Source organism: Symphalangus syndactylus, chromosome 13, assembly GCF_028878055.3.
Source record: "Symphalangus syndactylus isolate Jambi chromosome 13, NHGRI_mSymSyn1-v2.1_pri, whole genome shotgun sequence".
NCBI classification, from domain to species: Eukaryota; Metazoa; Chordata; class Mammalia; order Primates; family Hylobatidae; genus Symphalangus; species Symphalangus syndactylus.
Window position 1 is genome coordinate 93,073,350 of NC_072435.2, and position 72,089 is coordinate 93,145,438.

General features: G+C 39.5%; 1 pseudogene; it reads right to left on the reverse strand.

Annotated features, from left to right (window-relative positions):
* Positions 1 to 19,455: 19,455 nt before the first annotated feature.
* On the reverse strand, positions 19,456 to 20,138 carry LOC129460363 (platelet-activating factor acetylhydrolase IB subunit alpha2-like; annotated as a pseudogene).
* Positions 20,139 to 72,089: the final 51,951 nt, after the last annotated feature.

Below are 72,089 nucleotides of genomic sequence, written 5' to 3' on the forward strand. Positions count from 1 at the left end.
CATGCTTGACTGAAGTAAGGAGGTGGATTAGGAAGAGTTAACAGTACATGCAAATCCTCTTGGGCAGTGATATATGTTGCATGTTCTTATTCTAGGAAAAGCAAGGAGGCCAGTGTGGGTGAAACCAATAAGAGAGGAGGGGAATGTGAGGCAATGAGATAAGAGAGAAATTAGGAGGACAGATCACATAGGGTCATTGGCCATGGTAAGGACCTCGCATTTATTCTGGGTAAGGTAGGATGCCACCAGAAGGTCTGATTGAGCAGAGGAGCAATATGATCTACCAAACACCTTTCATGGCTCCCTTTTTCACTTAGAGCAAAAACCAAGCACTCATTAGTGAGGTTGTGCTGGAGAAGCCTGCTGGAAAATGGCAAGTAATGTATAATTCCAATAATGTTACTTCACAGGGTTAGGCAGACAAATTGTACTTGAAGCAGGTACTGTGAGCAAATGACATCTGATTCCTGGAAGTGCAATAACAATGCCATTGCCACAAAACAGTTGCAGATTATCTTACATTTTTCAACATGCCATCGTGTGTATGTTCTCCCTTTCTTTCTGTGCATTAGTCAAGAAAGGTAAAGACCTATGTTAAATTTAGGGAAACTGAGGCACCGTAATTTTTAAATGTTATCCAATTGCAACATTTAATGAATAGTACAATTATATGTGGCAAACATTTTTCTAGAACTATACATACATGGTTTAAACCCATTCAGTCTTTCCCCAGATTCTATGAGTTGTGCCATTTTACAGATGAAGAAACTGAAGAATAGAGAGATAACATATCCTGCTCAAAGTCATACAGCTAAGAAATGACAGAGAAAAAATTCATCCAGTCTGTTTGGCACCAAAGCCCTAATTCTTAGAAGATATTTAATTCGTTCAAGGTCACATAGCTTGTATATAAGTGACTTGATTCTGAGTTGTTGTTTTCCCAGAAGAGTGACTATAATTTGGTTCACACACATTACCTTGGAAGACCCCCTTCACATTTCTGTTTATGCTGTTTGGTCTGACTGGCTCTACCCCTAATTGTAGGGGTATGTATGTGACCCAGTTCTGGCTAGTGATTCTGGTTAGAGTGATTGATTCAAGGATGGGCATATGATCTAAGTTGCTTAATGAAGTCTTAATTTTGGAACCTTTTCTGTTGGAAAAAGAGGATCTTTACTTCCCCTGGGAAGCTATTAAAATGGAAATGCTGGCAGTCATAGTACCACCAATTGGAGGGAGGGGAAGAATTTGACTGAGATATAGCCAACAGTCAATCAAGAGAAAGAGGAGCACAGCCAAGAGCTGTCGATTCCTGAATCCACCTCTGCCTATAACCAGCTTCTTCTAACTTTTCCATTATTTGAAACAATAAATTCTTCATTTTGCATAAGCTATTTATTACAATTTGGATTTATTTTATTTGTGTCTAAAGAATTCTGACTAATATAATACATTACTGAGTAAATCACAGTAACGTAGCCTTAGATAAGGCTTCATATTTCAATACACTATCAGTTAAGCCCTCAATGATATTTTGTTGGTAGTTATTAAAAGTTACTGGAGATACCATCCAGTAATTGCATTCCTGTGTATTTACCCAACTGATTTGAAAAATTATGTCCATACAAAAACCTGCAAACCTGCACATAAATGTTTATAGTAACTTTATTTGTAATTACCAAAAACTGGAAAAAACTAAAATGTTCTTCAATGAAAAAGTGATTGGATAAACAAACTGTGTACATCCTTACAAGGAGATATTATCCAATATTTCAAAGAAACGTGGCATCAAGCCATGAAAAGGCATGAATTAATCTTAAATGCATATTGCTAAGTGAATGGAGCTAATCTAAAAAGACTACATATTGTATGATTCCAATTATATGACATTCTGGAAAAGGCAAAATCTAGCAATAGTGAAAAGGAATCAGTGGTTGGCATGGATTTGGAAGAAAGGAAAGGGAAGGTTGAATAGGTGGCGCACGAGAGATTTTTAGGGCAGTGAGACTATTCTGTATGACACTGTAATTGTGAATACATGATACTATGTGATTATTAAAACCCACTAAATTTTACAGCACAAAGGGTAAACTGTAATGTATGCAAATTGAACAAAACATCATGTAAGAAGTCTGAGAATCACAGGATGGAATACAGAATGTGACAAAACAATCTAACTATTCCAAGTGTAGGAAACAACCTTACTGAAGTGTGTGGGGGAAAAGGTGCTGATCTAAGTCACTTTGGAAATAAATGAAGTCTATACAACTAAAGGCAAAATAAATAGTACATAAGTATGTATTTTAGCTGATAAAGTTATGTCCCACAGGAGTATGGGTTAAATATTCTGATACTTATATCCACGTATGCAGGAATTGAATAATTACATAAATGGGTGAATGGCAGAGGGTGGGAGCCAGGTTTCTCACTGCTGGAGTGAGAGTTTACAAAAAAGCAAGGGGAGGAAGCTGGAGTGATACATGTAGTAATGAACTGGAATTGGAGACATCAGTATGAACTCATACTTAACTGAATATACATGCAGATGATTACATATAGAAATATCTAGGCCAGACACGGTGGCTCACACCTGTAATCCCAGCACACGGGGAGGCCAAGGCAGGTGAATCACTTGAGTTCAGAAGTTCAAGACCCGCCTAGGCAACATGGTAAAAATGTGCCTCTACAAAAATTACAAAAATTAGCTGGGTATGGTAGCACACCTGTGGTCCCAGCTACCTGGGGTGCAGAGGTGGGAGACTCGTTTGAGCCTGAGAGGTTGAGGCTGCAGTGAACCTTGATTGCGCCACTGCAGTACAGCCTGGGTGACAGAGTGAGACCCTCTATCAAAAAAAAAAAAAAAAAAAAAGAAGAAGAAGAAGAAGAAGAAATCTTTATAGATACCTGTGTATCTGTAAATCTACACACATATGTATTTCCTCGCTCTTTAAGCTCAGAGGGCATAGAGGAGCCAACACTCAAGTAACATGAGCAGAGATCTTGGTTTTTATTCTCCAGTAAAAGAAGCAAGGATTCTATCTTGTTGCTATAACAAGATACCTTAGAACGGGCAATTTATACACAGCAGATTTTGCTTTTCCTTATAGTTCTCAAAGCTGGGAAGTCCAAGATCGAAACACCAGCCTTGGCATCTGATGAGGGCTGCTCTCTGCCTCCCGAATGGCACCTTGTTGCTGTGTCCTCACATGGCAGAAGGTGAAAGGGCAAGAGAGTGCTTCCATTGTCCTCCAGCACTTTTGAAGGGTGTCGCCTCCCAAAGGCTATACCTCTTAATACTGCTGCACTGGGGATTAAGTTTCAACATAAATGTTGAAGGGGACGCCATTACTTAAACCATATCAGGCTCCTTGAAGAACTGACTTAAAACGGCAGATTGTACGTCTGGGACATGAAATATACAAGAATAGCCTGAAGCATCTTATGGTGCCATAAAATAAGTAAGTGCTCAAAGGACAAACAAAAATAACTCAAAATGAAAGAAAGAATGCCAGAGGAATACAACTGAAAGAGCTCTAAGTAGCCAGAGTTGAAACAATTTGACAATAAACAAACAAATAAAGTATTGGATGATAACTTTAAATATAAGATAAATATCCACAAGCCCTACTGATATAAGTAAGGATTGATTAAATAAATGAGGGAGAATAGGCAACTCCTTCATGCAGAAGAATTCCAAATAATTTATGTAAATCTCCACTTTCAAAGATATGGAGTATAACACCTTGTTCCTTAGTGTTGCTGCACACAACACCTCATCCAGGTGATCAAGGTCAACAACAGTGATGTCATGTTGATAGTACATATCCATGATATGATGTAGTGAAAAATAGCATTTTTCCTCTGTAGTTTTCCTCCCCTAAACCCCTAACCCCAATCTAATCATGAGAAGAACTTTGGACAAATCCCAAAAGAGACATTCTGTGGAATATCCCACCAGTATTCCTCACAACTGTCACGGTCATCAAAAACAAAGATAGCCTGAGAAATTGTCACAGTCAAGAAGAACTTAAGGAATTAGGATGATTAAATGTGATATGGTATCTTGGATGGGGTCAGAAGAATGACATTAGGTAAAGACTAAGGAAATCTGAATAAAGTATGGACTTTAGTTAATAGGAATAAGAAGGTATAAATATTGTTTCATTAATTGTGACAAATGCTAATGTAAAATGTTAATAATAGGGAAAATTGAAATCAGGGTATATGGGAATTCCATTATATTTGCAATTTTTCTGTAAATCTAACACTGTTCTAAAATATGAAATTTACATATATAAGAAAAAGTTACTGAAGACAGAATTCCTAGGTAAAGTGCTCAGAGAATAAGGGGTAGGCAACAGGAGAAAGAGAGTTGAAGAAGAAAATAGAGGTAGTTATTTTCTGAGACTTTAATTTGAACTAATTAACAGGTTCACCTACTTCATTCATCTGTTCACCTAACACATATCATTTGCATGTCTGCAGGTACCAGGACCTCTGCCAAGAGATAGAGACACAATGGTGAACCAGGAGATGGCATATCCCCTGTCCTCGGGGAACCAGATGAGTAGAGAAGACAAAATTTACTAAAATAATCATTTGAGTAAATGTAGAATTTCAAGGGTAGTTAGAGTTACAAAGGAGAGGTACACGCTACCATGAGAACACAAAAGGGGCATTTGTGTCCATCAGAGAAACTAAGAAACATGTCCCAGAGCCAATATTTAAACCACCGTGGTAACATATATACCACAGTGAGAGTGTAGGGAAATACTTGAGCTCTTCACCAAATATAACGGCAGCATTTGAGATTTCTTAGCTTCATTTTGTTTGTTGCAGTTAGCCCAGATTGACTGTTGTGCAAACAACTTCCATTTGGTTTAGTTTTTGATAACTCGTTTTATGATAGGCAGCTGCTTCTTATTTGAAGTGAGAGATGAGGTAAGAAAGAATTCAAAAGATTTGAAGGCTACCTGACAGGGTTGCTTCATGATAACAAACAGCCATTCTCAATGTTTGAAATGGAAGGCATTACTTCCTCAGGGTCTTTCGGGTTTTCTCTGTTTTTTGTTTTTTTCAACTGTGTGCTGGTCCCCCCCATTCCAATGATTTCCCCCATAGATAAGAAATAATTGCTTGTTTCTTGAAGAATTTTTTAAAAAGGGCTATCCTAAGGCTGCGTTTCTCATATTTGGCATGAATATGACTAATGTCTATTCTAATCCTTGAGGCATTCTTAAGAGGCAGCATACGAATTTTAAAAAGGCTTTAACCTTTTTCCTTTGCTCATTATGTAAATTCTATTTTTCAGCTTCCCTTTTCCCCCTACCATCAACCCTCCATGCTTACTCCTCTCCCCTTTCTTTTTCTGAATGAGCTTTCTTCTCTTTTGTCTTTTTTCAGGATAGATGTTATTCTTCACATTCTTTCTAGGTGGAGGGGGATATACTAAGCCTATTAATATGTTTACCTTTTTACCTATTTAGAATATGGTGAAGGACAAGGAAAATAAAATGAGTAAGCGGTGCCTTCTGAATAATGCCATGGAGCTTATGGTAATGGCAGAGCCTTTTCTGAGGATTAAAGTGGTAATCTGGCTGCATTGTTAGAGTAAATAGAGTATTCAGCCTTCTAATCTTTCATATGTAACAACAGCCCAAGTATATTAATTATAACTTGAGAAATCAATGTGAGCTTCTAACACACAGGTACCATTTTCCTAAAGGCAGGATGAGACAGTGTTAGCACAGAAATAAAATAATCCTCATAGTCACTGCTCACCTTTGCCCTCATTTTCATTCCTGGTTTTATTCAGGAGTAACTAAGCAGGTTAATGTCACAGAACTGCCTGTGATTATCTTTAGTTTAAACAACAGTGTCTGCCCAAGATAAATGCACGCGTGAGATAAATTTCACCCCTGAGAGCAGTTCATCTTTCCTTCTGCGTGCCATTTTCCCTGTACTGCCCCTCAAATGGATTCTGAACATATAGATTACATTATCACATTAAATAAGGATGAGTAAACTTCAAAGGGTTCAGAGTTAAGATGCACCTGGACTTTTAGATTCTGACTTGAAAGCGAGCTCACATTAACTGTTCCATAAAGCTGTGATGGAGACACCTAATGTCGTTGTCAAATTCCTCTGAGTAATTTTTAAATGAGCCAAACCAAATGCAGGACTTCAGGGCTTGTGAGTTATTCTCTCTAAAGTGATGCTGCAAAGGAACATAACGATTGACAATTTTACTAAAATCATATATTATAAAACTGTATTTGTATCAGTACTCACAGCCAATTGTATACCTACCTAGTTGTAACCACTTAGTTATTACACAAGAAAAAATGTGTGTAAATCGCAGTTTGGGGGCACATAGAAACAACACTATATACAAATTATAATTTGTATTCATTGGTTTATTCCTTTATTTATTCATTCAACAAATACGCATGGGGCTTCCACTGCATCCAACCACCATGCAATCAGGTGAGTCCCTGAGGATATCTTTAGCCACCAGGCTGTGAGCTGAAATGACATGTGTCATTTCTGGGCCAAAGGTTTTAATTGCTGGTGCAAGACTCTCCAGAGCACTCTTCCTCTGCTGGGTGACTGAAAGGTTCACACATCTCAGATGGTTCAGTTATAAGATCAGGGGAACTATTAGCCTGGGTTCTGAGCGTAGCCCTCACTAACCCACAACGGACTTGTAGTCTGGGTGAAAAACAAATCTTTGTTGTGTTAAGCCATGGGATTTTGAGATTGATTTGTTATTGCAGCATAACCTCGTTTATCTTGGCTAGTTAATGGAGTAGTTAATGCCTAACTGGTAATCATGATTATAAAAGTTTCCATGTATTAAGTTCATAGCAAAAATCCTGGAATATAGCCATTATTATCTGCATTGCAGAGATGAGGAAACTGAAGCTCAGAAGGTTAAGTACGTTACTCAAGGTTTCAGGGTTTATAAGCAGCAGAGAAAGGCACTGAACCAAAGCCCCAAGTCCATAAATGTTTTTCCTATACTCTAAGTATCATAATCAGAAGCTACACATACGAATGAAAAAGATATTTTGCAATATTAGAAAGATAATTGCTAATTCATCTATGTAGTTCAAATTTGTACAGTGTCCATAAAACAGAAATACCCCTGTAAACAATGTGTCCCACAATGCATTCTACAAAATCTTCAAGATATTAATAGAACTTGCTCTATGGTCAAATAATTTTGTGAGGCTAGCTATACTATTTGTGTACATAGTATGCATCCATTCAGATTCACTTAACTTCCCCTGTCTCCCAGCTGCTACTGTTGTCTTTTTGGCTATAGCTGCTACTACCTCATCTACCAGCATTACCAGCTCTCTTGGCAAGTATCAGACTACAGCAAGGCCTCCATTACTCCTGCTGCTGTGGAGTTAAGACACAGTTCACTGGTGTGTCAGCAAGACATATTGGTGCTTGCTAGAAATAGATTGCTACTGCATGGCAGCCACCACTTGGGTGAGCCTGAAGCCCTCCCAATGGGCAAAGATACAGGTAGTATACAACAATTGGCCACAGACTTGATATAGAGAAGTACCCGTGATATGGATATGCATTGACTTCTCGGCAGCACAAATGGACTACCTAGTTGGCTAATTAACTAGAATAAATGAAACTAAGGGATCAAAGACTAGCGTGTCTAAGATGGAGCTAGGTAAAGGGATCTGTGGAAATGAGTAAAAACAAGCCAGCTTTGATAGCTTTAGAGATCAAAGAAGAATGTCTCTAAAAAGATCACATTTGAGGGAAATACAGTAAGACTTTCCTTGATACTCAATGCCCTCCGGTTGCTCACGACTGTAGCTTTTACCATACAACCCTATTTCTTCTGATCTCAATATGGAACTAATCTATATTTATATGAAAACCATCACCCTGCCAAAATTACATGTCTATTGTAAGCCCTTCAAGAGTGTAATGTAAATGAATAGGTGGTGGGGGCAGATATGCACTACAGCAGCAAAATGGTAGAGGAACTAGCTCTGAGCAAGACAGCCCTTTGGTGCTTCCTGGGTCAGAGTCATCAGCTCTGCCTGAGGAGTCTAATTCTTCAGTAGTATCGGCATCTCCCATGAATGTGCCCATTCTGCCCAGTATATAGGCTTCTAAAAGCTTAGGGACACACTGGGAACTCTTGAGACAGCACAGGGCTATGTAAGGGTATAGCAAGACTGAAATGTTTGATGAGAGAAAGAAGGGCAAGGATAGTAACATTTGTGCTACCAGCAGTGTTTCTTGAAGCATTATTCCTTACAGTTGTTTTTCTAGGAAGTAGGGGTCCCTGAAAATATGATAGTAATGCTGAAGATAAAGTAGTGAAGTCCTCTCGGATGACATGAACTTGAATCCTGGCTGTGCAACTTACTCAGTAGATAACTCTGGGGAAATAATTTAACCTGTCTCAGTTCTCTCACCTGCAAATTGGGTGTAATAGACAATATCCACTCTGCACATAAAATTATTACGAGTTTTAATAAGACCGTGGTTCTTTCATTATTTGTATAATCTTGGGCAAGTCAATTAAATTTTCTGAGTCCCCTTTTCTTCATGTCATCTCTATATTAGAGGCTTAGTTCCAATAATCACTATGATCCTTCCAGCTCTGATATTTGAGATCTATGCAAATGGAAGTGTTCACTGGGAAATGTCAGAGAAATGTAAATCTGATTATCCTTATAATTTATAATATTTGTATTAGCATTGCTATTTTGAATGCAGCAGTCCTTAGGAACCAGCTTCCTCTAAGAAAAGAAAGAATATGATCTTTGATATTCTCCACCTGGGACTGTTGTCCGTGGCAGGGATGTGTCTCTGGAAAGGCCATTGCTAAGAAGCATGGAGCCCCTTTGCTCCTTCTGCTTGAAATTGATGCCCTTTCCTGCTCTAACCACCAGAGGGGAGACATCATCTGTTTCATGTTCTGATTTACACACAGGCGCTACCAAAGGCAAGTTTGAAATTAATGAACCCACGCCCTCAGAAGTCAGAAGCAGCAGAATCATCAATTTCTCATTGATTTCTAGGCAGGAAGCGGAATGAAGACTCTGCCCTCTCACCTTCTCTCCTCTGCTCTCCTTGGAGGATGAATGGGGTACTGCAAAGGAAACCCGGTTTCCAAAGGGTCATAAAAGTGCTCCTGGAAGTCACCATGTTTTCATTCCTTTACAATGATGATAAACTACTTATTAAGCCTTGGCTATGGACTTGGCACTGAACTCTGTTCTTTGCTAGCATTTTCTTGTTTAATTCTCACAACTCCATGAGGTAAATATTAATCTTATGCCCAGGGCATGAGGGCATATAAAAGGTAAATAACTGAGAAATCAGTAAAATGGGGATTTCAATCTATGTTTGACCCCAAAGTCTGAATTCTAAGCCAGCAGTTCTCAACTTTTTTGGTTGCAGGACTGCTTTACCTTATTAAAAATGACTAAGCGTCCCCAAAAGCTTTTGTTTGTGTGTGTTACGTCTGTGAACATTTATTGTATTAGAAAATCAAGCTGTGAACAACGTAAAGCACAGGAGTATACAAGCAAACATTCCAATAGTCATTGGGTGATACCATCACCCAATGTTATTTGGCCTCTGGAAAACTCCACTGTACACTCAAGAAAGAATGAGAGTAAAAGAGGCAAATGACATCTCAGTGTAATTATGAAAATACTTTTGACTTTGTGGACCCCATAAGAGTTTTGGAGACCAACACAGGTTCCTAAGCCATACTGAGTAAACCACTGCTACAAACTTCTGCATTTTGCTGTATCCTACTGCACACTATGCTAGCATGCCTTGCATGTCTAATGTAATGTTCAAGTTGACATAAGTATCTTCTACAAATCAGAGAGTATCTATAATTCTCAAATGTATTCTGTATAGTAAAGAATGCCCCCTCTCTCTCTTTTGTATTTATTTATGTATTTATATTTTATATTTTTATTTTTTGAAACAGGGTCTTGCTCTATCACCTGGTCTGGAGTGCAGTGGTGCAGTCATGGTCCACTGAGGCCCCCATCTCCCAGGCTCAAGTGATCCTCCTACCTCAGTCTCCCAAATAGCTGGAGCAACAGGAACCCATCACCACACCTGGCTAATTTTTTATTTTTTGTAGAATCAGGGTCTCACCATGTTGCCCAGGCTGGTCTCCAACTCCTGGCCTCAAGAAATTTTACCACCTCGGTCACCCAAATCACTGGGATTACATGCGTGAGCCACCATGCCCAGCCCTCTCTGTCTCTTTTAAATATGAGTTAAAGTCTTTATATTTTTCTCTTCAAACAATAATTATGAAAACCTATACAAATGAAAGGTGGTATTATTGTTATTGCCAACCCTTCCTCTTTACTTGTAGAGTTCTGAAAATCTAAATATTACCAGATAACTTTGCATCATTGCATTCTGTACAAAGAGATGCTATCGGAAGTAGTTCACTTTTACCTTCAGGAGGTATTTATCCAGTGCCTCTCATGTGCTCATCACTGAGGTGGACCCCAGATTTACAATGATGAACGTAACCCAGTCTCTATGTTCAAGAAGCTCAAAGTCTGGAGGAAAGGATAAACAAATCAAATGTAATATATAAAAACAATGTGACAAGATAGGGATATAGGGGCACATTGGAAGGATACCTAATTAAGCTTTCAGTAATTAAAGAAGATTAAAAGATATGCTAGTAATTTTACTGCTATATTTAAAAGTTTCCATTTTTAAATTTCATTCCATTATCTAACTTGATGTCACTTTAAACACTGACTTCCAGTTTCTCCCTGCTATTTAAATGTTGAAGATTTCCTTTTTTACACTCTGACATATCACTTTGGATTTTCAAAGTCAAGTCTCATTGTTATTCCTTCTCTAGGTCCTTTTGTATCATTTCTATGATATCCCTGGTATTCATAATATCTCCCAAATGAGTACCATCTGTGAATTTCATCAGTGCGCTGTCTGTTCCCTATTCTGGCTTATGAATGAAGATGTTAAATCAGAACAGACATTGTAGGGCAGCTGCTTTCTGCCGCACCCCAACAGGAATCGTCTCAACGTTTATGAGATCTCTTCGCTGGCATTCATTACCTTTTGTTTATAGTCCTTCAGGTAGCTTTGAATCCCAAGTGATAAGGATGATGTTCAAGTGAATTTAAAGTTTTGTGATTAAAATTTGAATTGAGACATGGCATGCTTTCTGTTCAGTTCTGAGTTCTGAAAAGCAGTTATCTAACTTCCTCCTCTCTCTGCCTCTATCCCAAAATGACTCTAGTATTTGCTAATAAACTTAAAATCTGCATGTGGGGACTACTTTATCTCAGTGTACAGGATGATAAAATGGAAATTGGTGTCACATTCTGATGTGAGGTGAGAAACTATGATATGGAATTTGAAAGGAATGTTATTTTAAAAATCTGTTAAAAGATTCTCAGCATGTGCAAGAGGTGAGACCCTATTTCTACAAAAAAAAAAAGTCAGGCATGCTGCTGCCTACTTGTGGTCCTAACTACTCAAGAGGCTGAGGCAGATTCAACAAGAAGAGCTAACTATCCTAAATATATATGCACCCAACACAGGAGCACCCAGATTCATAAAGCAAGTCCTCAGTGACCTACAAAGGGATTTAAAATCCCACACAATAATAATGGGAGATTTTAACACCTGACTGTCAACATTAGACAGATCAACGAGACAGAAAGTTAACAAGGATATCCAGGAATTGAACTCAGCTCTGCACAAAGTGGACCTAATAGACATCTACAGAACTCTCCACCCCAAATCAACAGAATATACATTTTTTTCAGCACCACACCACACCTATTCCAAAATTGACCACATAGTTGTTGGAAGTAAAGCTCTCCTCAGCAAATGTAAAAGAACAGAAATTATAACAAACTGTCTCTCAGACCACAGTGCAATCAAACTAGAACTCAGGATTAAGAAACTCACTCAAAACCGCTCAACTACATGGAAACTGAACAACCTGCTTCTGAATGACTACTGGGTACATAATGAAATGAAGGCAGAAATAAAGATGTTCTTTGAAACCAATGAGAACAAAGACACAACATACCAGAATCTCTGGGACATATTCAAAGCAGTGTGTAGAGGGAAATTTATAGCACTAAATGCCCACAAGAGAAAGCAGGAAAGATCCAAAATTGACACCCTAACAAACATCACAATTAAAAGAACTAGAAAAGCAAGAGAAAACACATTCAAAAGCTAGCAGAAGGCTAGAAATAACTAAAATCAGAGCAGAACTGAAGGAAATAGAGACACAAAAAACCCTTCAAAAAATTAATGAATCCAGGAGCTGGTTTTTTGAAAAGATCAACAAAATTGATAGACCGCTAGCAAGACTAATAAAGAAGAAAAGAGAGAAGAATCAAATAGATGCAATAAAAAATGAAAAAGGGGATATCACCCCCGATCCCACAGAAATACAATCTACCATCAGAGAATACTACAAACACCTCTATGCAAATAAACTAGAAAATCTAGGAGAAATGGATAAATTCCTCAACACATACACCCTCCCAAGACTAAACCAGGAAGAAGTTGAATCTCTGAATAGACCAATAACAGGCTCTGAAATTGTGGCAATAATCAATAGCTTACCAACCAAAAAGAGTCCAGGACCTGATGGATTCACAGCCGAATTCTACCAGAGGTACAAGGAGGAACTGGTACCATTCCTTCTGAAACTATTCCAATCGATAGAAAAAGAGGGAATCCTCCCTAACACATTTTATGGGGCCAGCATCATCCTGATACCAAAGCCTGTCAGAGACACAACCAAAAAAGAGAATTTCAGACCAATATCCTTGATGAACATTGATGCAAAAATCCTCAATAAAATACTGGCAAACTGAATCCAGCAGCACATCAAAAAGCTTATCCACCATGATCAAGTGGGCTTCATCCCTGGGATGCAAGGCTGGTTCAACATATGCAAATCAATAAATGTAATCCAGCATATAAACAGAACCAAAGACAAAAACCACATGATTATCTCAATAGATGCAGAAAAGGCCTTTGACAAAATTCAACAATGCTTCATGCTAAAAACTCTCAATAAATTACGTATTGATGGGACGTATCTCAAAATAATAAGAGCTATCTATGACAAACCCACAGCCAGTATCATACTGAATGGGCAAAAACTGGAAGCATTCCCTTTGAAAACTGGCACAAGACAGGGATGCCCTCTCTCACCACTCCTATTCAACATAGTGCTGGAAGTTCTGGCCAGGGCAATCAGGCAGGAGAAGGAAATAAAGGGTATTCAATTAGGAAAAGAAGAAGTCAAATTGTCCCTGTTTGCAGATGACATGATTGTATATCTAGAAAACCCCATCATCTCAGCCCAAAATCTCCTTAAGCTGATTAGCAACTTCAGCAAAGTCTCAGGATACAAAATCAATGTACAAAAATCACAAGCATTCTTGTACACCAATCACAGACAAACAGAGAGCCAAATCATGAGTGAAGTCCCATTCACAATTGCTTCAAAGAGAATAAAATACCTAGGAATCCAACTTACAAGGGATGTGAAGGACCTCTTCAAGGAGAACTACAAACCACTGTTCAATGAAATAAAAGAGGATACAAACAAATGGAAGAACATTCCATGCTCATGGGTTGGAAGAATCAACATCATGAAAATAGCCATACTGCACAAGGTAATTTATAGATTCAATGCCATCCCCATCAAGCTACCAATGACTTTCTTCACAGAATTGGAAAAAACTACTTTAAAGTTCATATGGAACCAAAAAAGAGCCCTCATCGCCAAGTCAATCCTAAGCCAAAAGAACAAAGCTGGAGGCATCACGCTACCTGACTTCAAACTATACTAAAAGGCTACAGTAACCAAAACAGCATGGTACTGTTACCACAACAGAAACATAGATCAATGGAACAGAACAGAGCCCTCAGAAATAATGCCGCATGTCTACAACTATCTGATCTTTGACAAACCTGACAAAAACAAGCAATGGGGAAAGGATTCCCTATTTAATAAATGGTGCTGGGAAAACTGGCTAGCCATATGTAGAAAGCTGAAACTGGATCCCTTCCTTACACCTTATACAAAAATTAATTCAAGATGGATTAAAGACTTACATGTTAGACCTAAAACCATAAAAGCCCTAGAGGAAAACCTAGGCAATACCATTCAGGACATAGGCGTGGGCAAGGACTTCACGTCTAAAACACCAAAAGCAATGGCAACAAAAGCCAAAATTGACAAATGGGATCTAATTAAACTAAAGAGCTTCTGCACAGCAAAAGAAACTACCATCAGAGTGAACAGGCAACCTACAGAATGGCAGAAAATTTTTGCAACCTACTCATCTGACAAAGGGCTAATATCCAGAATCTACAATGAACTCAAACAAATTTACAAGAAAAAAACAAACAACCCCATCAAAAAGTGGGCAAAGGACATGAACAGACACTTCTCAAAAGAAGACATTTATGCAGCCAAAAAACACATGAAGAAATGCTCCTCATCACTGGCCATCAGAGAAATGCAAATCAAAACCACAATGAGATACCATCTCACACCAGTTAGAATGGCCATCATTAAAAAGTCAGGAAACAACAGGTGCTGGAGAGGATGTGGAGAAATAGGAACACTTTTACACTGTTGGTGGGACTGTAAACTAGTTCAAGCATTGTGGAAGTCAGTGTGGCAATTCCTCAGGGATCTAGAACTACAAATACCATTTGACCCAGCCATCCCATTACTGGGTATATACCCAAAGGACTATAAATCATGCTGCTATAAAGACACATGCACACGTATGTTTATTGCGGCACTATTCACCATAGCAAAGTCTTGGAAGGAACCCAAATGTCCAACAACAATAGACTGGATTAAGAAAATGTGGCACATAAACACCATGGAATACTATGCAGCCATAAAAAATGATGAGTTCATATCCTTTGTAGGGACATGGATGAAACTGGAAAACATCGTTCTCAGTAAACTATCACAAGGACAAAAAACCAAACACCTCATGTTCTCACTCATAGGTGGGAATTGAACAATGAGAACTCATGGACACAGGAAGGGGAACATCACACTTCGGGGACTGTTGTGGGATGGGGGGAGTGGGGAGGGACAGCATTAGGAGATAATACCTAATGCTAAATGACGAGTTAATGGGTGCAGCAAACCAACAGGGCACATGGATACATATGTAACAAACCTGCACATTGTGCACATGTACCCTAAAACCTAAAGTATAATAATAAAAAAAAATTAAGAGAAAAAAAAGGAAAATTTGAATTTTACAAAAATGGATGAATACAAAAAAAAAAAAAAAAGAAGCTGAGGCAGGAGAATCACTTGAAATCCAGGAGTTCAAGGTTGCAATAAGCTAGGATCTCATCACCAGAGTACAGCATGGTTGACAGAGTGAGACCTTGTTTCTTAAAAAAAAAATGATTCTTAGCCCAGCACCCCAAGGAGGGTAGCAGTAGTTGGATTATTGGAGATTGCAGAGGAGTTTTAGAGGCAGCTGGTGTTTCATGAGTCTCACTCGTTTACTAAAGTGTAGGAGGGTTACTTCCACCTCCACCTCAAGCCAATAGAGAAGGAATTTAGGATGATTCAGAGAACTTGATAACTATCCTCTAAGTTTGTGGGATACTATATTGGGATCTTTCACCCACAACAACATCTGAAGACAAGAATGGGTGACTGTGCTAGGCAGCTTGCTCCTCCAGAATGAATCTGAGCTAAAAATGTGAGGTCATGTGTAGGACATGCCCAAGAGAAAGCCACTTGGGCTCATTGTTGGCTTGTCCAAAATTGGTGAAAGGAGTTCAGCAGAAAGAAGCCAATAGCTCCACTCAATTTCTACTAATGAAGAATGAGAAGTAAGCATTCAGCCAGAATAGAAATGCATTCCTTTAGGTCAAGGAAACTGCAGGTGCAGGTGGGGTGGGAATGGTGCAATTCTGAAGAGCCCATGTGTAGAGTTTGCTGCATAAAAACACACTTCAAGACTTAGCGGCTTAAAACAACTATTTAGCTCATGATTCTTTAGGTCACCAAGTTAGGTGGAGCTCAGCTGAGCAGCCCTTACAGTCTTGGCTGGCTCACACATGTGTTGTGGTGGGATGTGGGTCAGTTGAGGGGTCACCAGTCTAACATAGCCTCATCTGGAATAGTCAGTCTCTGCCTCACATGGTTTCTCATCATCTAGCAGGCTGTTTTGGTGGCACCAAAGCAAATTTTTAAAGCATGAAAGTCTTCTTGTGGCTGGAATATCTTTGATTCCTTCACATTCTGTTGGCCATGGCAAGTCACAAGGCCAAACCAGACTCAATGGGTAAGGAAATAGATCCCACCCCTTGACAAGAGGATTGTAGTCTTTTTCTGCATCTTTCTGCATGTAACATGAACATGAGCCTGGAGGTGCAGCATCCATTTTGTGACCATGAGATTATACACATGTTGAAGAAGGGCTCGTGCAGAGGGGGGACAAATTGGGGAAATAGATGGCATCTTAATCACATCATTGAGCCCCTACGAACCTGCCCTTTCTACCTACCCCTGTGCTTTTATTGCATGAGACAGGCAAATCTCTCTCCTGTTTAAGATATTATGTATTAGGGCTTTCTGTTACTTGCAGTCAAATATATTCTTGACTGATGCAACACATTTTCATAGAAGATGAGCTAAACTGAGCTGTACAACTAAAGAGGTATCAAATAAAGAGAAGAGTCATAAAAGATGGATTAAGAATTATGTGACAAAACATCAAAGCAAATAGAATTTTTCTGATCAGAAAAGAAAATGCAGAACTTGGAAAGAGAATTTAGCAAAATTGTGTGAATAGTTAGTGTGCAAAAAATTATGAACAGATTGATCTTTATTTTTTTATGGAAAGAACCAAACAAGAACAAAGATTACTCTGTAAGAAAGATGGTTAGATGAATGAATTTATCTTTGATGAGAACAATGCAAGCATTGAAATTCTTAGTATGGCTCTGAATCTCCTTTTCTAGAAATCTTGATGAATGGAAAAACACCTTTTCTACCTAGGATTAGACCTATTTTTATCTTTGTTTTTTTGAACACTAGTAATGAGGCAGATTTTTATTTAAAGGCTAGCTATTAGAATACTGTTGCCTGATAGCTATGGTAGACATAGAATGTAGTGATATCTGAAGTTTACACACATAAGCAAACAAGCAGAAGCCCAGCTCACAAAGGGATATTTGATCCTCCATCAAGAGAAAAGCTAAAATCGCATGCTCAGTAGTAACCTAATGGGTTTATTTGGACCAAACTCTCACTCTCTGGCAAACAGAAAAAGACCTGGATAGGAAATTGTCTTTGCACACACAAAATCCTGGCTTAATTTTCCTTCCTATACAACTGTACCTCAGCTAAAAAAAAAAAAAAAAAAAAAAAAAAAAAAAAAAAAATCTGTCTTGAAAAAACTCAAAAACCTGGACTACTGAAAATAAAAGGGAAATTTCAATGTAGTAAACACATTTAGTGAGCACCATGTGTATTTTCTGTTATTAATTAATGAAGACCTAATATGTTTTTAAAGTATGTATTTTTAAAGACAAAAAAAAAACAAAGCAAAAACAAATCTAGGAGTCTTGACTAGAGAAAATTCAGCCCAACTTTCAGCCCTCTCAATCAGAAGTTGGTCTCAGCACCAATCAGCAACCTCTCCTCCAGCACACAAAAGCACTGTCATTTGCCTTGCGAGCAGAACATAAAATATATACCTTAGCTGTTGAATTTGAACATTAAGCAGAATCACTGCAGATCACATTTTGATGGGTTACTTCAATACCCACCTGGTCTAGTTCAAAATATCTGTCTGTACATCCAGTTTATACATATTCCATAGGTATATTGAACAATATGACATCTATTGCCCCATTATTTATTTTTACATGGCAGTTCTTGTAGCCCAAGCAAACATTAAGATTATAAAGAGCTCTCTTGAAGGAAATTCTCAGGTGAAGGTACGTTAATGAGAAACCTTAAAAGTTAAACAAATCTAGTTCTTTTTTACTAAACTGGTGGGATAAAAGCAGAATGGCTATTCTGAAGAGCAGCTTCATTTGTTTCCTCATGGGAAAAGACCAAACTTTTCTGGACTGCTTAATTTAAAAACAAAATCTAAAACTTGAAATAATGGCAGGTATTATGGAATGGGAAGCAGAGGTTTTTGTTTTTGTTTTTTTCCAAAAAAGGAAACTATAGCAGATTTTAAGGGAAAAACAAACAAAATATACCAGAACATACCAGAACACTACGCAGACGCTATAGTGCAGAACACCACACAAGAATGAGTTCTACATTGGTAATATCATGAGAGTAACAGGGGGCTTATACTTCAGAGGAGAGGAAAGGCTGCAGGCATAGGTTTATTATAGACATGATATTTAGCAACATAAAAATGGTACCTTCCAGCTGGGCGCAGTGGCTCACGCCTGTAGTCCCAGCACTTTGGGAGGCTGAGGTGGGTGGATCACCTGAGGTCGGTGGATCACCTGAGGTCAGGAGTTCGAGACCAGCCTGACCAACATGGTGAAACCCCGTCTCTACTAAAAACACAAAAAATTTAGCCAGGCATGGTGGTGGGGGCCTGTAATCCTAGCTATTCCAGAGGCTGAGGCAGGAGAATCGCTTGAACCAAGGAGGCGGAGTTGCAGTGAGCTGAGATCATGCTATTGCACTCCAGCCTGGGTGATAGAATGAGAATCCATCTAAACAAAAAACAAACAAACAAACAAAAAAAAACCAAAAAATCTTCCAAAGCGTTCCCTGCCTGGGGCAAAATTTGTTTTTCACTGCTAAGCATAGGAAGGATTAAGAAAGTGAAACAAATTCCTTTGTAACTATCGCATCTCTCATATTTGAATGGCAAGCGTGTTCAATCTGTTGCTACATGTTAAGAAAATATTGAGCATACATATGAATAAAGCAAAACAAGAAAAAAGGTCAAATTAAGAGCTTTAGAAATTAGAATAAAAATCTGTTTTTAAGCCAAGTAGGTGTGATTCTGATAATTATTACATATGACATAACCCATAGAAAGCAAGGCCAAGAAAAAAAAACTTCATATTGCTCAGTCCTTGGACTTGATATTGTCCTAGGAAAAGCAGTGATAATTCAACAAACGCATCACACATACAACTAAGAAGTCTCCTTCTGGTTTCAGATAAATTTAAACAACAATCTTCCTAGCCTATTTTTTCTCCTGTGTCTAATAAACCTTCTACGTGCAGTATCAGTGTAAATCCCTCCACCCTTTCAAACACTAGATCTGAACATCCAGGAACATTTTGCAATGCAAAGTGCCTTGAGAAAGAGATAGATTCTGTAGTGCCAGTGGCATAACTGATCAAGGAAGCTGGGAAAAGATTAACACTGATGGGAGACAGTCAGGCAATGGTGGTTTGTTTCTTCTTGGGTGTTCCTCCATCAGCTGCATGATCAGTTCATAGACGGCTCTGCAGATCTTTGCATAGCCCTCTCCTGTAAGATGAAGAAAGTCAAATATGTCATGGCAGGAGATGGCACTGTCAGGGTGCATGAAGCCCCCGTCTGTATGCAGGACCTACACATGGGCAAGCTTCAGCAAGGAAACCTCGAGAACTGGTTCACCTTTTCCTCAAAGGGTTGAGCTCCTCACCTCGAGGTAACACATCCAATACAAGAATTTTGCCTTGTGGCTGCCTTATGTTGAGAAATTGATAGAGGGAATGATGGCCTCAATCCCACCTTCTAACTCTACTGCTGTATTTTCGTGGTTGTTTGTTCCTATCCAGACAACAATGACCTTAGGTTTAATATTCTCCAGTTCTCTACTCTTTAGTTTCTACAAAACATGTCCTGTATCTTTCTCAGTTCCAAAATTCAGTACGTGGAATGGGGAAAAAACCTCTCGCCATATCTCGTGTTGCTGCATTAACTGCGCCATGGGGTCTCCCACAAACAGAACATTAGGCTTTTTGTCTTTACCATCCAGGACAAATCTGTTGTGCTGAGATATCCATCTGTCGTCTCCTTGAATATCTTCCACTGCATGTGGAATAGCTGCTGTGTTTCAGTCGACTTGGCTCATTCTACACTCACGTAGAGAGTCCATGGAGGCCTTACAGGGTTGCAGCATTGACGGGTGGTGCCTCGTCACTTGCTCAGTCCCTGCGGCCCCCCTCTGGCGCGGCCCTCCTGGGGCCCCAGCACCAGCAGCAAACTAGAGATATTTTTATCCCAAAGAAAAAGAATTTAGGTAACTTCTTTTTGGTATTTGTCAGCCCTAGATTTCTTTAACAACTTCTTAATTATGCACATAAGAAATAGATACATATATAAAGCAAACATGATTCCTTCAATAGCTTGAGGTAAGCATTTGAGAAGCAAGAGCATATCCTCTAGAATGCTGTGCTAGTAGCTTATGCTTCTATTTCTCTACACTCAGAGTCAGGATCTTGACTTCATGACTCCCCATATGTCTCACACTTAGCTTTATTCAATAAGGGAATCTCTTTTTCTTACAGTGATTCAGTGTTTTTCTGTATCTCCTTCGTAATAGAAAAGTGATTCATTTCACAATCAACCGTCATAGATTTTATAATTAACATTTTAAATCTTGTTTAAATTTTGTCATAGAGCATATTCATCAGTTTGTGGGATTTATTGTCGTAATTTCCTTCAATTGCTCTAGTTTCTATGTACCACCTGAAGAACCCACCATACTGTTAAGTTTTCAGTTCAGATTATCCAGGTTTAGTTATTGCAAATAGTGTACTCATAATACAGGTGATTCTTTCAGTCCTTGAAATATATTCTCCTTCTGTAACTTGCAGCATACCTAGCAAATCAGTCTTATTAAGACAGAATACTATATAGGGGCTATTTATCCTGGTTTAGCCCAATTTGAACATCAAAATCAAGACTAAAGATTATACTAGTGATGTAGTGTCCGTAAAGCTCAGTCACTTGCCCAGAGGATTTACAGACAACAGCAGAATTTGAGAATGACTGAAATCTATACTAAAGGATAAAAACTATGTATGTTTTAAAGTATATCCTTTTTTCCTTTTTCTTTTCTTTTTTTTTCAAGAGACAGTTTCTTCCACTTTGTCATCTAGTTTGAACTGTAGTGGTGTGATCATAGCTCACTGCAGCTTCAAACTCTTGGGCTCAAGTGATCCTCTTGCCTCAGTTCCCCGAGTAGTTGTGACTATAGGAGCGTGCCACCATGCCTGGTGAATTTTTGTGTTTTTTTGTTTTTTTGTGTTTTTTTTTTTTTGTAGAAATGGGATCTTGTTATGTTGCCCAGGCTGATCTCAAACTCCTGGGCTCCAGCAGTCCTCCTGCCTCAACCTCCCAAAGGGCTGGGGATTGCAGACATGAACCACCATGCCTGTTTGGCAAGTTCTTGTATTTAAAAGAAAACTGTTTCTCTGCTCGCAATGCTTTTGATACCAAAGGCATGGGAATTTTTCTTCTTGTACCAACCAGTTCTCTAACTTTCCAGATACAAACTGAGTGTCCTATAGCTTAATTCAATTCTGACACTGACTATGCATAGTTAAGACAGACCTCATAGGTTAAGTCTTCAGTCCCAGAAGACTGCCCTACTGCCAATCACAAGTACTGGTTGCCCAGGGTACCCACAGTTCTGTTCAACTTAGCTACAAATCAAGGGTTCCTGTAATCCTCCCCCCAGGTTCAATAATTTGTTATAACAGCTCACAGAACTCAGGGAAACACTTTACTTAACATTTTTATTACAAAGGATATTATAAAGGCTGTCAATCAACAGCCAGATGAAGAGGTATATGGGGTCAGATCCAGAAGGGTCCTGAACACAGAAACTTCTGTTCCCATGGATTGGGGTATACTACCCTTCTGACACGTGGGTGCATTCGCCAACCTAGAAGGTCTCCAAATTCCAGCATTTAGGGATTTTTCTGGAGGCTTTATTGTATCAGTGTGATTATTAACTCAATCTTCAGTTCCTCTTTCCTCCCCATATGATAGGGAATGGGGCTGACAGTTTCAAGTTTCTAATCCCCATTTGGTCTTTCTGATGACCAGCTCTTATCCTGAAGCTATTTATGAGCACGCTAAGAGTCAGCTCATTAGAACAAGAGATTCTAATATCACCCAAAATTCCAAGGGATTTAGGAGCTCTGTGTGACATTTTTGTCAACCCCATCACTCAGGAAATTGCAGGGGTTTTAGAAGCTTTATGTCAGAACAAGGGACAGAGACCAAATATATATTTCTTACGGTGTCACAATATTCAATAAATTATAAATAAGACACTTTGTGTCTGACAGTAAAATACAGTTTCTCCTCAATAAGAAATTAGATCTATGGGAATACTACCATACCCATTTGGATTTTTCTTATACTGTGTTCTATGACATGCCCATCAGTTGACATGAGAAATGTCTATATGGGACCTTGCTTTAGGACCCTAATTACTAAGTATGATTTATCTCTAGCCTTTGATAATGCTTTTTCTCAAAGAATAGTCTCTAAATCCTAAGTCATCATCAATAACGCTTTATGGGGGAGCTTAGCTTCCCATCTTTCCTAAGCACTCAGGAAGATGCTGTCTCGAAGAGAGGTGGATTTACCACGAAGCTAAGAAAGTGAAACTTTGGAAATCTTCAATTGCACCAGCCCCTTTCCAAGGTTCAGTAAATGTGTAAAATTTGCAAAAACGAAATAACAACCGCAATTACTGAAGGCCATAGTTTCTTTCCACTCCACTCTCCACTCTGTCATACTTTCCTTCAAGTCAGATATTGTTGATGTAGCTGCAGGTAATTTGGGAATCTGACTAAGGGAAAATGGAATTAATCATACATCAATTTGTGTTTAGTGGATGTATTTGTGTAGCCCAGTTCCCTCTGTGTGAAGTCAAGTTATTGCTTGTCTTTCTGTTGATGAAACGGCTTCCGGGCACACTCCCACCATTCATTACACTAACTCACTTAGCTTCTTGACACCAAGGTACAGGGCCAAGGGCCATATCACCATGATATGAGCGTGTCCAGTGGCACAGGAAGAATGTGGGGTTCTGGAGGGGAAACAGGTTGCAACTGTGTGGAACCAGGAACTGCTCCGTGGAAAATCTATCATTAGCAGACATGTAAAATTGAAAAGGGGGCATTCACTTCTCATTAATATCTGATCAGAATAGAATTTCTCTCTTGTCAGGAATATATTCATTATAATATGGTATTTGCAATCACAAATGTTACAAAGATTTTTTTTTGATGGTGACAGTAACAAAGAGAATTTATCACATACAGTATTACAAATAGTGGGTACATCTGTGATAGCTCATATATAACAGAACATGATAATAATTTTCTTAAATTTGTGAGATAGTACCAGTAATTAGTGTTAAAGATAAAATATCTAAATTATTAAAAATAAAAACAGATATTTATCAATATTGCTGAAATGCTGATTGTTTTTTATTTTCCCTAGAAATTACTACATTTGAAAACTATAGTCATTTGAAGAAACAATAAGAGAATATATTGTAGCCAAGAATATTATAGAGCTATGTCAGGCGGTTGAGTAATATAAACATTGTTATTTTTTGTGATGTTTGTGGTATTTGTCAGCTGTTAAAAATCTATTGTTTGTTGGATTTCTATTCGCATTCTAAATAGTCATTCTAATTATTAAGTTATTATTTATAATTTTAGTTGCTTTTATTTTTTGAAAAAGAAGCCTCCCTAAATTGTAAAGTTTCAGAATCACAGAAATTTAAATCCATTCTAACAGGAGTTTTTTCTCTCTCTCTTTCTTTCTCTCTCTCTCTCTCTCTCTCACACACATATAGTTTAGTGCACTTGACCTCTGTGCTATTTGCAATATATACAATGTATACAATGTGTATATTTCAGGGATGTAAAATATATACATACACATATAATATGCTGCAAATAAGGACTACATATAGATAGATTAATAGGTATCTATATGATATATCTACATATAGATATCTAGATGTAGATAGATATAGTTAGATACAGATATACACATAGAAGCACCATATATATGTATGTGTGTGTGTATATATATATATATATACACAGTCAAATCTGACTTCTTGATATTTTAGTTTAGAAAGGGACATTTCAAAACTCTTTCTGATGTAATAGTCACTTATTGGGGGAAGAGGAGGTGGTGTCTGAGTTGATAAGAGAAAATTGCACTCTTCTATGAGCTTCCATTTTAGCAAGAGGTGTTAACCATTTCACATGAATTATGAATTATTATGTTAATGACATTGAAAGCAATCTCCTCCTATATGATTTTTTCTTCTTCCTCCTCCTCGTCTACCACTGCCACCACCTTTAATAAATCTTATACATTTAGTTTTCATTTCACCAAAGAGAAAGAGATCAGGAAAATGAATGCGTCAGAAGGAGTACTTTCAGACATAAGAGGTCCACCTGCCTTCCAGGTAGGGCTGCTCTTCTTGGGAACCAGAGGGTGGCACAGAGCAAATAGCAGATGTAGAACCCACGATTCAGATTAGGAGACTGTTGATGCCAAATGGCAGGTGGCTGGTTGGGGGTTGGAGGAAGTTCTTTTACCAGGGAGGAATATAGACAGACATAAAGTTTTGATAGGCCTAAAGACAGAGCCCAGGTACTTGAGACACAACTAGAGTCTAAATTAGAGATTGCAGAGGGAATGCAGGATGAGTCCATTGCAAACACTCAGAGACATGGATTCAGGGAGTCCTACATCCAAACCAGAAATGGATGCAGGATCATGGATGTAAAGCCAATGTCAAGCATTTCTAGGGCATGAATGGCTTTCAGGACAAGGTTACCAGCCAGTGCCCTGGAAATGGTAGAGCAACTGCTCCAAACTCAATGTTCCCTATTTTGAAGGATTGGATTTGGCTGTTGATTGGGCATAACAGCATGAACTCTAGGGAATCAGGTTCTTTTTTTTTTATGATACACTGTTTTTCTTTTTTTTATTAGTATTATACTTTAAGTTTTAAGGTACCTGTGCACAACGTGCAGGTTTGTTACATATATATATACATGTGCCATGTTGGTGTGCTGCACCCATTAACTCGTCATTTAACATTAGGTATATCTCCTAATGCTATCCCTCCTTCCTCCCCCCACCCCACAACAGGCCCCAGTGTGTGATGTTCCCCTTCCTGTGTCTAATGGTTCCGGGATTAGATACAGATGACATACTTATCAAGGAAAAATTCCAGTTTCACATAGGTATCACTATAACTCTCTTCTCATACTTTAAGGAGGTAGGTGGCATATTTGGAAGGAGATGAAAGATTTGAGGCTTCAGGTTGCAATCTTCTTTCCCAGGATGAAGTCTTTCAACCCTGTGCCTCTCTCCACTAACTAATAGCAGCATCTTTTCATTATCCTGCAAGTAGTTGTTAAAATCATTCATTGATATTAGTGAGGTGAATTTTAAACAATCATTCATTATATTAATAGTGTTGGCCTGCTTCAGAGGTTTTTACATTTTTCTTCTTCACTAAAGAAACATAGCATGTATCCTAGATATTAGAGTTGCTATTATTAGAAGGAATAGTAGCACCATCACTTAATTTTACTTACACATTTTATTACGTTTGTCCAACTGAGTATTATTATGTCCCAGAATAATAGAAGATATTCATAACCTTCAATCTCAAAATAAACCAAAGACTTACAGTTTTCCCCAGATACCTCTAGTCTTGAATTCAAGTATTATTCCTTCTTGCACATTCTTCCATTTTGTTCTATGAGAATTTTAAATATTGCTTCAAACCCCTGAAGGTTTAATGAACTTAATCACGGGCTGTATTTGAACAGACTTCACTGATAATTAATGAGTTGAATGTGTTTAACTATTACTCATTGTCCAAATAAGTGCACAATAAAGTACCTTTATTTAAATGTACAAAATACTCATCTATATATTCATAAGCAATAAATTTATATATTTGGATTTGTTCCATTTCTTTGACTAAGATAAAAATAGAATATTAGCCCATTGATAACATTTTCTTATACTAAAGAAAGATATCACACTTTTGATTATCTATCAACTTTAATATTTGCTGATATGGACAAGCGCCAGTGTCTGCTAAATACAGAGAAGCCTTGGCCTACTTTATTTGGTTTTGACATTTTGCATTTTAAAATGCAGGGTCAAGAATGGTAGATTTTTATCATCTCTCCTTAGCCTTCTCTACAATAAGGAGAACACAAGGAAATTTTGGAAGGAGAAATAATACAGGGCTCATGAGACAAATTTGGTAGAAAGTATTATTTTAAATAAATTCTAAAATGAGACACATTGAGATTTGTTCAGGGAGAGACATGGAATTTTCTTCAAATCATGTAAAAAATCAGGTGAATTCACAATGAATGCTTGGGTTGGAATGGTTATTTTGTAAGCCAGTGCCTCCCATTCACTTGTGTCTCATAAATCTGCCAGACACTGAAGGACATGAGATATTGGGAATCATCCTTTGGAGTTAATTGGAGAAATGGCTGTGCTTGTCTATAGGGAAAAACCTACTGTCATGTGTCAAATTTGGGGGTTACTGACAGAGTATTCAACAGACATGGTAAACCGAGGAAATCAAGCAAATCTAAACCACCGAAGAGAAAGACAATGGCACTACCTTCACGAGACACAGTTAGGTGACAAGATGGAAAAGGAAATAGTTTTGCAGCTATCAGCATCCTGAACAAGAGATTGCATGAAAAACTCAAGCAGATACTGTCACAGGGAGCTAGAACAAGAAAGGAGGAGAGCTAATGAAAGGAATGAGGTGTGTGGGGCAACTATTGAGCATATGCGATTGCTAGCATACTTCTATAAATAGATATCTGGAAGGGAGAATTAGATTAAGAAGGAATTTGGAGTTCCTGCAATCATGGATAGCTGCAAAGTCAGAGAAATATGGTTTAATAACTGGTGTTACCTATTCCTACCACCCATCGTAGCACGAACTAATACAACATAACTCCAAAGAGAATTTTGGAAGAAATTGTGGAATTCCAGACACAGCTTCCTTATAATTTATTGTTACGGAGCACAGACCTGTTATTCAATTATTAAGTTGTCTGAACATTTTCTGATTTGGGTCTGAATAACTATGGCATTCAAATAAAAATATTTTATGCTTACTTGTCTTAGTTTGAGTTTCCTCCAAAGTAGATCCTGATTGCCTTTCAAGCACATACCTCTTCATCCTCTAGCACTCATGATAAATATTGCAAATGGGTTGTTGGAAAGATATTACAGCGTGATGTTATTGGCATGCTCCTGAGCCAAACTGCTGGGTGTGTGGTCTGATGTTGCCATTTACCAGCCATGTGGCCTTTGAGTTGTTGCTTGTCTGTGTCTTGACATTCTTATAAAAAAAATGCTCACATTAATTCACCTCTTAGAGTTGTGGCAAGTATAAAGTAAATTAAAACAAATACTAGGTTTAGAATAGGACCTGGTACATGACAAGTGTCCAATAAATATTAGCTCTTTTTATGATGGATATTTTTCCTGAAAGCTTCAAAACCCTTCTCAAAACAGTGTTCCAGGCAGCCACTGCCAAGTAATCAGAGTTGACACAAGAGATGAAACCAATTTTCAAGTCTCCATCCTCCTTAAAGTGAGAAGATGGATGGCAATACAAGCAGAGGAACCTGGGGTTCCGTATCTATCTGGCTTTGAAGGCTTGGAAATTATAGAATCTTAGAGGAGAAAGAAACCATAAAAGTCAACCGCTCCAACCTCTAACCCACTCTGGAAATTCCTTCTGTAGCGTGCCCTAACACACGTGCATCTTGGGCCCTGCTTGGTAGTCAATGCTCATTACATCATTTAATTTTAGCTTTTAGACATTGCCTTAGGCAGCTTGGGCTGCCATAACAAAATAACATAGACTTGGTGGCTAAAACAACAAAACTTATTTTCTCACAGCTCTGAAGGCTGGGAAGTCCAAGATGAAGATGCCAGCTGATTCAGTTCCTGGTGAGGGTCCTCTTACTGGCTTGTAAACACTCATCTCACTATGTCTTCACATGGACTTTTCCTGAGAGAGAGAGATCTTTTCCTTTTCTTATAAGGCCACCAATTCTACTTGATTATGATCCTACCCTTATGATCTCTTTTAACCTTAATTACATTTAAAAAGCCCTACCTCCAAACACACTCACATTGACAGGTAGAGCTTCAGCATATAAATTTGGTTGGGTGTGGGTGAGGAGATACAATTCAGTCCGTAGCAGAAATTTTTAGTTTCTCTTAGTTGAATTACGCCTCACTATTAATTGCAGTTTTGTTACCAGGAGCAACAGTAATGAGACCTTCCAAGTGACAGAATTTGAAGAATTTAAAACACTTAAAGTACCCTCCCTAGGTTTTACCTTCTGATGCATTGTCCCGATTTATTTAAATAATTTTTTACCTTGACTTCTCACCATACAGTGAACACAATATCCTTTGTTAATTTATATATTTAAAACGAGTATCCACAATTGAAAACAGTTTCAAATGTGATCTGATCAATATAAACTGCCAGGGAATCCAGATCTTCCCTGTTCTATAACTATTCTGGCTTTGCTGCAAGTTGAGATTGCCTTTATTGTATTAGTCGTTGAGTGACAGTTTATAGGAAGTAGCTTACTGCCTGCACATTAGGTACTCAGTAGGCCCGGTTGAATGAAACTGGAGCCCACTCTGATGGAATTTTTGTTGTTGTTCTCACAGTAAGACATATTTTTCGGAATCATCTAGTCTAAAGAACTCACAGAAGACTGGAAGCTAGGCCATTTTAGAGTTCTCTTGAAATTTTGCATTTACATGAAAATGGTACGAAGGGTCTGGACCAGGATGAAGAACAATTCTAATGAACCAATATAGAGAATGCCTGCACTGAAGAAAAACTGAGAATATGTTTTTCATCTCTTTCTAGGACTGCATGGACATAGAGAAAGAGTGAACAAGGGGCATGCTTCTGTTAAGTGTCTTCAGTAATTACTTGAACATGTGACTTGCTGTTAAAGGAATAAATGACATTTACTAAGGATTTAATATATGTCAGCTACTGTGCCAGGCACTTTCACATTATCTCATTAATCCTCTCAACAGCCCTGTGAGGTAGAGGTTATTAGATCCACTTTACAGGGAAGTTATGGGGCTTGCCTAATTTTGCATGCTAAAGGTAATTCTTGCTTTGGCTGCCAAATCCCATGAGCTTTCTGTAACACCCACACTAGTAAAACTGGAGCATACCAGGGGATACTGGAAAGCACAGACAGAAAATGGCACACCACCCTGGGGTATTAATATTCCTGATGGCAGGTGTATTGGTTTACTAAGACAGCCATAACAAATAACACAGATCAGGTGGCTTAAACAACAGAAATGTACTTCCTCACAGTCCTGGAGTCTAGAAGTTCAAGACCAAGGTGGTGGAAGTGTTTCTTCTGCCTTCCCCTTCATTTGGTTTGTAAATGGCCATCGTCTTCTGGTGTCTTCACATGGGCTTCCCTGTTTGTGTGTTTCTGTATCCTAACCTCTTCTTCTTAGAAGGTCTCTAGTCTTATTTGATTAGGACTCACCCCCAATGACCTTATTTAACCTTAATTATCTCTTTAAAAGCCTTTCTCCAAGTATAATCACATTCTGAGATACTAGAGATCAGGACTTCTACATATGAATTTCAGGGGCACACAATCCAGCCCATAACGGCAGGTAATTCAAAACACTCTAGAAAGGAAGTAAAATATAATACATAATAATCTGGACTTTGGACTTTGATTGCTTTGGCTGAATCCTGATTCTTTCATTAACTAGGTGAGTAACCTTGAGCAACTCATTGAACATATCTTCCCCTCAGTCTCCCAGTCTTTTAAATGGAGATAATCTTTTGTAGAATTATTTTGTGTGTGAGAAAATAAAACAAGTTAATACATATTATGCACTTAGAAGAATCCCTGGAATGTAATAAGTACAGTATATGTAGTAACTTTTATAGGATAGATGAAGTAAAATGAAAAATTTATTTAATTTTTATTGTGTATATTTAAGATGCACATGTTTTGTTATACATAGGCTTAGTGAAATGATCACTACAGTCAAGCTACTGAACATATTCATCATCTCACATAGCTACCTTTGCGTGTGTGCATGTGGTAAAAGCACCTGGTGTCTATTCTGTCAGTGAATTTGCAGTATACAATAAAATATTTTTAATTAGAGTCCTATGCCATGCATTAGGTTGCTAGACTTATTCATTCCACATAACTGCAACTTTATAAACTTTGAACTACATCTCTCCATTACCCCCTTCCTTAACACCTCTGCCCCTGGTAGCCACCATTCTACTCTCTGTATAAGGGAAATCATACAGTATTTTTACTTCTGTGTCTGGCTTATTTCACTTTCACATAATATCCTTAGGGTTCATCCATGTTGTTAGATAAGGCAAGATCCCCTTCCTTTTGAAGGCTGAATAATATTCCAATGTATATATATTGGGGTGTGTGTGTGTGTGTGTGTACCACAATTTCTTTATCCATTTATCTGTCAATGAACATTTTGGTTGATTCTATATCTTGGCTACTCTGAATAATGCTGCAATGAACATGGGAACACAGCTATCTCTATGAGCTGCTGATCTCATACCCTTTGGATATATACTCAGAAGAGGGATTGCTGAGAACAGAATACAGACCCAGAAATAAATCCAAGCACATACAGTAAATTAATTGTTAACACGGGAACCAAGAAGACACATGGGGAAAAGGTGGCTTCTTCAATAATGGTGCTGGGAAAACTGGATACCCACATGTAAAAGAATGAAATTGGACCCTTATATTAGAACATACATAAAGATCATCTAGAAGTGAGTTAAAGACCTAAATGTAAGACCTGAAACTATAAAACTCCTAGAAGAAAACATAGAGAAGACATTGGCCTTGGCAATTATTTTTAGATATCCCACCAAAAACTCAGTTGAGAAAAAAAATAAACAAGTGGCACTACCACAAAATAAAAAGGTTCTTTAAAGAAAACAATCAACAAAATAAAAAGGCAGCCTACAAACTGGGAAAAACATATTTGTAAGCCATGAATCTGATAAGGGGTTAATATCCAAAATATATTAGGAGCTTACACAACTCGATAGCAAAAACTACAGTAAATTAAAATAATCTGATTTTAAAATGGGCAATCAATCTGAATAGACATTTCTCCAAAAAAGACAAAAATAGCGAACAGATATAGGCAAAGGTGCTCAACTTCAATAATTATCAGGGAAATACAAATTAAAAGCACAATGAGATATCACTTCACACCAACTAGCATGGTTATTATAAAAAATACAAGAAGGGTCAGGCACAGTGGCTCAAGCCTGTAATCCCAGCACTTTGGGAGGCTGAAACGGGCGGATCATCTGAGGTCAGGAGTCTGAGACCAGCCTGGCCAACATGGCGAAACCCCATGTCTACTAAAAATATAAAAAAATTAGCCAGGGTGGTGGTGCATGCCTGTGAGTCCGGCTACTCAGGAGGCTGAGGCAGGAGTATTGCTTGAACCCAGAAGGCAGAGGTTGCAGTGAGCTGAGATTGCACCACTGCACTCCAAATCAGGCGACAGAGTGAGACTCCGTCACAAAAATAAATAAATAAATAAACAAACAAACAAATAACAAGTGTTGGCAAAGATGTGGAGTAAAGGAAACCTTTGTACACTGTTGGTGGGAAGATAATCGGGTACAGCCATTAGGAAAAATAATATGGAGGTTCCCCAAAAGACTAAAAGTAGGATTGCCATATGACCAAGAAATCCTTCTTCTGGGCATATATATATATATATATATATAAACTATTTAATTTTTAAGTTAAAACATATCAAATAATTTTCTTCACTTCAGAAAGCTGCCTCAATCACAAATATCCATTCATTTTCCTGTTTCTTGTTGTTTTTGTTTGTTTGTTTTTTGAGACGGGGTCTCGAGTCTCACTTCTTTGCCCAGGCTGGAGTGCAGTGGCACGATCTTGGCTCACTGCAACTTCCACTTCCCAGGTTCAAGCAATTCTCTTGCCTCAGCCTCCCAAGTAGCTGGGACTACAGGTGTCCGCCACCAAGCCCGGCTAATTTTTGTATTTTTAGTAGAGACAGGGTTCCACCATGTTGGCCAGGCTGGTCTCAAACTCCTGACCTCAAGTGATCCACCCGCCTCGGGCTCCCAAAGTGCTGGGATTACAGGCCGGAGCCACCGAGCCCGGCCTCATTCTCCTCTTCTAATGAGCTGTAGTAGAGGAAGAAGTCTAAGAAGTACTTTCTGCTAGCATGCATTTGCTCTTCATGCCAGGCTGACTTCTAAGGTGGCTTCCAATGATTTCGCTTGATGGTATTCATATCCCATGAAATCCAGTTCCTGTGAATGTAGGCTGAACCTAGTGACTCATTTCTAATGAATAAAATATAACAAAAGTGGTGGAATAGTACTTCCAAAATTTGGTTATAAAAATTAGTGACTTCCGTCTTGCTCTCGCTCTTTCTTTCTCTCCAGTTCTCTCTCGCTCTCGCTCTTATTTTCTCTCTCTGGCTCTTTTTTCCTGCTTGCTCTGATGAAGCAATTCATCATATTTTGAGCTGCCCTATGAATAGGTCTATGTTTTAAGGAACCTGGGGCTGTTTCTGGCCAACAGCCCTCAAAGAACTGAAACCTCTCAATTCAACAGCACGCGAGAAGCTGAATCTTGCCAACAACTACATGATTGAGTTTGAAAGTATATTCTTCCCTAAGCAGATTTCCTTTCATGTCTTAGGGTGACTGCAGCCCCAGTTGGCACCTTTATAGCAGACTGTGGGAGACACTGCAGCAGAAGATCCAACTGAGCTGTGCTCACATTCCTGACCCACAAAGACTATGAGAAAAGAAATATTTAAGCCACTAAGTTTTGGAGTAATTTGTTATGCAGCAATAGATAACTAATACAGCCTTCTGAAAGTGGAGAATATTGTGGGAATAGATTAGGACCATCATGAATCAAGTGGAAAATGAAATTTGTGTGAGCACAGCAGAAGGACCCAAAGAATAGAGGGCAAGAAAGGAGCTTGGAAGATCCCAACTAGTTTCCAAGAATTACCCGCTCAAGCAGTTTTTCCTCATCAGTATGTCTGGAAATAACCCTTAATTAGCTAGCTTGCAATACTCTTACTTTGCACTAGTTGCATTTCAAAGTATTTAAATTGTTCAACCTGCTCCAACACATTTACTCCTACTGTTTTCGCCATTAATGAGGCATTCAGCTTTTAGAATCTGGGAGACGACCTAAAGATCAAAGTTAATTTAATTTAAAATCAATGTACTAGAAAAGAAAGACCCTGCCTCCAGTATTGACATTAGGCTGTGAGCTTTTGTAAATGGAGAAGCAAAGGCACGTAACAGCATATGCCATGCTATTTTTCCAACCAGGTGAGACTATATTCATGCAGTCACAAAGGTCTACTGAAAAAAGATTCTGATAACTGGTCTCCACCTGATTTAATACCACTTATTGGAAGATTTTGTTTGATCAAGTGAATTGCAAACCACTTCCTGGATTCATTATTGAGTTTTAAATCCCACTGAGTAGCTAAGACCAATATCAATGAATCCTACATTCCTGGTATTTTAGAGAAAGTCATTCATAACTGAGATAATCAAAGTGCTTAGATTTATGAGCAAAGTTTCTTATAAAAGACATGTTTTTAACTGAGTTCTATTGGCAAAGTTACTTACTCCTGCTGCAAGAAATAAGAAGACATTGTAATGCAATGTCTGGAGGCATCTATTTCACTTATTATATTTTTAATCCTCAAAGTCTGTTTTCTGATTTGCAATGGTCTGCAATTACATGGTTTCACAGTTAATTATTTTCTATTCATTCACTCATGTGTTTATTTATTCAACAAATGCTTGATATCTCCTCTGTGCCAAGTACCATGCTAAGTTGTGGAGGTTCAAAGAAGTATAAAATAGAACTTCAGTCAAAATAAACTGGTTTTGCTAGTATAACTAACAATATTAAAGTTACCTGAACGGCTTATCCCAACCAAGGTTTATTTCTTGCTCACACAGTCTGGGAGGTCCATATGATAGCTCCATGGTAGCTTGGGCTTCTAAATTTGCTCAGATGGGAAGAACAGACTGGGAAGCATGATGCCAGCAATTAAATATCTCCATTAGAGAGAGACACAAGCTCTTTGGTTTGCTTCGCCATATCTGCCTCTAAGTAGCAGTGCATTCCCCCCAACAGTTTTTTTAGGGAAAGAAGCAGAAACAGAACACATTATTGTCTATCACACACAGACTATACCTTCTGCCCTTCTCATTTTATTAGCCTATGCAGTCTTGTCGTGGGCATTTATATGATTTCTACAAGGCCCTTAAAATGTTAAACATATCGTGGTGACTGCCGTTATTGTTTTCATGGACAATGAAGAGAACAGGGGACTCCATGTTAGAAATGATCCCCCTGCCTTCTCTAAAGCTCCCATGGCCCTTACATCCCTTTCTTCTCCTCTGTCTCTGATAGGAAGGCCTGGTCACCCCTAGAGAGTGAAAAAACCAAGGAGAACATGGCTAAGACAAGTTAGACTCTGAGAATTACCGTGAAGTTTTTCATCGTTTATGTCATCATTAGGCCATTTAACCAATATGCATTGAGCATCCCTACTATGCGATGTGTGCTAGAAATGAAATGTTGATCAAAATAGGCATGGTTCAAACTGTATAATGAGGAAGATTGTCAAGTAAATGGGCAATCGCAATGCAGTGTGGTAAAAGCTATGCTAGAGGGGTGCAGGGAGCTCTGGGAGCACATGGCTGGGGAGACCCCGTAGATAAGGGAAGGTTCCCGGAGAAAATGATGTCTAGGCAAAGGCCTCATGCCTGCGTAGGAATAAGCCAGGTAAAACTAACTGGGGAAGGAGTGATCATTCTAGAAGAAAAACAACGACCTGGAGGAAGGAAAGACAGAGGAAAAGGGACATCAAGAAAGAGAAGGCAGGTGAAGCTGTTGGCATAATCAGGGAGCTGCAAGAAGCCAAAGCATAGATTCCAGGTGGGGGGATTTTAAGACATGAGATTAGAGAGATGAGGAGAAGCCACGTTTGAAAGGACCTGTAAGCCATGAACACAGCTTTGGACTTGTTCCTAAGAGCAGGAGGAAGGCATTGAAAGGTTTCAAACAGGAAAGAGAGTGATATGGTAGATACTTCAGATTTGAAGTAACAACTGCCCTTTACAAAAGCCTGGCAGTTATTATGCTGGTAAAGTAAACAACCCAATGCCTGTTTATAGCAGTCTTGGTCTTTGGCTGATTTCCCTAGTAGGATGATTTATGAGGAAGTAGATGGAGGATTTGTGTGTTTGGTATGATTAGGAACACCAGGAGAGCCCTTAACACAAAACTATATTTTCTATTCCCTTCCATAAACACTGAAACCCCATTCTTTATTCCTTTAATTTTTTTTTTCATTTATCTGGTCAAATATGAATTGAGCACCTGCTATGTACATGGAATAAAGCTAGTGCACTAAAGCAAATGAGATAAGGACAGGGTTCTTGCTTCCAAAAGCCTAAAAGATCTTGTAGCAGGGATAAGATGAGTTTAAGAGTGTGGTGTGTGGGAGGAGAACAGAGCAATCGGAACCCAGAGGGAGAAACGAACTTTTCAGGCTGGGGAGCCCTGGGAAGGCTTTGTGGAGAAAATACCACTATGACTGGGCCTTGAAAGACGAATAAGATTTTCGCAGTGCTGAGCCGTGTTTTTATCAGAAGTCTTTCAGCTATCCACGAGGGAAACTTAACTCAAATCAGCTTAAACAAAAAGAGGGCAGTTATTGGTTCACACACAGAGGCATGACTGACTTCAAGCCTAGCTGGATCCATGGCCCTAATGTTATGATTCAAGCTCTCTCTTTCTCTCTCCATTCCTAAGACAGATCCTCCCTGGTGGACAAAAGGGTGTGAAAGGAAAATAAATCCTGGGACCCCCAAATCACTAAGCCAAAGGAAAAAGTCAGGCTGGGAACTGCAGGGCAAGCCTGCCTCCCATTCTATTCCTATTTAAGATAGAACAAAGATAAAAAAGCTACCTACCTACTTCCCTCACAATTTGCTCACAAGGAAATCCCCTGTGGACAAAGGACAGAACTCAGTCATTCGTTTGCTCCTGTGAGACAAATGCATATCTGACTGCTTCCTTTGCCCTATTGTTTCACTAAGCCAGACTAAGGTATAAGTGACTATTCCCCTAGATTGTGTATTCAGCGAAAGGCTAATCAGAAACTCACAAGAATGCAACTGTTTCTCTCTTATCTACCCATGACCTGGAACACCTCCTCCCCACATCAAGTCGTCCCACCTTTCCAGACTGAACCAATGAACATTTTACATATATTGATTAATGTCTCATATCTCCCTAAAATGTATAAAACCAAGCTGTGCCCCTACCACCTTGGGCACATGTCATCAGGACCTCCTGAGATTATGTCACAGAAGTGTCCTTAACCTTGGCAAAAAAAACTTTCTAAATTTATTGAGACCTGTGTCAGATACTTTTTGGTTCACAATGGCTGTCAACAAACCCAGTGCATTAGTTTCTTAGGGCCGCTGTAACAAATCACCACGAGCAGAGTATAGTAGCTTCAAACAACAGAAATGTATTTTCTCACAATTCAGGAGGCCAGAACTCAGACACTGAAAACCAAGGCGTTGGCTGGTTGGTTCCTTCTGGGGGTTCCAAGAAGGAATCCATTGCGTGCCTCTCTCCTAGCTTTTAGTGTTTGCAAGAAGTCCTTGGCATTTATTTGTTTTTGAATGCATCCCTCCAATCCCTCCCTCCACCTTCACATTGCCTTTTTTTTGTGTTTCTCTTCTGTGTCTCTCAGAAGACCTAAAATCTCCCTCTCTTCTACATTTGAGGATACCAGTCATTGGATTTAGGGCCCACCGTAAATCTAGGATGATCTTTCTTGAGATCCTCAACTCAAACAACCTCTGTGAAGACTATTCCAAACAAGGTCAAATTCTGAGGTTCCAAATGTACTTCAATTTTCAGAGGATACTCTTTAACCCACTACACTCAACAAAACCATTCCACTGTCTACAGCAGTGGTACACAATCTTTTTGGCACCAGGTATCGGTTTCATGGAAGATAATTTTTCCACAGACTGGGGACAGGGGAGGATGTTTTGGAATGATTCAAGCATATTACATTTATTGTGCACTTTATTTCTATTATTATTGCATTGTAATATATAATAAAATAATTAGACAACTCATGATAATGTAGAATCAGTGGGAGCCCTGAGCTTGTTTTCCTGCAACCAGATGGTCCCATCTGGGGGTGATGGGGACAGTGACAGATCATCAGGCATTAGGTTCTTGTAAGGAATGCATAATCTGGATTTCTCGCATGTGCAGTTCACAAGAGGGCTCGTGCTCCTATGAGAATCTAATGCCACCACTGATCTGACAGGAGGTGGAGCTCAGGCGGTAATGCAAGCAATGGGGAGTGCAAATACAAACGAAGCTTTGCTCACTGGTCTGCCACTCACTTCCTGCTGTGCGTCTGGTTCTTAACAGGCCATGGACTGCTACCGGTCTGTGGCCCAGGGGCTGGGGACCCCTGGTCTATAGCACAAATATCCCACTACCGTCGGTCCCTCATGGATCAAGCGTCAAAGCTGTGGTAGAGGTTGGGCTGTGGAGTTCAGCATCATCAAAACTACACTGATTGGATTCTTAAGAAAAAAACCCTTCTGATATCAGAACATAAGGCGTGCTGCAGAAATGTCAACAAAAAGCCTTCTGGGGGATGTATGTATAGTAAGACATTTGGAATTACGATGCCTCCCAACCAAATAGATTCTAGAGGGAAGTTATTCTATTGGCTTCCATTCTTTTTATAGATGAGGAGCCAGAAGCACATGGAGAAAGTGATTGAGGACCCCTGTATCCGACAGTCAGTGAAAGGCATTCTGATGGAGGACAGGTGCCACCTGACCTGCATATGTGGAGCAGGAGGCACCCAGAGAGCTGGACAAACCAGAAAGGGAGAGAAGCAATGCCAGGGACATGAACGGATCTTCAGAACACTTTTTGCATTTATTGCTACAGTTATCCTTGCCTTAGTTTACTTAAGCATTTTACCTATACCGCTAAAAGTTAGACAATTGGTTTAGTGATGGTTAATACTGAGTATCAACTTGATTGGATTGAAGGATGCAAAGTATTTTTCCTGGGTGTGTCTGTGGGGGTGTTGCCAGAGGAGATTAACATTGGAGTCAGTGGACTGGGAGAAGCAGACCCACCCTCAATCTGCGGGGACACAATCCAATCAGCTCTCAATGCAGCCAGAATAGACTAGGCAGAAGAACATGGAAGGACTTGACTTGCTGAGTCTTCCTGGCTTCATCTTTCTGCTGTGCTGGATGCTTCCTGCCCTCGAACCTCAGACTCCAAGTTCTTCAGCTTTTAGACACTTAGACTTCCATCAGTGGTTTGCCAGGGGCTCTCAGGCCTTTGGCCACAGACTGAAGGCTGCTCTGTCGGCTTCTCTAGTTTTGAAGTTTCGTGACTGGGACTGGCTTCCCTGTTCTTCAGCTTGCAGAAGGCCTATTGTGAGACTTCACCTTGTGATCGTGTGAGTCAATGCTCCTTATAAACTCCCTTTCATCTATAAATCTATCCTATTAGTTCTGTCTCTTTAGAGAACCCTGACTAATACAGGTTTTCAGAGGTTACTCTGAAGACCTGTGTGGGAGTCATGTTTGCATCCATCTTCAGTAATATTAGAAAAATTAAAATAACATAGAACTTTTTTAAAACACCAAATTAATTCAAGGTAAAGAGACGTGTTTTGTTCCTAATTATATCCTTTCTACCTTTTTGGTATTTGTTAAGCTTTTATTGTATTTAATCATGGTCACAGTAGAAGGTAATTTTATCTTGTTTCATCTAGTTTTGTGGCCTATATTTGGCAAATGAAAATGATGATGACTCAATATTGGCTTTCCATAATTTTGGGTGGAGAAAATATTTACTGACTCATGACATCCAAAGGTCTGGGATCCCTAATTTGACCAACTGCTGTGTCTCATTAGGTAGCCCCCAAGCTGCGCAACCACAATGAGAAATCAAAGGGACTTCCCTAACCATTTATTTTCTTAAGAGGATAGTGGCTTTGATTCTGAATGGACTTTTACTACATTTGGCATGTTTTAAAAAAGTTGTTTTGCTGAGGATGAGATGAAGTTTGTTAATTGCACTATGGGTTGCTAAGGGACGTGCCACTCTGAAGTGCCACATGCACGTGGCAACTCCTTAGCACCTGTGGCCTAGGGACCTTATGGCCATTATCCCACGTGTTCAAAAACACAATACCCACTTGTTAGTCAAAGCAGCTGACCTAGGAATACCTTCTAAGTCACCTGAAAAGCTTTGACAATTTTTCAAACAGGAAAATTAGCCAGGTATTGTTCAGAATGGTTGACCTGTGAATTTGATTTTTATTTGTTTACCTACACAGCCATGACACCAAGTTAGCAATAAGCAGACTTCAGCCAAAGGTCCATGGTTGGTGACATCTGAGCTGCACATCATCCACCATATTCCAAGCATGTGTGACCCCCCAACTTCCCCCAATTCCTGTTAGAATAAGTGGAGGCAGGGAGGTCATGGTGAAGGCTTATTTAAAAAACAGTTAGACATAAAACAATTGTTTCCTTGGACTTAGAAGGATGAATTTTCTTTGCCTAAGCAGGAAGCAAGGAAATATTCAGGAGAGGCTATTGGCCATTCATCATGTCCCTATGGAGACCGGAGTTTATGTGAGTGATACTATTGGATCTACTTTCTCCACCTCTCCCAGACTATTTAAGTTTTGGTCAATTGCAGCAGAATGAAAGGGAGAAATGTTGAAACTCCAGCAAAGAAAATATATGAGGGTAAACTAGTAAATCAATGCCCTCACCCTCCAGGCCTTAGAACAGAGAAGACAGTAAACATCTCCTACCCATTTCTCATTCATTGATTGGTTCAGTCACTGATGGGCTGACCTCATCATTCACTGGTCCATTGCAAAGCAAAAATTTTAATACTGACTATTATATGCAAATTATTCTTATCTTCGGACCATGGGATGGAGAGGTAATAAAAATGAGCCCAAAAGGGAAATGCTTTTAGGAAACTTGTTTTAGTCTGGTGTAGAGACTATTGATTTCTTGAGGGCCCTTGGGTATCTTTTGGGCCTCAAAAGAGCTGAGTAGGTTGGAGGTTTCTATTTTGGAAGAGATGAAACAGTCCATCTGGCTGATGAGGGCTCACTCCAGTCTTCATATCTTAAAGGAGAAAAATAAATACATCATTCATGTTTCTTCCTCAGGGCCAGTCAGTTCCCCAGGGAAGAAAAGCAGATAAATATTTAGGGCATAAGCTTATCTAGGAAGAGTCGGTGTGTCCCCTGGAATTTAAACTCACTGGGAAAGAGAGAAAAAAAGACCAATCGCTAGCCACCCTCATTCACCATTAACAGAGTTTGTGTTTATTGATAGTAATAATTATTATTGCTTATTGGATATTAACAATTTAAGCACATGTTTAGTGTCCACTCTTATCATCATCACTGGGCTGAAAATATAGAAAGTCAAATCATAGCTCTGACCCTACCAAAAGTTGCTCATTATCTAGTCAGGGAGGAAGCTTGGTCAAAAACAAGAAGGCAGAGTCCTGCTTTCAGTTGAGCTTTATAAAACATATGATATGATATAAAATCTTTTCATTCTTCTGGTATGTCATTGGAGGGCAGCTGGTTCTATCACAATGAAAATTATAACTGCCATGTGTATTGCATACTTACTACTTGCCAGAGTCTATTCTAACAACTTTGCATACATTATCCCATTTACAACCACGTGAAATAGGCAATGTTATTATTCTAGATTTGCAGATGAGGAAACTGAGTCACAGTTAAATGATTTGCATGAGGTTATATGGCTAGTAAGTAGTGGAGCTAACATTCACATTCATGTAGAGTGCACTAAAGTTTCCATGCATAACCAACGTGCTATATTGCTTTGCATCTGAGAGATTATTATGTCGGAACTATGGCTTAGCAGGCACAAAAGACTGGGAAGAGCAAGCACTTCAGGACAGGTTCTATCAGCCATATCAGCCAGAGATGGTTGTGGGCAATGGGCTGAGGAGATGTGATGTGCCTTTAGGGATTTAGGGAGCAAATGTAGCCACATTGACAGATCACAGAAGAAGGAACTAGGTAGTCCTCTAAGCAGGTGAATAATAACAAAACTAACATATGGATGACTTGCAAATGACTGTGCTAGTCAAATGTTTATTTGGCTCCAAACGAAATAAACTAAATACAAACCATCTTAAATAAGCAAGGGCATGTTTTAGATAATGAAAGTGAAGTGTCTGTGGCTACATTAGCTTCAGGAATAGCTCAATCCAGCTGTTCAAATCAAGTATCTGTTTCTTTACCTCTGACATCTGCTTTTTTTGTTGGCTTTATTCTCAGTTTTTCTTTATGTAGTAGTGCCTTGTTGCTTAGCAACCACAGAGGAAAAAAAGTTTCTTTTCTCCAACAGTTTATTATTTAATTAGAGTGCTTCAGGAAAAGAGAAGAGTAAACAAAATTCTAGGATCTGTTTGGTTGGAGAACACAAGCATTAAATTCTGTGCTGTATAAATAAGGATGTGTAATACTTGGACCATGCATTCAAGGAGTTAATAGTCAAATTGGGGTAATTGATGCGTTTAAAAATAGAAACGATGTAGGTTGATTGACACTGTTTTTCTTTGTTTGTTTGTTTGTTTGACATGGTCTCTGTTTCCTAGGCTGGAGTGTAGCAGTGCAATCACAGCTCACTGCAGCCTCGATCTCCTGGGCTCAAGCTACCCTCCCGCCTCAGCCTTCCAAGTAGCTGAGACTATGGGCATACCACTACACCTGGATAATATTTTGCTAATTTATTTTTTGTAGAGACAGGGTCTCACTATGTCGTTCAGGGCTAGTCTTTAATTCCTGGGCTCAAGCAATCCTCCTTCCTCAGCCTTCCAAAGTGTTAGGATTACATTTTGATGTACCTGATAATAAATTTTAGGGTATACTTGGGGCTTAAAGACATGAATCAGAGAAGGCCTCAGTTGGGAATCAAACCTTTTCTTCTAGGGTAAAAAATGTAGAGCTTTCATCATCACACACAGTAAACAAAATTATGGCTGTGATTTCCATAACAGAGTCTTCGGTAATTGTTTTGTTTTACTTTGTTCACAATAAAACTTGTTGAGAATAGCAGGTTATATCTACATCTGCATATTTGCTCCATGATCTGTAGCATCTTCTCATTGATGTGGTGATGAATCTGAAATCCATCAAGAAAGAATGGAAGAATAAGATCTACTTCACAAAGGTTAACCTTAAAATCCAGTGCTGTCACGTTGCTGTGAATAAAGGAACATTTGCTAAGAATTCCCAACTAAAACCACCAATCAAGCTCATTGTCTCTTTCTGGCTTGCTCTTTTTCTCCCTTATGCACTAAAAAAATGATTTATCTTTTAACTTAGCTTTAATTCACAATTTTACAATTAATTAAACATCAGCCTAATCATTATACCCACAAAGCATTTAAACTGATGTTAGGAGAATGATGGGGAAATGAATAATGCTTTGAAGGTCCATTTCAAATTAGTTATTTAATTAATGAATATTTCACAAGGGCATTTGGGAGATGACCTCTGTTGATGACTTAAAGAAAGACAAGTCTGTTTAGGTAATGAGATGACAAAGTGAGTTTGAGTTATCTCTGGGTGTACGTTGTGTAGAATTACAAGGATTAATCCAAACAAAATGTATTACTTTTCCCGTGGCTCGTTGGAGATAACATAGAATTGTAAGATCAATAAATAAAGTTTGGCATTTCGAAGATGCTGCTCGATGATAAACTGCAATGTGCACCCCAGACCGCCAGCTATGAGCACAAGCCTCCCACCAGAGGCTTATGAAAGAAAGCTGGGCTTGTTCCTGATAAGGCCTGCGGTGGGGCGGGCTGTTTGCCTCATAAACTCTCCATAATCCCTCCTAGCAGCTGACCTTTTGATTTCTTAGATGTAGAGGAAGAAAATTGGCTGTCACCAGCTTCCTATATATTCAAACAAATAAGAAACAGCTTACCTTGTTTTGTGGTTTAGAAGGAGCCTTTTCTTAGCAGTTTCATTATCAAAAGCACATATTGCAAGAGGGAATCAAATATAGGTCAAAGACGCTGACTGCAGCACATGATAAGAATAGGACAATGAGGAGGAGGTGGTGTAATCACAACCAGCCTGCCTTCTTTGGCAAGAAGCACTTATGGCAATCTTGCTGTCCTCATCTTGGACGGTTAAGTTACTTTTCATTCTTAATTATGTTAAATCTTAGAACAGTTCAAGCTGAATCAAACATGGAGGTCATCAGGGTCCCAAAAGGATTGGAGTTATTTGAACATGAAGCAAATACTAGAAAAGGTTTAATTTTTATGGTAAGCAACATAGTACTTGTTTTCCTCCTGAGTTTTTCTTTTTGTCTTGAAACTGTGGAAGTGACTCTCCAAAGGCAGGGCTTCTCTTCATTCCACAGAAAATAATCCAAAGACTTCCAGTGCTAACTCACTTCCTCATAGCAAGTTGAGAACTTGAACTCTTATGGGCCCTGGGGGATCCCTGGATACCCAGTACAGAAGGTTAAAGCAGAGCCTCTGGTTGCAACACACAGGGCAGGTGAGTGGGGCCAGGCTCCAGAGCCCACCTTCCCCTGAAGTACAAAGGATGAGTTAACATCTTCTAAAACCATCTATTAAGCCATTCTAAATGACTCTAACTCTAAGGAAAGAAAGAAAAATACCCCTTTAGAAACAGGAGACTTTATGACATGGCTTGGACTTTAAGATTCTACTTTGGGGTAGTAGAAATTTTTGATATAATAAGATTAACTGTTCAGCTTTAGGCAAGTCACTTAGTGTCTCTCCTCCAAAAATGTAAGCAGTTTTGCAGCCTAGAATTTCCTTTCAGTTCAAAACCTCTCTTCTCCTAAGGTTTATTCTTCTACATGGGAGAAAAACAATTCAGGAATTATGGCATTAAAATTGTGTGTAGTCATTGCCATGTGACCGTTAGAGAAACAGATTTTTAGCCTTTTGAGTGGTTGTTTCTTAGAATCTGAGTCCTCAGTTTTTGATTTTCATATGTACTTTAACACAAATCACTCAACAGGAAGTAATTTGTTACAGCTTGCATTTATCTGCATTCACTTCCAAATATTATTTGAGACTCAAGTTTCTCATATCATTTCCAGCATTGCATCATGATTTCAGTGCTTCTTGGCATATTTCGTTTTGGGCTTGAAATATTCTAGCTTATGCATTTCTAAGGTTATTGGCTAGGGAAAATCCTTGCTTTAATTTAGCCTTATAAAGAATCATCTCATGCTGAATATCTCCCAGATAACCTTCCTCCAGGAGATGATTTAAAAGTCAAATAACATGACAAGACTGGCTCTCATTTTCCCTTCTCAAGTCCAGAAAGGCTGTCTCGAAATATTTGGCATCCTACTCTCTGGCAAAGCAGCATCTGAGAATTGCTCAGGATGTCAAGCACTTCTTGGTTTCTTTTCTCTTGCTCTTTCTTCTCACAAATGGAGACATCCTTGCCCTGGAATCGATTCAGGCTTGGGACTAAGGGATTTGAATAAGTCTAGTACCTCTCCCTGGGCCTCATTGTGTCTTCCTCACCATGCCTTTAGTTTGGACTTTGTGTCCTGCTCTAATGACTGATTATATACCATTGTCCTTTCACATTTGTGTCTTCCTGAGAGCTATGGTGTCCTGCTCCTTGAACTGATGACTAATGACTAGAAATCTCATATTTTGACCTGAAACTTTCCTGATGGCAGCCACTTGCCTGGCTTTGTTTAAAAAAGAAAAAAAAAAGATCTTGTTCTGGTTCAGAAGTGGATTAGATCTCTTTAAGAGTGTCCTCAGGGATGGCAAGTCACCAAGACTCCAGAAATCTGATCACTTCCTCATTTGTAGCTGACTTTACATTTCTAACTTTGGCTGCCACTGGAATTCATTTCTTGACACTAGTCCAAATCAGAATTGGTGCCTGGCTTTAACATCCTAGTTGATTCCATCCTCAGCATCATGCATTACAATTTCAACAAAGGGCAACACTCTCTTATGCAAATAGCATAAGTATTTTCCTTGTTATAAATTGATCAACATGTAAATTCTTTTTGTTTTACTGTTTGTTGATAACCTACGCCACCTTTCAGGGTCTGTATGGCGACCGAGATTTAACAACACAGATATAATTGGACTGTGACAATCTCAGGTTAGGTTCTTATAAATACAGCTGTTGTGCTACCAGATTAGCCATCATCATATCTTGATGCTTCCACTTCTTGCTGAGAAAGACTACTCCCTCTATCAACAAGCTCACTGTTAGGAATGTCTGGTTTCTTGTTTTAGGGCCTCTCTTTCTGGCCCTAGTCCAACCAGCTACACCCTACTTGTCCACATGCAAATAATGCTAAGAAACCTGATGGAAAAACAGATCGACATAGGGCAGCTTTGCTAATAAGAAATGCTCTATTGCTCAAAAATTTGAAAGCTGCCAGTATCATTCCCCTTCCCCACTTATGCCCATTCTATACCATGTTTTCCTTTCATATATGGTGCTACCTTCTCATTAGTATCCCAGTAGGAAAGAGCCTTCATGGAGAAAGGATGCAGACCAAAGTTGTCCTTATAGAAAACTCTTCCCCTACTTGCATTTTCATGACTGAAACCTGTGGTTATTATTTGCTACCTACCCTTTATCACCTGGGCTTTCATGAAAAAGATGCATTTGAGAAGCAAATATGACAGGAATCTAAAAAGACCAGAAAGTGTACTTCAGGACTGAATCTCCAGCAGAGAGAAGGTGTTTGGGAGAGTAGTTGCAATCTTTGTTCAGAAATGGACCCAATTCAGAGGGCTTTTAGTGCAGTAAATCACACACTTGATAATCATCAGACATGATTTTTACAGTGAACTATCATTGTGAAGTCCCATTTTAAGACACTAAACTTATTGTCCCCACTCTTTAAAAGTTCAAAATCAGGGCTATTGTGAGTTTATCATACCTTTAAAATTGGTGAGTCCTCCCCGCCTCTCCCATGCCCAATCCCTAAAGCAAAAGACATTTTTGCACATACAGATAGAATACACAACAAGAATCCTTAAGATTTTGGCATATGGCAAATGTTAAATTTGGCCTGTGGAGTAACACCTCCTAAGGAAAAGAGAAGTGAGGGAGCTTTGCTGCATAGTCTTCAGTGCAAACCTGCAAAAGTCCTGGGGTCATGGGTGATTGTGTGAAGTAATTTGAGCTTGTCTCGCTTCGGATCTATTTTTCTTGGACTATCTGAAGTCAGGTACTTACTGGGGTTTGGATGTAAAGAAAGACAGTTTCTAGCATCCCTGGGATCCTTGGCTGTGAGTATTGTGATTTTGGACGACGCAACTAATCTATTTCTAGCAATTCTTTTTCTTCTTGGACAGGTTCTTAGGACTTGAGTGCAAAAATGAAAGTGGAAGTAGGGGGAGGGTGCAATACAGTGATTTATACCTTACATTTGTGGGTTATCTTCAAGCCATTATTTTTGTTCCTTTTTAAGTAACTGAGATCCTCCCAGAGAAGAAAGAATATAGATAACCTCTTACATTATGGTGCCACTGAAAGGACTTGTTTAAGCACATTTCATTGCAAAGCACAAAAACCTTCCTAATTAAAAACACAGAAGGGGTCCTAGGACCTACTTGTAGGAAGTTCAACTATGCTTTATACTTGCTGGTTCTGGGAACATAAAGAGTCAAGATGTTCTTTCTGCAAACTATCTTTCTCTACTTGCCCATGGTCCAACAAGATTTTAATCTTCCCATATTCCTATTACAGTTTGCTCAGCTCAAATTTGGAAGTGTTTCCAGTATCAACGAGCTCTGGCCAGGAGGAAATCTTGTATGCCCAAACCTCAGCACGATGCTGAGCACACAGTAAGTATGCAATGTATTTATATCAAACGAATTAATGAACCAAATAATCTTTAAATAAATTAGAGAGATATCCCTGCAAAATCTCTTCACTCAAAATATCAAGAAAGCAATGATCTCAAGGAAAATAAAAATAGACTTAAAGGAGGAACAGGCACAAAAGTTCACTAATGCGAAGACCTCTGACATACTCGGGATTGTGCTACTGAGGGAGGCAGAACAGAGAACTAGGCCAAAAGATGTTGGACGTAAGGTTATTCCTCAAACAGGAATATGATATTGCAAGAGACCCCCAAAAGCAGTCTAACATACTGGCTTCATGTTTTAGTCAGAAGAATCGTGTCTTAAAAGAAGATACTCAAAAGAGGACTACAAAAGATAACATAAAGCTTGATTAGTGTAGAAAACATTTTTGCACAGTTAGACTTCCAAACATACTCCATGGAGATGTCCCCAAATAAAGACTCCCTGTTCGGCCAAGTTTAGTCAGATTCCTCTGAGTCCTCTTCTGGACTAGGCTTCGATTTTTAGCAAGAATCCTGCTAAGTCATGTTGGCTATAATCTCTCGCCTTTGATATCAAATTCCTCACCCACTCCTCTTGATACCTAAGTTATTGGCCCATCTTTAGCAAGCATCCTGTTAGGCCAGTTTAGCAATAATCCATCCTCCAATCCTTGATATCTCATCTTAGTAATTTTTCATCTACTGACCCCCTCACTCTGGCTATCCTCAAGTGTCTTTGCTGTATTTGGCGTTGAGTTCAACTCCTTTATCTTACTGGAATATTTTTCACCCCTATTACAATAGCCTTAAATAAAATCTTTCTCAACTTCTTTTTTTTTTTAAAGTGTCAGAATAACTTTTTCTTTGACATCCCCTCTTTACTCACTAGCCATTTTTCCTCCCAGGCTGCCTTTTCTGACCTCTGAAAAAAGAGGGACAATGGCTGCTTCTTCCTGTAGCACCATCCAGAATATTTCACAGAGGTTCTCATACTAGTGAGCTTTTCTGGCTGCTCCTCATTCAAGGGAAACTTGGTTTTCTTTGAGACCATGGCTTCCCTGATATTTTGTGAAATGATATTTTGTGATGATATTTTTCTAATTCATTTATAGATTATTTGACTCATTTATTCATTTGACAAAACTATCTTGAGTGCCTACTATTTTCTCATCATCATGCTAGAAATTAGGCATACAGAAATTTGTAAAACTCATAGTCATGTATTTTTTAGGTTAATTTTAAATTAACTTTTAAATTGTTTAAAATAATTTAAGCAATATATTAGTAAAAAATCTAATACTCTCATGCACACCCCTAGCTCTCTCACCTGTAATCTCCCTCCCCAGAGAGATTCTTGCGATTTTTCTCCAAATTCAAACATAAGGGAAGAGGTTCAGGGGGGTCAACCAGATTTTCTCTCCTGCAATTTGAAGCTGAGACCTCATGGCTGTTTCATCTTCATCTCTTTCATGAAAGTTTTAACCTAATCCTGATATCTGTGAGAGGAAAATAAAAACTCAGGACTCCAATTCACTATGCCAAAAGAAAAAATTAAGCTGAAAACGGAGTCATGCAAGAAGCTGCCTTGCCTTTTGTTCCTTAGCAGACAGCTACAGATAAAAGGTTAAATTCTTCCCACAAGTAGTACTCTTGTGTTCCCCTTATCTTACATAAGGTGCGGGTTTACTGAACATGAGATGAATACACAATTAACTCTTCCCCTACTCCCTCCTTTTCTCTTGCAACATGTCGATTACCATACCCTCTCTCTTTTCCCTCCAGCCCATTTTTCCCCTTTAAATATTGAAGCTCTAAAATCATCTTTGAAGAAACAGACCCCAGACTATTTCTGTGATTCTATGTTTATTTCTTCCAGGCATGTCTTAAACTTGGCAAAACAAACTTCTAAATTAATTGACAGCTATCTCAGATAGTTTTTGGTTTACATGTCAAAGGAGTCAACCTTTATGTACAGTGTCTAGCATGCTGTAGGTGCTTCATAAACATTTGCTGAGTGAGTCATCCTCCATGCAGACACCTTGGCTAATCCAAGAGCACCTGATACTCACATGGAAACTTCTATACCTACTTTGCCATCAATGACAGTTCTCTCATCTGACCTACTCTTGTATAATAAATACACCCTTGTGTGTATATTTTCCATACTATTTTGTTAATCTCATCTTATATGTATATCATGTCTTTCAACTAGAATAAAACCTTCTTGGGTGTTCAAGGGTGCAGCTTACATTGACAATGTGCCAGACTTTGGACCAGGTCCTGGGGAAGTGATAATAGTCACACACATACTTCTTTGAGAACTTCAAGTGAACTAACTCATTTAATTCTCATTACAACTCTATAAGGCAGGTACTATTATTAGCAACATTTTGCTGCAAGAAAACTGAGACACATGGAGGTAACTTGCCTAAGCCTATCCTGCCAGTAAGTGGTGGAGCCACGTTTCAAATCCATAGGGTTCAACCCCAGATTCCACGCTACTGGTGAGGTCTCTGTTTTAAAGTCTGACTCATGGTAAGTAATAAATACTTTCTGGTAAATTAATTTGAATATATGGAAAGATCACATTTTCCCACCATTCACTCAATCTTAAAAGAGCTGTGTTGGAGAACATAGGTTGGCAAGTTTGACATCTTTTTTGCTGGTTTGCTTGAAGAGACGCCTGCTGTTCTGGAAATAACTTCAGCATGACATTGTGTTTTGCCAGCCTCCCAGCTAATTTAAACCGTGTGGGTCACAACTATAAATGCTCTGTCCTTTTTCTTGTCGGGATTCGGAATTTGCAGGGCTTACATAAGTAGATGTTGTTAAGGCAAGAATGAGAGATGATTTGATTCGGGTATATTTGCTCAGGAAGGGAGTGCAATAGAGAATTAGCCCTGAGGGGAAGGACATCTGATATCAGTTTTTCATTTTCCAGAGAATTCACTGTGCCTCTAAGCAAGTCATTTTACTTCTGTCTACCTATGCGCCCTTCTCTAAAATGTGTGAGATAATTCCTATGCCTTCTGAAGCAGATCAAGAGGCTAGATTATTTAAATACTAGAAAAAATAGGATAAAAAATTCTGTGATTACATGGTCTTATGTTACTACACAACAGCAGATTTACAAAAAGTTTGAAAGGCTCAATACCTTGAAGCAGCAGGCAGCACATGCACAAGATTAATCTTGTTAAGGCACCATTCTGTAAGTGGGGCTGCTTACCTACTTACAGGCAGCTGCTCTGGATCCCTGAAGTTCAACAGAAATAGCCTTTGAGAGTCTCTTCTAGAGGTACCAATATAAAATATCAGGAGGGGCTTTATTTCAGAATCTCATGCATACAAAAGAAATTGTTTAGAATGACATGAATACACATTACAAACAGACTAGAACATTATTATATGTACATAAAAAATGACAAATTCAGCCAGATGCAGTGGCTTACACCTATAATCCCAGCACTTTGGGAGGCCAAGGTGGACAGATCACGAGGTCAGGAGATCAAGACTATCTTGGCCAACATGGTGAAACCCCATCTCTTCTAAAAATACAAAAATTAGCTGGGCGTGGTAGTGTGTGCCGGTAATCCTAGCTACTCAGGAGGCTGAGTCAGGAGAATCACTTGAACCAGGGAGTCAGAGGTTGCAGTGAGCCAAGATTGCGCCACAGCACTCCAGCCTGGCGACAGAGCCAGGCTCCATCTCAAAAAAAAAAAAAAAAATTTAAAGTCTATGCACATGAGGTTCTAAAAAACCTCAATAAATAAACTACCAATTTTTCCTCACTTAGAAACTGATGACAACGCTTAACTAAACGGATCAAAAAAAAAAAAGGCTCTGTTCTCATTTACCATGGATTTGTTTTTTCTTTTGTTTTTCTTTTCTTTTCTTTTTTTCAGAGTCTCAAAGACTGGTGTCTCTAGGCTGAAGTGCAGTGGTGCTATCTTGGCTCACTGCAATCTCTGCCTCCTGGGCTCAAGTGATTCTCCTGCCTCAGCCTCCTGAGTAGCTGGGATTACCGGCACGTGCCACCACACCTGGTTAATTTTTTGTATTTTTATTAGAGACGAGGTTTCACCATGTTGGCCAGGCTGGTCTCGAACTCCTGGCCTCAAGTGATCCGCCTGCCTAGGCCTCCCAAAATGCTGGGATTATAGGCATGAGCCACTGCAGCCAGCCTTTTATGGATTCTTTATTGAGATTCTCCTGGTTTTGCATGTGTGTTTCTCATAACCTGTGCTGAGGTTGGTAGTTTCTTAGTTTCTTTGCATTATTCCTTATTACTTTTTGTAGATGGTTTTCAGCCTCTGTTGACGTGTTGGTAGAAGTTTCATTCTAAGTGACATTTATCCATTGATAGGGAATTCAATGCCCTCCAACAGGCTCCCCAAGATTCCTGTAGTCATAATGTTCTACTCCCAGACTCCTATGTCTAAGCCCCTCTGTTTTATTTGCTCTCTATTGTGCAGCACGGTAAGGAGACGTATTTACTCGCCTAGTTGGGGGCCAAGTTGAAGACAAAGACTCATTGTTCAGTACCTTCAAAATGCCATTATTCAACATAGCCCTGAAGTTGCAAACAAAAGCAAAACCAAACATCTTTATCCCTAATATTATCATACCTTTTATCATTTTATTGCCTTAATACCAATATGCCTAGGGGATCTTGACTTTCATCTGGATAATGAAATACAAAACCTGTTGCATGTGTAACAAAGTGATGAAGTAGAGGGAGGAATGGAGAGATAACTTCAGGAAGTGAAGGAGAACAAACTATGAGTTGAATATCATATCTGGTTTTGCATTAGGGTTGTGGTTGTTTTCTTTTTTCTTTTCTATTTTGTGTGTGTGTGTGTGTGTGTGTGTGTGTGTTGAGACAGAGTCTTGCTCTGTCGCCCAGGCCTGTCGCGCCATCTGGCTCACTGCAACCTCTGCCTCCTGGGTTCAAGCGATTCTCTTGCCTCAGCCTCCTGAGTAGCTGGGATTATAGGCACCCAAATTGTGGCTGTTTTCCAGTTTCCTTCCATCTGAGGAAATGCATATTTGTGATGTACCTTTGATGCAGGGAATTATTTTTGTTTACTTCTATCCCATTCCAATGATTCAACATTTTTCACAGTCATCAGGAATTGTTTGGAATGTGAGAAAAAAGAATAATTTCACACTTGGAATTCTGTGGAATAAGAGGGATGGATTAGGTAAGGAAGAGACCCAAATACACTCACCACTTAGCTTTCAGACTGGGCTGTTATATTTCAAAGTATACACAGGTATGCTAGTATATGTTATAAATGATGAAGGGTTGGCCGGGCGCAGTGGCTCACGCCTGTAATCCCAGCACTTTGGGAGGCCGAGGTGGGCAGATCACGAGGTCAGGAGATCGAGACCATCCTGGCTAACACAGTGAAACCCTCGTCTCTACTGAAAAATACAAAAAATTAGCCGGGCATGGTGGCAGGCCCCTGTAGTCCCAGCTACTTAGGAGGCTGAGGCGGGAGAATGGCGTGATCACGGGAGGTGGAGCTTGCAGTGAGCCGAGATCCAGCCACTGCACTCCAGCCTGGGTGACAGAGCGAGACTCCGTCTCAAAAAAAAAAAAAAAGTGATGAAGTGTTGTCTCAATGCAAGGTAGCTGTTTTGATGTGAGAAGAAGTTGGATCTTGGCATACCCTTTGGCATTTGGATATATTAGCAGTGGACAATGAAACTTAGAAATATAGGCATGGAGCAAAATGAGTCTTCTCCTAGTCAATGTGCAATACAAGCCCATTTTACATTTGATTTGGATCAGTCTTTCTAATTTACCTGTTAGTCGGGCTCAGGATGGTTTGCCTGGCAGCATTTCCATGACATCACATCTGAGAAAATGCACCTGATGAGCTGTTGTCTGTGTACATGATGATGATACTTGCGTGTAGAGGTGAGAAAATTAGTTTTACGCTGTTTGTCGAGTGGTGAGGACAAGGCAGTCCAATGCAGTGAACTCATCTGTGCCACTATTGTTTCATTCTTCCCACATATGGGAGCCGAACTGTCTTGGGAAAAGGTGGGTTCCTAATCCCATCTTATTTTACAATATTCCACAGAGCAATGATGGGTCCTACAGAGTTTGTTGGTTGGGCTGAAACTGGAGTTTTTCCATCTGTTTGGGCACAGCATTAGCTGTAGCAGGATTCCTTCTTTTTATGCAACTGTTGTGTATGAATGGAGCAAGAATCTGCCTCAGTGCCAGGTGGCGTGGACAGGACATTGGAGGGGAGAAACAGAGCTGTCTTCAGAGTTGAATTTTGGATCCTCTGCTTCCCAGCTATGTGAAGGACAGGTCACTTAAACTCCCGTAACTTTAGTCTTTTTGTCCTTTTCGTCTCCCAAACACCAATAATAACACCCACTTTATAAAACTGTTTTGAGGATTTTTATGAGATAAAATCAGTATAGAGAGTGTTTAAAAATCGCAAATTTCCTTCCAAATATCATACTCAAATAATGTTTATTCACTCCAATAGCACACAACTATATATAAGTGTGTGTGTATATATGGGGGTACATATATACACATATATGTACATCAATATATGTATGCATTTAGTGTTTTCCCTTGGAATATATACATATATATATATACATATATATATACACACACATACTCACAAGACACTAGTGCATTGTCAACAAAGAAGGGGAAGGGGAAGGAAATTTGCCATTCCTAAACACATATATACACACACTATATACAGCTGTGTGCTACTCAAGTGAATAAACATTATTTGAGTATAGTATCTGGTGCTTTCCCTTGGATCCAATTTTTTGCTTACCAAAAGCCGACAGTTTTTATCCAGTCTGGCTGCAGGATTAAATACCACATATTTTAAAATAAGAAAACAAATAAGGAACAGCCATTTATCCTAATTACTTTATTATAATAAAACTTTTGTTTTAAAGTAGTTAGTGAAATTTTAAGCATATAAATGCCTTACACACAATAAAAATAGGTTAGGCTTGCTACCAATAATTTCAACCTGAAAACCAAACATTTCACTTAGCCCTCATTGTACAGTATGTTCATTTAGTGAGGCTGCTTGGAAGTTATTTTTAAACTCAGCCATTTAAATCATCATGTCTAGCATACTGTCTAGAAGACGCAGTGTTTCATTATCAAACAGAAACATTATGTACTGTGGCATATGAGTCATTAAAGGAACAGCAGATATGTTGTCACTTCCAAATAATAAGGCTTGTTACCATTATTGATTATATGTCTTTATAGAACCTCTTATCTGAGAATCTCAAATAACATTATAATTGAACTATATAAAATTCCAATAATGCAGAGATTCTAAAGGATTTTTATATTCACAGTTCATGCTTTTATTTACTTAACAAAAATGTACTGAGCATCTACTATGTGCTAGATAGAGTCCTCAGCCCTGGGAATTCAAAAATGAAGAAGACCAAGACAAAGCCTTATGCAAATCAACTAGTATTTACACAAATCTAATTAGAAACTGTTTTAATGTCTGGTTTACTTTAACCTCCGGAGTAATCTCTGTACACTAAAAACCCTCCCTCTCTTGTAGAATTAAAAATGGAAGCTGTTGGGATGTGGATTTCAAAATAAAAAAGCAAAGATGATTTCTGAAAACCATGTCATTTGGAAGAAACCAAGAGACCATTCAAAATCTTGCTATATTCTGCTTAAATATATTTTTGGTTTAAGGTAAAAATGGGAGAAAGTTGGAGAAAAGCCAAATGGGATTTCCAGGGAGGGGTTCTCTTAAAAGCTGTCAAGAATATAAAATCAGAAGCATTCTTATACACCAATAGCAGACAGAGAGCCAAATCATGAGTGAACTCCCATTCATAATTGCTTCAAAGAGAATAAAATACTTCGGAATCCAACTTACAAGGGACGTGAAGGACCTCTTCAAGGAGAACTACAAACCACTGCTCAATGAAATAAAAGAGGATACAAACAAATGGAAGAACATTCCATGCTCATGGGTTGGAAGAATCAATATCGTGAAAATGGCCATACTGCCCAAGGTAATTTATAGATTCAATGCCATCCCCATCAAGCTACCAATGGCTTTCTTCACAGAATTGGAAAAAACTACTTTAAAGTTCATATGGAACCAAAAAAGAGCCCACATCACCAAGTCAATCCTAAGCCAAAAGAACAAAGCCGGAGGCATCACGCTACCTGACTTCAAACTATACTACAAGGCTACAGTAACCAAAACAGCATGGTACTTGTACCAAAACAGAGATATAGATCAATGGAACAGAACAGAGCCCTCAGAAATAATGCCACATATCTACAACCATCTGATCTTTGTCAAACCTGACAAAAACATGAAATGGGGAAAGGATTCCCTATTTAATAAATGGTGCTGGGAAAACTGGCTAGCCATATGTAGAAAGCTGACACTGGATCCCTTCCTTATACCTTATACAAAAATTAATTCAAGATGGATTAAAGACTTACATGTTAGAACTAAAAACAAAAGACCCTGGAAGAAAACCTAGGCAATACCATTCAGGACATAGGCATGGGCAAGGACTTCATGTCTAAAACACCAAAAGCAATGGCAACAAAAGCCAAAATTGACAAATGGGATCTAATTAAACTAAAGAGCTTCTATACAGCAAAAGAAACTACCATCAGAGTGAACATGCAACCTACAAAATGGGAGAAAATTTTTGCAACCTACTCATCTGACAAAGGGCTAATATCCAGAATGTAGAATGAACTTAAACAAATTTACAAGAAAAAAACATACAACCCCATCAAAAAGTGAGCAAAGGACATGAACAGACAATTCTCAAAAGAAGACATTTATGCAGTCAACTGACACATGAAAAAATGCTCACCATCACTGGCCATCAGAGAAATGCAAATCAAAACCACAATGAGATACCATCTCACACCAGTTAGAATGGCGATCATTAAAATGTCAGGAAACAACAGGTGCTGGAGGGGATGTGGAGAAAGAGAAACACTTTTACACTGTTGGTGGGACCGTAAACTAGTTCAACCACTGTGGAAGTCAGTGTGGCGATTCCTCAGGGATCAAGAACTAGAAATACCATTTGACCCAGCCATCCCATTACTGGGTATATACCCAAAGGTCTATAAATCATGCTGCTATAAAGACACATGCACATGTATGTTTATTGTGGCACTATTCAAATAGCAAAGACTTGGAACCAACCCAAATGTCCAACGACAGACTGGATTAAGAAAATGTGGCACATATACACCATGGAATACTATGCAGCCATAAAAAATGATGAGTTCATGTCCTTTGTAGGGACATGGATGAAACTGGAAACCATCATTCTCAGCAAACTATCTCAAGGACAAAAAACCAAACATCGCATGTTCTCACTCATAGGTGGGAATTGAACAATGAGAACACATGGACACAGGAAGGGGAACATCACACACTGGGGACAGTTGTGGGGTGGGTGGATGGGGGAGGGATAGCATTAGGAGATATACCTAATGCTAAATGACGAGTTAATGGGTGCAGCACACCAATATGGCACATGTATACATATGTAACAAACCTGCACATTGTGCACATGTACCCTAAAACCTAAAGTATAATAATAATAAAATAAAATAAAATAATATTATGCTCAAAAAAACAAAAACCAACATAAGGTTTATATTTGGACTAGTGATTTAAACCATATATGTTGTCATTTATTTCAGCTCAGAGGAAAGGGAACATAGTCAAAAGACTATTAAAACACATAATCTTTTTTTTTTCTGATAAACGTATAAGTAATTAGGTTTCTACTGCCAGAGAGAGATAATTTAGTTAAAAGTTTTTACTCTCATAAAGCTCTGAGACCCCAAAGTACTAGAAATATATGTACATACATACATACATACATACAAATTGGGGGGGTATATGCATGTAACTGTGGGTATGTAGGTATTGTATGTGTTTTTTTGTGTGTGTTTACTTCCTCAAGACTTTCGGACTTTTATCATTAATTCACAGCACTGTCAAAAGGTTGCTCTCTATGTAGGCCTAAATTAAATTAAGAAAATGTTGAAACAATGATCAATAAATAAAAACCTATTTTTAATGGATTTGGTATTGTTTTACATTTCTATTTTTAAAATGTTTCTTTGAAATGTCTATAACAATTCAAAATGATAATTTATTTTAAATTAATATATCTTGTTCATAGATACTGTACTATAGGTCTAATTTGCAATAATGAAAAGATGAAAAATGAATAGAAAAATTATACTGCCTAATGTGTCTTTATCAGTAATCACACCTTCGGAATACCTAGCAATAAAGATCATGAGAACAAAGTTGAGACTCTATTGTTTTTAATGGACATTTTATCAAAATTTAGTTCTAGTACCAGGGAGAAAATGAACATTCTTATAGCCATCTCGATGAATAGAAACATTTTATATGTTCACTGAGGAAACATCTATTGAAGGCCCATATTATGCAGGCCCTGTTCCAAGGGATGGAAGTATCACAGAGACTAAGACATGACACACTGCCCTTTTGGGTACACTGTTTGTCCAGGAAGACACACAAAAGCATAGTATGACCAAGACCAATGGAGCATTTACAGCTCCATGAGACTTTGGACCAACTCTTTCTTTTTTTTTTTTTTTGAGACGGAGTCTCACTCTTTCATCCAAGCTGGAGTGCAGTGGCACAATCTCGGCTCACTGCAAGCTCTGCCTCCCAGGAGCACACCATTCTCCTGCCTCAGCCTCCCGAGTAGTGGGGACTACAGGTGCCCGCCACCACGTCTGACTAATGTTTTGTATTTTTATTAGAGACGGGGTTTCACTGTGTGAGCCAGGATGGTCTCGATCTCTTGACCTCGTGATCTGCCCACCTTGGCCTCCCAAAGTGCTGGGATTACAGGTGTGAGCCACTGCGCCGGGCCCCAACTCTTACCTATCCATATGGGGAGCGCCAGAACATTCTCTTCCTGGAGTATCTGTCCCCTTCTTTTCTGAACCAGCATTAACCCTACTTTCAATCTCAGTTTAAACAATACTTTTCTTAAGACACTTTCTCTAACCCTGCAGCCAAGTCTAGGTCTACCCGCGTGGTCTCCACAGCCCCCATACTTTCTTTGTTTTTTTAAAATCACAGTGCCTTAGAATTTTTTCTTTCCTGCTTGTGCAGAAGTAGCACAAAGGCAGAGTCTGTATGTCTTCCATTTCATGCTGTACCCAACGTCGACAGCAGAGATTCCCATAGCAGTAGGCCCTGGGAGGAGAGCATTAGAAGAAATCTGCGCAATTGTGAACTTCCTGTTTCCTTGGAACTTACCCATTTCTATTGGATTCCGGACTTCACCCATAGCTTGCTCAGCTCGTTGTCTACTCATCTCTTGTCATCTAGAAACTGGTCCTAAACTGCTAGCCTGTGGGGTGCACCCGAATTAGTTCTCTTGACCTCAAAGGGGCACTTGGAGTCTAAACGAATTTTCTCAATTTGGAACGGAGACTGTCTTTCGAATGGTTGGCCTCCCAGTTGCTCCCCCATGTGTGTATCACACTATCCCCCAGAGTCCTATGTTGAATTTTAGTTGAAGACTTTCTGGTCAGAATTGATGTTTTGTCAAGTTACAGTGCTGACATCAGGCCTGGCAAGCACAGATCTACAAAGAGACACCCCACATCAAAGGCTTTGTGTTTGGAATTTTGTTTCTTCTAATATTTAGGTTTAAATATTGATGAAATTTGTATCTGTACAAATTAGATGAGAAAACAAGGAGAGAAAAGGGCTTCCTAGATCCCACGAGAAAAATCAAGTAAGAGAATGTGTTTCCTTCCACAACAGGACACATTTTACATTTCTGCCCTCATAAATATTAAAATTTGAAGTCTAGCAGCAGTTATTTCTGAACAAGGATAACCAGATTTTTACAATGGGGAAAAAAGACTACATTAGCAATGCAACCAGATTTCTTGGTCTACTGGAAAAATACCAAAAATATTATAATTTCACCAAAATGAAACAACCAGGGCAAGGCCTTTAGGAAGCGCACACACTAGCTCTGTAACACTGTGTTTGTACACTGAGATATAGTAAACACGATTTATAATACAAGTTCCTTTTACTTGCTATTGATAATTTTTCAAAGTATCTATGAAGTATACATTTCAAGGTATATATTATAATTCCGGCTCTCAAAGGATTAAAGGGTTTCTTTCCTGAGGAAGGGACTTTTCTGCCCAGTCTTCCCTTACAGCTAGGTTTGGGCCAATGTTGCTCAAAGAACAAAATTAATTAATGTGGAAAGTTAGACCGCAGCTTAAAGTATTTCTTATTCAAGTCCTTGAGAGTTACATGAGATTAAAGCGATAATTTGATATCTGAAATAAGTTAATTTGCTGACTCTTACAGTTATTTAAAATACGTTTTCTTGTTACCTTTCTTTGAATCAATGAGATAGTAAATATTTAAGAAGAAACATGATATAATTGTCTTCAAATATCTAATGAGAACACAACCAGCTGTTTTTATCTCAACTCCATAGAAAACAAATAAAGAGAATGCATACTTATCCTGAGATAAGGCAGTGAAAAAGAAAAGATATTCTCAGGAGTGATTGAAATACTAGGAACAGTAATAATAATAATTTTAAAAACCTAGAAATCATTTTTGTTGTTGTTTTTATTATCACTATATACTTTTTTCAGATCACAAATGTTGCACAGTTTTATAAAATTACACGTTGTGAAACTAATACCATGAAAAGTGAATATCACTCCAAAAGATAACTACTCTCAAAGCCTGGGTAGTTCTGCAACTTAATTATATATCTATTAATTATCTTAAGTGTCTTTTTATATTGATAATATTTCTTTTTTCTCCATTTTCATTTCTCAATTTTTTCCTTTTTTTAATTGTGGTATATTAGTAGTCCATTATAATAATGTTCTTGTATTTTTTAAAACATTTTCCTAGTGATAATTTTTTAAATTATTTCTATTTGTGTGTTAATACAAACAATACTGCAATGGATATTTTTGTATGCATTTATATGTATAAATTCTGGGAGTATATCTGTAGGAAAAAGTTTCTTAAATGCTTGATCTCTTTAAAAAATTATCAGTTACTCTACTACTGCTTTCTGAAAGTGTATGCCTGTTTCCACACACCCTTGCAAGTATTGGTATTGCCAATTTTTATACAGATTCTACTAATTATAAGAATGAAACATCTTGTTTTTGGCTTCATTTGTATTTCTTTGCTTATTAGAGATGTTGAGTAATTTGCAAATAATTTTTTGTTTTTTATCAAAAACAGTTGTCCTTTTTCTGTCTTTTCTGTCTCTTTGGTTTTTTTTTTTTTTTTTTTTTTTGGCTTGTTCAATTTTTCTCCTATTGATTTATAGGAGTCCTTTACATATGTAGCCAAAACTCTCTTCCATTAAATATTTTATAATGTGTTCTAACAGTATCACATGTATTTTAACTTCAGTCAATTATGCTACTTAAAGTTTACTTGCTGAAAGTCAATGGAACACCAAAGCGTGTACTCAGACGTCTTTTTTCTTTTTGGCTACTAACAGACATATTCATGTTATTTTAAGTCTGAGGGTGGAATTAATATATTTTCAGGCATGAATTCTCTCCAAAACAATTTCACCTCAGCTGGGCGAGGTGGCTTGCGCCTGTAATCCCAGCACTTTGGGAGGCCGAGGTGGGTGGATCACGAGGTCAGGAGATCAAGACCATCCTGGCCAACATGGTGAAATTCTGTCTCTACTAAAAATACAAAAATTAGCTGGGCATGGTGCCATGTGCCTGTAGTCCCAGCTACTCAGGAGACTAAGGCAGGAGAATCGCTTGAACCCAGGAGGCAGAGGCTGCAGTGAGCTGAGATTGCACCAATGCACTCCAGCCTAGGTGACAGAGCAAGACTCTTGTCTCAAAAAAAAAAAAAAAAGAAAAAGAAGAAAAAAATTTACCTTTAAGTCCCCTACTTTTAGGAAGCTACCAGAAAATATTCTCCAAATATTGCAATAGGAAATCTTCCCTGACCCCTTTGCTGGCCTCACAACAGGGGTACCCTGCTTACACATCCTGCAGCTCTCAACCCCTTGCAGGAGGGGGAGCATGCAGATGAGCAGGTGCAGGAGCCAGGATGAGTGCATCTGGGTGCCAGCAGGAGCAAAACTCTATCAGACCCCACAGTAGTGTCTAGTGGGGGAATACCCACAGCCCCCAAAGCCCCAGAGGGCGTGTGTTACAGTGCACTCTTTTAGCTTTGCTATCCATGGATGGCTTAAGTGTTAGGCAACTTGGTGGGCCCTCTGTTTTTTTGCATGAGGTGGTTACTCTCCACCAGCAAGGGCAAAGGGTCAGTGTGACAAGCCTTTAACATCTGCACTTGTGGCACTTGGGCTCTTGTTCAGTGTCCAGGAAAATTCAGGTCACACAAAAGAATTGAAGAGTGGTGAATGCAGAGGATTTTATTGGCAATGGAAGTGGCTCTCAGTGGGAAGGGGAGCTGGAAAGGGGATGCAGTGGGAAGGTATTCTTCCCCTAAAGTGTTGCAGTCAAGCCATCCCTCTGAAGTCGAGCTGCTTCTCTCTGATATTCAGCTGCTTCTTCTCTTCTCCCCTTCTCTGCTCTTTGCCAGTGAAGCCTGTGGTTTTTATGGGCACAGGATGGGGGTGCAGAGCGGGTCATGGGTGGTTTTGAAAAAGGCAACGTTCAAGTGGGAAAACAGGAATGCATGTTCTCACTTTGGGCCACAGTTCCAGGCTTGAGGGTGGGGCTTCAACAGGGACCCTGCCCTTTTCTGCCTAGAATTTCCCTGCCTCCTGTCCCTATGAACTTGAATAAGTAAACAAATAAAAAATAATATGTGGAATCCAAGCCAAAATGAGTTCAACATAGAAGAGGTGTGATGAGCACTCCTAAGATGATGAGTGTCTGTGGGAAAACCAACTCAAACTGTTTTTCCTTGGCTCTCACACCACAGCAATCAATGCAAAAGACTTCTGTACCAAATGTGGGAGGGTTTCTTCCCACACCACCAAGCAAGCAATCAATTTTGTAGGGGACAACATCTGGGTATCCCTCAATTCAATTCAACCCTGATGCTATCTACCTGGAGATAGCTTCAGAAACCACAAGCTGAGGACTCAGTCACATAAGACCACCCTCTCCTTCTCATCAGACCTGCCATGGTCTTTCCAGGGACCAGCCTCATCCCAAAGCTACCTAGGGGCTACCAACTATCATCAACTCATTGGCATACACAGACATCATTTTTAAGTTTCCACAGATTTTAGGAGTTGTTTACCAGGAAACAGAATCAAAGACCAAATATATATTTCACAGTGTCACAGTAAGGAATGGAATTACCAGAATAAGGGTAGGCAGCAATTCTAATGGTCAACTGATACATACTGCAGTATATAGAGGCCTAGGAGAAGAATTTCCAAGGCAGAAAAAAAAAAAACTAATAGATTACCTGAAGTATTTTACCATATTGAAGAGAATTTTACATTTCTTATCAGAGTTCGGGGAAAGAATTTGTGATAATTACATTTCAAAATTAAGCAAGCAAAATGAAACAATTTTTGACAGAGCCATACAGTAAAGGTAAACATACAATAAATCCAAAGTTGTATTTTTGTAAATATTAATGAAATTTATAACCCCCCCAACAAGGCTAATTAAGGGGAAAGAAAACTAAAAAACAAATTGTCAGCAAAGAAATAGGAAGTATCTGTCTACATATACACAGATTAAAAAGAAAATAACAGAATTTTAAAAATAAAAATTGAAAACTTAAATGTAATGTACAAATTCCTTAGAAAATACAACTTACCAAAATGGATAAAAGAGAAATTTTAAGCATTCCAATAGCTATTGAATAAATTAAACCCATCATTAAAGGTTTTCCCACAGAAAAACTAAATAAACCAAAGAACTGGTTCAGATAGTTTCACCAATTAATTATTTCAAACAAGTAAGGAAAAATAACAACAACCTTATTAAAAACTCTTCTATTCAGAGAATAGCATAAAGAAAAGAATTTCTCAAGTCATTTTATGAGGCCAGGATAACCTTGATACAGGAAAAGAGCAGACAATACCAGCCCACTATGTCTATGAATATCAGTGAAAAAATGGTAAACAAATATTTGCAAATTAAATCTAGTAATATATAAAAAGGAAAATGCATCATGACCAAGAGATACTTATTTCAGCTATGCAAGGTGTTTAAAATTCAAAAACTAATTAGTATAATTGACCACATTAACAGGAAAAGGAGAAAATATATATGATTGTGTCAGTAGACATAAACAAAGCATTCTGTATAACTCATCATTAATCAGTTATTACCAAATTAGGAACAAAAGGGTACTATCAAGCCCATCACCCAACCCTCCCCTTTGGGTTGCCCTCAGGACAACCCTCCAGAGAACTGCCAATCAGTAATGGAATCTAGGCCACTGGAAGGCAAACTGCCCCAATGGGCTAAATGGGAAAAAGCCTCAAGAGACCTGCCTCCTCTTTTGGAGCTTGCTATTGGAAAAAAGACTGTCCCAAGAGCCAAAAAGGCCCCCCAGGCCAAACTCCAATCCAATAAAGGCCTTGAGCTGAAGGGGCCCTCCACATCAGCCAGCTCCCAGAGGAGATATCATCATCAACAAGACAAAGCCAAGGGCAACTCTGGAGGCTGTGAGTAAAATTATAAATTTCCCTTTTGGGTTCAAGAGCTGCCTACTCTGTGCTAATCTTCTCTGAGCAACTCTCCTTCAAATCCCGTAATGGCGGCAAAGGTCTGATAAATAGTATCTACAACACATCATCACTAAACATAGTACTTAATGAATTATTGAAAATTTTTCCCTGATAACTGAAAAAAGACAAGAATATCATTTCTTTTCAACATTGTATTAGATATCTTAGTTGATAAGGCAAGAAAGAGCAATGACATGCATAAGAATTGAAAAGAAAAATAAAATTATATAATATTTGCAAGTGATATAATTATATATATGGAGAAAAACCTTAAGAATCTATAGATAAGCCACTGGAATTTAAAAAGTAAACTTAGCAAGGTCACTGGATGTGAGAAAATCAATTATACAAGACTCCTGTTCTGAAAATGACAAAACAAAGTTGAGAGAAACTTTTAAACACCAAAGAAATGGAAATATATATACTACATTCACCATAAATGGGATGACTCAGTATTTTAAAGATATCAATTCTCAGATCAATCTGTCAAATCAGTTAATGCCAAGTGAAATGCAGGAAGGTATTTGTGTGTGTGTGAAAGTTGACAAGCTGATCTTAACATTTTTATAGAAATGTAGAGTTAAGAATAGCCAAAGCAATCTTGAAGAAGAAAAACAGAGCAGAGAATTTACTTTAGCTGAAATTATGCCTTCCCCTGAAGTTATAGTAATTAATGTCAGGCCTCTGAGCCCAAGCTAAGCCATCATATCCCCTGTGACCTGCACGTACACATCCAGATGGCTGGTTCCTGCCTTAACTGATGACATTCCACCACAAAAGAAGTGAAAATGGCCTGTTCCTGCCTTAACTGATGACATTGTCTTGTGAAATTCCTTCTCCGGGCTCATTCTGGCTCAAAAAGCTCCCCCACTGAGCACCTTGCGACCCCACTCCTGCCTGCCAGAGAACAAACCCCTTTGAGTGTAATTTTCCTTTACCTGCCCAAATCGTCTAAAACAGCCCCACTCCTATCTCCCTTCGCTGACTTTTTTGGACTCAGCCCGCCTGCACCCAGGTGAAATAAACAGCCATGTTGCTCACACAAAGCCTGTTTGGTGGTCTCTTCACACGGATGCGCATGAAATTTGGTGTCGTGACTCCGATCAGGGGACCTCCCTTGGGAGATCAATCCCCTGTCCTCCTGCTCTTTGCTCCATGAGAAAGATCCACCTACCACCTCAGGTCCTCAGACCAACCAGCCCAAGAAACATCTCACCAATTTCAAATCCAGTAAGTGGCCCCTTTTTACTCTCTTCTCCAACCTCCCTCACTATCCCTCAACCTCTTTCTCCTTTCAATCTTGGTGCCACACTTCAATCTCTCCCTTCTTTTAATTTCAATTCCTTTCATTTTCTGGTAGAGACAAAGGAGACACGTTTTATCTGTGGACCCAAAACTCCGGCACCAGTCACGGACTAGGGAAGGCAGCCTTCCCTTGGTGTTTAATCATTGCAGGGATGCCCCTCTGATTATTCAACCAGGTTTCAGAGGTGTCAGACCACACAGGGACGCCTGCCTTGGTCCTTCACCTGCTTTTCTGGGGAAGAGGCAAGTACCCCAACCCCTTCTCTCCGTGTCTCTACCCCTTCTCCACCCTTCTGAGGAGCAAGAAACCCCCAACCCCTTCTCCTTCACTCTGAGCGGCAAGTCCCGCTTTTCTAGAGGAGGGGCAAGTACCCCAACCTCATATTTCTGTGCCCCAATCCCTTATTTCCATGCCCCAACCTCTTATATCTCTGCATCCCAATCCCTTATTTCCACACCCCAACCTCTTATCTCTGTGCCCCAATCCCTTATTTCCATACCCTGACCTCTTATATCTCTGTGCCCTGATCCCTTATTTATGTGCCCTGACCTCATATCTCTGTGCCCCGACCCCTTTCCCACTTTTCTGGAGGGTAAGAACCCCCCAAAGCACTTCCCTCCATGTCTCTACTCTCCCTTTTCTTTAAACTTGCCTCCTTCACTATAGGCAACCTTCCACCCTCCATTCCTCCTTCTTCTCCCTTAGCCTGTGTTCTCAAAAACTTAAAACCTCTTCAACTCACACCTGACCTAAAACCTAAATGCCTTATTTTCTTCTGCAATGCTGCTTGACCCCAACACAAACTCAACAGTAGTTCCAAATAGCCAGAAAACAGCACTTTCAATTTTTCCATCCTGCAAGATCTAAATAATTCTTATCATAAAATGGACAAATGGTCTGAGGTGCCTGATGTCCAGGCATTCTTTTACACATCAGTCCCTTCCTAGTCTCTATGCCCAATGCAACTTGTCCCAAATCCTCCTTCTTTCTCTCCCGCCTGTCCCCTCAGTCCCAACCCCAAACGTCTCTGAGTCTTTCTAATCCTCCTTTTCTACAGACCCATCTGACTTCTCCCCTCCTCCCCAGGCTGCTCCTCGCCAGATCGAGCTAGGTCCCAATTCTTCCTCAGCCTCTGCTCCTCCACCCTATAATCTTTTTATCACCTACCCTCCTCACACCTGGTCCGGTTTACAGTTTCATTCCATGAGTAGCCCTCCCCCACCTGCTCAGCAATTTCCTCTTAAAAAGGTGGCTGAAGCTAAAGGCACAGTCAAGGTTAATGCTCCTTTTTCTTTATCAGACCTCTCCCAAATCAGTGAGCGTTTAGGCTCTTTCATCAAATATGAATAACCCAGCCCAGTTCATGGCTCGTTCAGCAGCAACCCTGAGACACTTTGCAGCCCTAGACCCTAAAAGATCAAAAGGCCGTCTTATTCTCAGTATACATTTTATTACCCAATCTGCTCCAGACATTAAACAAAACTCCAAAAATTAAATTCTGGCCCTCAAACCCCACAACAGGATTTAATTAACCTCGCCTTCAAGGTGTACAATAATAGGAAAAAGTTGCAATTCCTTGCCTCCACTGTGAGACAAACCCCAGCCACATCTCCAGCACACAAGAACTTCCAAACACCTGAACCGCAGCAGCCAGGCACTCCTCCAGAACCTCCTCCCCCAGGAGCTTCGTACAAGCACCAGAAATCTGACCACCAGGCCAAGGAATGTCTGCAGCCCAGGATTCCTCCTAAGCCGTGTCCCATCTGTGCGGGACCCCACTGGAAATTGGACTGTTCAACTCACCTGGCAGCCACTCCCAGAGCCCCTGGAACGCTGGCCCAAGGCTCTCTGACTGACTCCTTCTCGGCTTAGCAGCTGAAGACTGATGCTGCCCGATCGCCTCGGAAGCCCTGTAGACCATCACAGATGCCGAGCTTTAGGTAACTCTCGCAGTGGAGGGTAAGTCCCTCCCCTTCTTAATCAATATGGAGGCTACCCACTCCACATTACCTTCTTTTCAAGGGCCTGTTTCCCTTGCCTCCATAACTGTTGTGGGTATTGACAGCCAGGCTTCTAAACTTCTTAAAACTCCCCAACTCTGGTTCCAACTTAGACAATACTCTTTTAAGCATTCCTTTTTAGTTATCCCCACCTGCCCAGTTCCCTTATTAGGCTGAGACACTTTAACTAAATTATCTGCTTCCCTGACTATTCCTGGACTACAGGTACATCTCATTGCCGCCCTTTTTCCCAATCCAAAGCCTCCTTTGTGTCCTCCTCTTGTATCCCCCCACCTTAACCCACAAGTATAAGATACCTCTACTCCCTCCTTGGCGACCGATCATGCACCCCTTACCATCTCATTAAAACCTAATCACCCTTACCCTGCTCAATATCAATATCCCATCCCACAGCATGCTTCAAAAGGATTAAAGCCTGTTATCACTTGCCTGCTACAGCATGGCCTTTTAAAGCCTATAAACTCTCCTTACAATTCCCCCATTTTACCTGTCCTAAAACCAGACAAGCCTTACAAGTTAGTTCAGGATCTATGCCTTATCAACCAAATTGTTTTGCCTATCCACCCCATGGTGCCAAACTCATATACTCTCCTATCCTCAATACCTCCCTCTACTACCCGCTATTCTGTTCTGGATCTCAAACATGCTCTCTTTACTATTCCTTTGCCTCTTCATCCCAGCCTCTTTTCACTTTCACTTGGACTGGCCCCGACACCCATCAGACTCAGCAAATTACCTGGGCTGTACTGCCACAAAGCTTCACAGACAGCCCCCATTACTTCAGTCAAGCCCAAATTTCTTCCTTATCTGTTACCTATCTCAGCATAATTCTCATAAAAACACACGTGCTTTCCCTGCTGATCATGTCCGATTAATCTCCCAAACCTGAATCCCGTACAAAACAACAACTCCTTTCCTTCCTAGGCATGGTTAGTGCAGTCAGAATTCTTACACCAGAGCCAGGACGGCACCCTGTAGCCTTTCTGTCCAAACAACTTGACCTTACTGTTTTAGCCTAGCCCTCATGCCTCCGTGCAGCGGCTGCCACTGCTTTAATACTTTTAGAGGCCCTAAAAATCACAAACTATGCTCAACTCACTCTCTACATTTCTCATAACTTCCAAAATCTATTTTCTTCCTCATACCTGACGCATATACTTCCTGCTCCCTGGCTCCTTCAGCTGTACTCACTCTTTGTTAAGTCCCACAATTACCATTGTTCCTGGCCCCGACCTCAATCTGGCCTCCTACATTATTCCTGATACCACACCTGACCCCCATTACTGTAGGTCTCTGATCCACCTGACATTCACCTCATTTCTCCACGTTTCCTTCTTCCCTGTTTCTCACCCTGATCACACTTGGTTTATTGATGGCAGTTCCACCAGGCCTAATCGCCACACACCAGCAAAGGCAGGCTATGCTATAGTACAAGCCACTAGCCTGTCTCTTAGAACCTCTCATTTCCTTTCCATCATGGAAATCTATCCTCAAAGAGATCACTTCTCAGTGTTCCATCTGCTATTCTGCTGCTCCTCAGGAATTATTCAGGTCTCCTCCCTTCCCTACACATCAAGCTTGAAGATTTGCCCCCACCCAGGACTGGCAAATTAGCTTTACTCAACATGCCCCAAGTCAGATAACTAAAATACCTCTTAGTCTAAGTAGACACTTTCACTAGATAAGTAGAGGCCTTTCCTACAAGGTCTGAGAAGGCCACCGCAGTCATTTCTTCCCTTCTATCAGACATAATTCCTCAGTTTAGCCTTCCCACCTCTATACAGTCTGATAACAGACCAGCCTTTATTAGTCAAATCAGCCAAGCAGTTTTTCAGGCTCTTAGTATTCAGTGAAAACTTTATATCCCTTGTGGTCCTCTGTCTTCAGGAAAAGTAGAACGGACTAAAGGTCTTTTAAAAACACACCTCACCAAGCTCAGCCACCAACTTAAAAAGGACTGGACAATACTTTTACCACTTTCCCTTCTCAGAAGTCAGACGTGTCCTCAGAATGCTACAGGGTACAGCCCATTTAAGCTCCTGTATAGATGCTCCTTTTTATTAGGCCCCAGTCTCATTCTAGACACCAGACTAACTTAGACTGTGCCCAAAAAAATTTGTCATCCCTACCATCTTCTGTCTAGTCATACTCCTATTCACCGTTCTCAACTACTCATACATGCCCTGCTCTTGTTTACACTGCCGGTTTACACTGTTTCTCCAAGCCATCACAGCTGATAACTCCTGGTGCTATCCCCCAACTGCCACTCTAAACTCTTGAAGTAAATAAATAATCTTTGCTGACAGGACTATGCTGAATTTCCTTAGGCACTCTAATTAGATGTCCTAGGTCCTCCCAATTCTTAGACCTTTAATACCTGTTTGTCTCCTTCTTATTCCATTTAGTTTTTCAATTCATACAAAACCGTATCCAGGCCATCACCAATCATTCTAAACGACAAACGTTTCTTCTAACAGTCCCACAATATCACCCCTTACCACAAAATCTTCCTTCAGCTTAATCTCTCCCACTCTAGGTTCCCACGCCGCCCCTAATCCCGCTCGAAGCAGCCCTGAGAAACATCACCCATTATCTCTCCATACCATCCACCAAAATTTTCGCTGTCCCAACACTTTACCACTATTTCATTTTATTTTTCTTATTAATATAAGAAGACAGGACTGTCAGGCCTCTGAGCCCAAGCTAAGCCATCATATCCCCTGTGACCTGCATGTACACATCCAGATGGCCAGTTCCTGCCTTAACTGATGACATTCCACCACAAAAGAAGTGAAAATGGCCTGTTCCCGCCTTAACTGATGACACTGTCTTGTGAAATTCCTTCTCCGGGCTCATCCTGGCTCAAAAAGCTCCCCCACTGAGCATCTTGTGACCCCCACTCCTGCCTGCCAGAGAACAAACCCCCTTTGACTGTAATATTCCATTACCTGCCCAAATCTTCTAAAACGGCCCCACCCCTATCTCCCTTCACTGACTCTCTTTGTGGACTCAGCCCGCCTGCAACCAGGTAAAGTAAACAGCCATGTTGCTCACACAAAGCCTGTTTGGTGGTCTCTTCACACGGACGCACATGAAAATTAATATAGTGTAGATTGTTGAAAGGATACTGATAGAGAAAAGAATCCAAAAACAGATCAGTTAAGATAAGGTCATTTGATTAATGAGATGGTTAACACCATAATGCAGTGGAGACAGGATGATTTTTTTTTAGTAACTGAGGCTGGATCAATTGAATATCCACATGGAAAAAAAATGAATCTTTATCCCTATTTCATACCAGGCACACAAAAGCAGTTCTAGATGGAGTATAGATCTAAATGTAAGAGGTAAGATGAAGCTTTTAAAATAAAACATAGGAGAACATCTTTCATGACCTCAAAATCAGCAAAAGGTAGGACACAAAATACAACTAATCTAAACTTACATTTGCCAAAGGACATCACGAAGACAGTAAAAAGGCAAGCCCAGAGTGGAAGAATGTATTTGCAATTCATAAACCCAATTAAGAACAGCACCAAAAATGTGTAAAATAAGTCCCTCAAATCCATAAGAAAAGGCAGAAGTTCTGCAGTTTTTACTTTCAACCATCCTGGTTTGTTCCTTTTTGCATTTTTTCTTCCTGAGCATTTATTTCATAGGATTTTACTGTTTAGTTTTTTCCTTTCTCTTGGCACTGGTGGGCTTGGGGAGGCCCCCAAAAGCTGGTGGGACCTCCACCCCAGCCAGAGTCCTACTTTTATACACTTCTTTAACCAAGGCGTGGAATATTCATGGAAAAAGTGGAGATTTCTCAGAATTGTGGTGCTACCCATTTTTACACTAACTATAGGTGTTCTTGGAACTGTCATGGCACCAGTGGGTGTGGGATTTGTATGTTAATGAGCATATAATGAGGTCCTAGGCGAAACCTAGGTCAAATCCAACACCATGTTGGGTCCAATCGATCTTAGCCAGCTTGATCCACACTCGGTTGTTCAGGGTCTTATTAAAGTAGGTAACTAGACCGACATAAGCAGGGCAGGAGAGCACCCTCCACCCACCTTAGAATGTGAGGTGACCATCGGCTGATGGTCAGGTGGTTGTTAAACTGTCTCGCTAAAATAATAATTGCTCACAGCTGGTGCCAGGAAAAGGCAGTCTCCCAAATAGATAAAACACCTGAAGCTGGTGATGAGCAGCTTCCTGATAAGGTCTCAGGAGTTGGGTGAGTGGGCTCAAGCATGTACACTAAGAGGCAGAATGGCAGAGTTTAACTGGTGCATGACCTTCCTCTAGGAACTCTTGGCTAATAAGAGAAAAACACCTCATGTGAGCACGTGCATGACTTCAGTAAACACCTTGTGCATGCCGCCCTTCCCAAGTGCTGTCGGGCCACTGCACATGTGAACAGCTCACCCCAAGGAAAAATCAAGCTATGAGAGACACAAAACCCCAAAAGCATGCCAACATGTAAAACCCCAAGTCAAAGGTCAAACTGGACCCTTGAATCTCTCAAGTCACCTGCTTGACCCTCTTCCAAGAGTACTTTACTTCCGTTCATTCCTGCTTTAAAACTTTCTAATAAACTTTCACTCCTGCTCTAAAACTTGCCTCAGTCTCTCACTCTGCCTTATGCCCCTGAGACAAATTGTTTCCTCTGAGGAGGCAATAATTGAGTTGCTGAAGACCCGTAAGGATTCCCTGCTGTTAACATCATTACACCACAGCTGCTAGTCATTTGAAACTGTTGTCTGGAATTCTTTATTCTCCTGTGACCACCATGTATTATTTGGG